The sequence below is a fragment of the Sinohyriopsis cumingii genome, unplaced genomic scaffold (assembly GCF_028554795.1).
Source record: "Sinohyriopsis cumingii isolate HCF-2022 unplaced genomic scaffold, ASM2855479v2 utg000622l, whole genome shotgun sequence".
NCBI classification, from domain to species: Eukaryota; Metazoa; Mollusca; class Bivalvia; order Unionida; family Unionidae; genus Sinohyriopsis; species Sinohyriopsis cumingii.
In genome coordinates, this window is record NW_028315918.1 from 3,350,949 (window position 1) to 3,423,037 (window position 72,089).

Consider the following 72,089-nt stretch of genomic DNA (forward strand, 5'->3'; position numbering starts at 1 on the left):
AAAACAAGGGCGACCGCAGTGACTGTAATAATTACAGAGGGATCTCGCTCTTGAGTATTGTTGGTAAAGTGTACGCCCACATCATACTCAACAGGCTGCAGTTGCTGGCAGACCGTGTGTATCCGGAATCACAGTGCGGTTTCAGAGCAGGCAGGTCGACGACAGACATGATCTTCTCCCTACGACAACTCCAAGAGAAGAGCAGAGAGCAAGGTCAACCACTCTACATGATGTTCATCGACCTCACCAAGGCCTTTGACTTGGTCAGCAGGAAGGGCCTTTTTGAACTTCTGAGTAAGATCGGTTGCCCTCCAAAACTCCTCAGCATGATAACCTCTTTCCATGCAGATATGAAGGGAACAGTCCTGTATGATGGATCATCCTCAACTTCCTTCCCAATTAACAGGGGTGTGAAGCAGGGCTGCGTGCTGGCACCAACACTTTTTGGGATCTTCTTCTCCCTGCTCCTGTCCTACGCCTTCGACACGTCCACGGATGGCATATATCTACACACCAGGTCTGATGGGAGCCTGTTCAACCTGGCACGACTGCGCTCAAAGACCAAAGTGAGAGCTGTGCTCATCAGGGAGATGCTTTTTGCAGATGACGCAGCTCTTGTGGCCCACACCGAGGAAGCCCTCCAGAGACTGGGAGACCGTTTTGCTGTTGCCTGCACGCACTTTGGTCTCACAATCAGCTTGGAAAAAACAAATGTCAGCGTGCAAGATACCACCATTGCCCCTTCAATCAAAATCAACGGTGTCACCCTGGAAGCAGTCAACAACTTTACCTACCTAGGGTCAACCATCAGCAACACTCTCTCGATTGATATGGAGCTGGACAGAAGGCTTGGAAAGGCAAACACCATCATGGCTCGATTAACAAAGAGGGTTTGGGAAAACAACGCGCTGACAGAGCACACCAAGGTCCGAGTCTACCAGGCCTGCGTTCTCAGCACCCTTCTATATGGAAGTGAGACGTGGAGTACCTACATGAGGCAAGAACGCCGGCTCAACTCCTTCCATATACGGTGCCTAAAACGCATCCTGAAAATCAGCTGGCAAGACCGTGTTCCACACAGCGAGATCCTGCAGCGTGCAAGTACCCCCAGCATGTACTCCCTGCTAATTAAACGCCGCCTTCGATGGCTGGGTCATGTCCGACGCATGGAGGATGGAAGGCTGCCAAAGGACATCTTATATGGACAGCTGGCCACTGGCATGAGAAGAGTCGGACGCCCCTCACTCCGTTTCAAAGATGTGTGCAAGAGGGACATGAAGGCATGCAACATTTCACCCGATGGCTGGGAAGAGCTGGCTGAGGACCGAGGCACCTGGAGACTGATGGTAAACAATGGCATATCAGTCGCTGATGCGAGGAGAGGCCAGTTGGTGGCAGAGAAACGTAAGAGAAAGAAGAACGCAACAGCAACCACAGTAATGCAGACTTCCCAGTATGTCTGCACCAACTGCAGTAGGGACTGTCACTCACGTATAGGCCTGCACAGCCACAGCAGACGTTGCCAACAGAGACAGGCAACACCCCAAGGGCGCTATTCGCATGGTCTTTCGAGACCGAGTCGCCAATGATGATGACATTGTACAGGAGCGAAATGGCCTTGTAACTTTTGAAAGCATTTTAATGTAATCTTTACCAAAGCCAGATATCAGGGAACTAGTTTCCTGCTTAAGCCAGGTTTGGGAGTAGACCATTAAGTTTCATGAAAACAGGGATTTTCAATGAAACGTTAAACCATTTGCAAAGTGGAAATAGTCCCAAAAATGTTAAATAGTCCCTGCCTCAGCACGGTTTGGGAGTATACCATTTAGTTTTATACAAAAGGAAGGGGGATTCTCAATGAAAAGTTAAATTTTTTGCAAAAAGAAATAGACAAGAAAGGTGAAGTAATCCCTGTCTCAAACAGATTTGGGAATATCCCATTTGGTTTCACGGATTGAGACTGATTCACATAAATAATTTCCTCAATATGACAAATGCATTTTTTTTAAAAAGTGAAATATATTGGTACACTTTGAAATATATCCTGATAACGGCTTTGTACAAATGCATAGAAAAACAGAGAAGCAAGCTTTGTTGTTGCAGCAAACTCTCGTCCGCTGCAATTTAAAGGTGAACATTTTAAAAACGTTGTCTATGCAAGTGTAAAATGAATAGAAATGGCAATGTCGGTATTAATGTGACCATTCAGAATTCTAACAATATGATTACCTTGTGAGTCGTGGTTTGAATTTTAGATGATTTAGCAGGTTTTAAGTTGCTCCTAATCAATAATTAAATGTTGCATAGTTTTACATTTCGCATTATGTGTTTCAGCTACAAGATTCTGCCAACCTCGATGGGAAAACAAACGAATATTCAAATACCTACTTTCTATTCGAATATTTGCAAAAACACATTCCGATCCGAACGTTCGGATATTCATTTCATATATAATTTCAGTATTCATGAAAACAACAGTGAAATTAAAGACGACAGCAGGTTAATTCTATAACTTCTTCTAATTACAAAAGTTGATAAAAATGTTCAATCAAAATTGAGTAAATCAGATGTGTCATTGTTGCCCTTTGATCACAAGCTTCTAAAATTCGTTCGTACAAGTAAGAAAAGTCATGCTCAGGTCATATCTAACAACAGGAAAGATTAAGAACAAAATGGAAACAGCTAAGAACAAAATTTAAAGATGTAAAAAGTTCGTAAAACAACTATGTCTACAATACGATTACTTAAGAGTTAAAACCCTATTGGAAATATATCAACAGCTAGAAAAAAAGATTATCAGGGTACTGATAAAACGGATACCAAATAAGCAGACAGACAGAGAGAAAGCTAAAACACTGAACACCCATACCAATGACGTTACGTTACCATACATATTCCAAAAAGTACTATAAAATGAATAACATAGTAGTACAATGTTTTGATGTTCAAAATTGCTAAATGGTTTAAACCCTTTAAAACGTGCGGTCCTAAAGGAGTACACCCAAACAGTCTTAATGAATCGGCTTCAGAATTAGCACAAGTGCTTACACACCTTTTTGAACATTATTTGGATATCCGTAAAAATTCCAAATAATTGGTCCTTTGCAAATATATGCCCATAGTTAAAAAATGGTGGAAGCGCAATAACCAGTAATTATCGTCTAGATTCACTAGTGTTCTTGGTAAAATCGTTAAATATATTCTCTACGTGGACGTAATGAATAATTCAAACATTTTTTTCTATAATATCTGATAAACAACATGGCTTTCGAAAATGTCACAGCTGTGAAAAACAATTATGTTGTGCTACTGAAGATCGGGTTAAACATTTAGAATATGGTGATTAAGTGGACAGTTTATAGTAAACTTTAAAAAGGCGTTTTATAATGTTCTCCATTAAATGTTAACGAGTACATTATTTAAATAAGGAATTATAAGTAAATTTTCTATGTTAGGTAGAATTCAAGTATATGCGTGGTTCCAGTTGATTTGCAGCATGCACAGTCATCTGCACAGAGGCCAGTTTCTGAATCAGTTCCCATCGTGATGTCACTGATGTACAAGGAGAAAAGCATAAGACCAAGTACTGCGCCCTGTGGTACTACGGAGGATACTTTAATCATATTCGGGATCATTTACCGCCAAACCTTCTTCATGAAGGCATAAAAAGAACATAAGAATGATATTAATAAACTTGGACAGTGAGACAAAAATCGGGCATGCAACCCTGTACCATTTAATAATGCAAAGGACTAGAAAGGTTCCTTATAAAAATAGTATAACCTATTCTCTGAAAGAAACTGCTTTAGACAATGTCAAACAAATAGAAATGTTAGGTGTCAGAACTACTAGTGATTTAAAATGTAACATTTATACTTAACTAATTTTCACAAAGAAAAGTAACAATGTATGCATGCTACGACGTAATTTATGATCTTACCAACAAAATGTGAAATAATTATTTTAGTTAGACCTATTGTAGAATATGCTAATTCAGCTCCGAACTTTCACTCCCACATGATGACCTTGAAAAAATCGTCCAATTATGATTACACACCAGAAAGTATTTACTTTGTACTGAATAAGTTGTCTTGGAACACTCACAGCAACGTAGTTTGGAAAACAAATTAATTAATGTTTTTATAACAAAGGTTTCAAAAGCATTGTAAAAATCTCCTCCTACGAGATTTTCAAATCAAAAGGAATTAGTAGAAATCAGCATGATTACAACTACCATATAGATTACGTTAGAACTGGTATTTAATTTTTTTGACCCAAGAACCTAAAAAGGGTTGACTTTATTACCATAACTATTAATCACAATAGCTGAATCTACGGAAAACCATTTTTAATTAGATTACATTTTTTCTGAAGCAAATATTGTTGTCAATGTCGACACTGCGCGGTGGTTAATGTTGTTGTGCTGTAGCCGTGAACTAATCAAGTTCAGGGTTTATTTGTCTGTGCTGTCATATTCATCGAACCAAGTATACATCTGGAGTTTCTTACTTTCACACGAAAGGAACTTCACATGTGCTGACATGCGAGCCTTTCTTCGTATAATTATGTTGATTCAAATGACAGATGCGTTTTATAGCATATAAATCGACATTGTAGTGGCTGAAAAATTAACATTTTCGACGATTGAACAAGTAAAGAAATTAATATTATGCATTCATCTCTGGCCTAAAATTAGTACACAAAAGTACACAGGTAAACGTCTTATCAATGGGGTTTAGAGAGATCACGGATTCAAACATGTAAAACTCAGTTGGATAATCCTGTCAGTGACAGAAGAGTTTAAAGGTGTACCGACTAAACTTAACATTTCACACTTTCATACAGTTGTAGAGCAGCAGGTTTAAGTTAACATCCGCATAATGGATCTATGACAAAGCAAGCTTACGTTTACTCACACAATGAGAAAATCTTTGAAATTGGCTGTCGCTGGAGAGAACTGGATTAAATCTGACGTGATTCCAGTTTTATTGAATCAGTAATAGCTAGATCGAATTTTGTTTTTGAAGCAAAAGCACATACCCCTCCCCACCATGATATTTAATGTTATTCTTGACAGCGGTATTTAACCAAATGTAATGAAAAATCGAGCAAGACGAGTATAAGACATTTTATTATGTGTGTGATGCAGTAAGTCACTGATTTTTAACGTCTAGAGTTTAGACTTCCTCTTGTACAATCCAACCATTTGGTCCAATTTCTGTAGTATATACAAAGCATCAGCTCTGCAAGAATTATGATACGCTGGAGATTTATCACCCGCCCAACACACACACAAAAAAAGAGGGGGCATGATCCTGCAATAAAACCTTTATCTTTGTTAAACACCGAAGACCTAACAAATCAAAGTTCTAAAACTAAAATAATAATACATTTAAAAAATTATGAACATTTTCAAACCATTTTTACATGACTCTATGGTCTTAAAATAGGTAACAAAAAGAATTGAAACCAACAAGTTTAGTAAAATAAGCAAATAATTTAATTTTGTAAGTTACAAAGTCAAAATTTAATAGGAAAGTACAGTATTGTGAATTAAATTCCTAATAATCCTAAATGTTCTTTCACAAGACCAAAAGCATAGTGTTCCGAATGAATTCAATTAAATTTTGATGAAATTGTCTGAATAATTTAAATAAGACAGCAGCACTTAATTTGAAGAATTTGTAGCTATTGCAGCGTGCTGGAAGATGAGTACTGTTTTTTTTTTCTTTCCTTCTAGAATTCCAATTTTATTTCCAGCTACGAGAGAAGAAAATAAACTATAAGTTTTGGAGAGGTCCGAGTATGTTGAAATTTATCAAATTACTCATTTCCACTAAAACTACTAAGATTAGAAGACTGTGAAATTATATTATTATTGCACTAATTGAAATTAATAATATGATGAATACTACCTAAATTTACATTCTGATTTTCGTTGTTTAATGCATGCACTACTATGTCACAATTCAGGTTTAATGTGTTTATGATACTATTAAGTAAAACAGGTTGAATACTGTTTATATAATGACGACACGTTTGTGTCTTCTCCCGGAAGAGCGCTGTATTGAAGCACTCGCACGTGCTTCAAGAAGCATATTCTGGAGTAATTTACAAGTCGCAAATTAAATTGTTATATTACTACTTCCTTGGGAACGTGGGTATGTATACTTAAGTATATATCTTTAGTATTTATTGAATGTTTGTATTTACGACAGGTTTGTTTTTCATGACGTATTAAACGTGCCACAATCAATGTTTGTAACAAATGTATATGCATATACATGTCGATGGCCAACCGGCTAAACGAAAATAACGTTCTTTCTTTTATGAACGAACAATCGATTATTTGGAACTGTAAAATCAATACGTCTTCATTATCTGAATAAAGGCAACTGAGATATTAACAAAGGCATGCGATTTTCTGAGAAAATGCACTTCTTAATGCACTTCAAAGTAACAACAAGAAAAACAATAATTAACTTTATGTTTCACTCGACTCAAGGATTTACAAAACCCAACAACAACGATATTCCTCGGGGCCTGGGGGTTGATAAATCGCTGTATTTATCCAAAATCAAAAGAAAATATTTCATTTAAAACCAAACAAAGGATAGACGAAATAATGAAAGAGATGGATAGACAAAACGACAGATGGACGAAAGGAAGAGTCTCGAGTTACTTATGCATGATGTCGTGGCTATCTTTATTTATCATGACAGGAAAAGCCAATAACAGGGGCATATGGAATCAGGTCACAATTAGTACTTCCAGTTCACTACCCCGAATGTAGTTCTAGTCTATTTTTAGAACAATTTTTCCTCTCTCATTTTGGTGGTGATAGAAGAGTTATATTTATGCAGTTTTGTAGGGATTTAAAGGTAATTGTTTATTTTTGAGAATATGAGTTCATGCTGTGGTTTTCCGTGTGTATTTCGGCGACAGTGCACAATGAGTAATAAGGCCTTGGTGATGATCCGGAAGTAAAATCTGTGTTCTGTTTACATGCTGCTCTGTTGACAGTCCAGCCTCTCAAAAAAAAAAAATAAATGTTAACCTTTGGCAAGAACTTCACCGTGAAGTCATCTTTGAAGTTAGTTTAGATTAACATATGATTTGTAGTGATTGTCACACAGCGGAAAGGTCAGTATTGAGAAACAAATGTAGAGAACATATAGTAAAATTAATTGTGTTCTATATCCATATAGGCGGTCGCCGTTTTTCCATTCGTCATACCAGTCTAAGATATTTTCTTTTAATACATTCTCAAAATGTATAAGATGTGTAGTAACTGTTGAATTTAGTTTTCCGGTAGCTTAGATCCAGCTGAACTTCAATTTTCCTGTCGGATAGTTTTTGCAATATTTCCTTTCGCGTATGCATTCCGTCTGTGACTAGGAGTATCCACGATAGAATGATATTATAGTGAGTTGTTCATTTAAAAGATTACTTTATTATAAAATAATTGACAAGTAAAAAGAAATATTTCATATAAAACCTGAGCACAGTTGGATTCTTATGGTCTTCATTGTAATGAAATCACAATCATAAAATAATGATTAATATATATATATATATATATATATATATATATATATATATATATATATATATATATATATATATATATATATGAAAACTATTTGAAGAATTTAGAAAATAGTGAAAAGGAAATAGGTCACACGCGGGTCTAAATTATTCGATAAAAAAAGAAACTTCTAGTGAATCTGACCAATTAAACGGCATGGATGTGCCCTTGTCGTGAGTTTTACATCAAATCCCCGAAGTAGTATACATTATTATGGAGATTAAAAGTCACACGACGAAACTTTCAGACACTCTGTGTGATTATCAACAGTAGAAGTATTGTTACATTTATTTAAATAAAATCGATGAACAGATCTTTCCGTGGTTTCCGCTTCCGGCCCATTTTTCTATGCGAGATAAAAATGTGCCTCCGATGTATGTCAGAGCATTACTTAAAACAAAATTCCTACATTTTGTTCGCTGAAATTTCTCTTCAGACAAAGAAACCCCAATCTATTCGGACTACTCGGCCGTTTCTACGGTCAGACTGAGTGTAAGATTGATAGAGATAATACGAATTTTTTTAAAAAAATAGTTCGATACATGGATGAGTTCTAGAGTAATCGTTAATAGCCGGATTGTTTGCATGGCTGTATACATTCGAGTTATGATCTGAAGGACTCGCATAAACGTTGCGACTGAATTTTTCATTACCGCTACTTTAATATTAACCAGTGTGATGTAAGAGACCAAGCAAAGTAACACGCAAATCTAATATTGGAAAACAAGCACATGTTATCTCCTGTACGACATTTTATTTTAAAATTTTAGATTAACACCTACGAAATAAGAAACCTAAACTGAAAAAATTGGGTTGGAATGTTTTTCAGTCTTTTAAATAGTGTTTACCTACTTTACTTATGTTTTATAGCTAATTAAACGGCATATAAGGTAAGGAAGTAAACAAAAAGAAAGCCTTAAATAAAATCAAGCCAGTTCCAGGCATTGATGTCCTTATGTTTCGTTGGATGTAGGGGAGTGTAGTTTTGAGAAGACATATGGCTAGATGGAGAGGAAAATGTGGAAGTCTGACAATTAGCGGTCATGACTCTGCTAAATGACGACGAAGCTTGCTAAAAATCTAACTTTGCAACACCGACGATGAAACTCAGCATGAGGTCTCATCGATATCAAGCTGTCTACTTAAGTGTTATGAAATCCGACAATAAGAAAGGGGATGATGGTGCAGAAATGGAAGTGGGCGGTCTGCCAATCAGGGGTGGTAACTCTGCTAAATAACATAGAATGCTGACAATCACAATTAGCCGCATTTTCATCAATACCAAGCTACATCACAAATTTGGTTGAAATCAAGCAACAATTAAGAGATTCATTGTGAAGAAATTAAACCAACTGGTTCCTCTACCTTGGGATATAAATATACTAAATAACATAAAATGCTGACAATCAAACCTATACAATTTCGAATCAGTATCAATTTCTGCACCCAATTCGGTTGAAATAAAATCTTTTAGTACTTTTTATGTATAAATGAAAATTGGTAGGTCTTACATTCAGGATCTAAAACTCGGCCAAACGATGGAGTTGAAACCTGACAAACAAATTGATCTTAAGTTTCGTCAGTATCAAGTTGCTGACAATTTGATTGAAAGTTATTGTGTAAAAACGAAGGTGGTTGTGTCTGATAGTCAGGGGCAGTAACTCAGCGCAATGATGACCAAGAATGCTGATTTTCGAACACAACCAATGTTTCGTCGCTATCACCATGCATACTAATTTGGTTGAAATGCATTGATTATTAAGAGAGTAATAGTGCGGAAATGAATTAGCAAGTCTGACAATAAGGGGCATTAACTCCATTGAACAATGACATAAGAAGATGACAATCAACCTCTGCCAAGGCCTCATTCGTATCACGCTGTATAAAAAAAAAAATTCGGTTGAAATTCCACAATAATAACGAAGAAAGTTACTGTGCAGAAAAAGAGGGCTGATCTGACAAGCAAGGGCCATAACTGCACTAAACAATGAAGTACAAATTTTACATTCAAACTCGGCTAGGTCTCATTAACAGCAAGCTGCATGCAAAACATGGATGAAATGCAAAACTACTTAAGGCGATGACAAAAACTGGCATAATGTCTCTTCATTATCAAGTCCATTTGGTTGAACAGAATACAATAATAATCAAGAGAGTTACTTGCGTGTAAATGAAATTGGAATTGCAAAACAGAACGAACGATGGAAAGATGGAAGGACTGAAAGTGGAAGACAGAACGAACGATGGAAAGACAGAAGGACTGAAAAGTGGACAGGTCCAATTTAATACTCACATTTTCTTTTTTTAAAAAACAACAACAATGAACATAGAAAACATTGTGATGGATTAAGCTTGGCTATGTCCTATTGAAACTTTGCAACTGATCATTGGAACGAAATAGTGTTGCTCCCCTCGAAAACTAAATTCAACAGGTACTTCACTCAATCTATCTGAATATCAGTAAATTGGATCCGATAGTGATCTGAAACATGTAGATGTTTTCATGTAACCACGGTGTTTATCCTTGAACTATGGCTTTCCTGTTCTATTTAATTCATATTGCATCCTCCTTCACAACAACTACATACATGTACAATATATTCTACCTCAAACATGTCCAAAAATCAAGATACTCTTTTCTCCTTTCTCTATACTCCTTCCGAATATATATATGATGTGTTCCTGCGTATGAATAGTATGGATGTATGGGGTCATCCGATTCACAGGATCCATACAAGTTCATTAAGAAATCATTAGATAACTATGTGCAATCAAACTAAATCAAATACATTACTGGAGCTAATGGTTGCACCAAAAAGGACACAGCATAGGTGCATTGCAATATGCAGATTAATGTGCATGCTATAATTTGTTTGTCAGGGGATTAAACAGAACTTCTGTTGGAAAACCAATTTGGGAAAATGGGCATTCAGGGGCAATAACTCTTCTAAATGATGGTGAAATGTTGGAAATCCGACTCACTAATGGTCTCGTTGATGTCTAGGTGCATAATAACTTTAGCTGAAAGGCAATTTTTATTGGTAAATTTTAATTGCTGAATGAAAGTTATAAGAATGTGCAATCAGTGGTCACACCTGCTCTGATGATGTGACTGTTGCTGTGATTTGGAATGTTAACGTAGCTTTAACAGTGTTTCAGTCATATCGCTACGATGTCTGCAATGTGGCAGTTTATAGTGATGTCTAGCACTGGGGCATCATGCCGCAGACATGTAGCATGATGTCCCACCCTAACACCAGGCCGACCAGGCTGACACAAACCTCTTAATGCTGAACGCAGTGCCATTTTTATACGTCTTTGGTATGACTCTGCCGGAGATCGAACCCACGACCTCCCGCATCCGAGGCGGACGCTCCAACCACTAGGCCAACGGAACGGTATCTCTTTTGATGAAGTACATTTAAACAAAAAAATTAAGCTCAGTGATGGTCTCAGCAGAATAAATATGCATGACAAACTTGGTTGAAATTCAACATAGATTAGTGAAATTATGCTGTGGAAACCAATGTCAGGGGGATAGTTAATCACGGGTCATAACTCTTGTAAATTAAGTGCCAGAATGCTGGTAATCAAACTGATCAACCAATGGCCTCAACAATATGAATCCACATTAAAAATCAAGTTGAAATCCAACAAATTGTTGCGCTCTTTTGAAAAAAAACAAAATCAGTAGCATTAGAAGTCAAGGGCCGTAACTATTTCAAAAGAGACTAAATGGATACGAGGCATATATGTCTGTGAGACAATGTTAAGACCGGAATGACGAAGCTCTTAAAAACACATTTAAACATGATGGACTATTCACATACCAAATCGCATGCAATTATGCATAAGGGTTGCAGGGCTATGCTGGTTACAAAAAGTGTTGACGTACAGACAGACAGATTGATAGACGGATAGACAATAAAAGGATATTACTATGCATGCACTTTTGAAGACATAATAAAGACAGTGCAGATGTGTGGATGAAAAGTGTATAATTCGTAATTAGCGCACAATAAATCCTACTCTGTGGCATGAAACAAGAGTGCAGTTTATTCAAAGTAGAATTAAAATTTATAGCTTACTATTTTAATAACTTTATTGCATGGAACCAGTTTTCATATATTTTTCTCTGTCTTTACATAACCAGAAAAAATAACTAATTTAACCCATAGAATCTACAGTGCTACGTGTGCACAGGCGTGAGTCATAAATCATATCAGGTACGTCTTTCTGCCTGGTGATACTGGTAAGTAAGGTCTAGAGCCGCTCTATGCACAATAGTATTACACTCCTGGACCAATCATTTTGACAAAGCTCATATTTCTATGTAATATATTCCTCTAAAAAATTTTTTTACATAAGACACGAACCTGGCACTCCCAAAAGAAGAAAATCTCACTTTCCTGTCTTGCCCATTACCTCTCCTTGGCACCTCCAGGTGACGTTAGCTTTCAGATGAGCGTAATATCGTGAACTGGATTCTAGCATTGAGGGAGGATGGAAGGGTATTAAAGTAATGTGATTCGGTACTTATTCTAGGAGAAACATAATTTAATGACAAATTCGCTTTCTCCTTCCAGTACGTACCCTGATAACCGTTAGAAAAATAGGTAACAGAATCGAAGAAGACTGGATTCCCCACATGAAGGATAACCTACTCTCCTGGCATCGCGGTTTGCGTCTGGGAAGAAGTTTAAAATGTTCTTACCAAATAAAATGTATGGGCAAAACCCAGGGAAAGCTGCGTAGAGATCCTCTCAGGAGGTTGTACTGCTTTAAATTAAGTATGGTAACAGACTGTGCGACTGAAACTGCCTACCAGATCAGAGTGTGTCGCAGTGGAGCTAAATCTCGTAGATAAAAACTCAACAAGGTCGACCCTGCGTGTTAGGACACGCCTACGACAATATCTCTGATAAAAACATTACTGCCAAAGGCAAGGCTCTCAGAGACTGATCTGATCTCATTAGCAAAGATTTCATGAGGGGCCTCTATTCTGGTGAAATGTAAGAGTACGCCATGCATATTACCAACTTCAGGCACGATGAGAGGGCTTGAGGATTATATCCTTTACACTGGTCAACAGTGAAATCATTACTGACTTGAAAAGGCCCTAATCTGTAGTATTTTGGTGTGCCGAACACGAATATAACCGTGAAAAATTTGTATTGGCTCTCGTTTTGAAGATATTCATATACCTCATTTTCTATGTTTCACTGTGTAAATTTCTCCAGTAGGACTGCAGCAACATCCGGAATAATGATGTAACATTGCATAATACCATCATGCTCACATCATCCACAGTTGATTGCATCATTTTCTGATGCAATGCAATACTAATGCCATGCGGCTGCTGAAGTAAGTTGACGTCAGCAGTGTACTATACATGTGTAGGCCTATTATACTAATGCCAGGCGGCTGCTGAAGCTGACGTAAGCAGTGTACTATATAAAGCCCAATCAGATAGGTTCAGCATTTAAAATATTTTAGACGTTGTGCGAGACAGTTCAAGCTACTGTTACATAAAACTTATTATTTTATCCATTTACGTACAATAAAGAACAGTAATGCCTCGAAAGTGTGTTAATACCGCGGACAATTTTTGCTATATTTGTGGGGAAGTGACATTTGCCAACCAGAAGAAAAGTATCAATTCTCAAGTGAAGAAGGCATATCATCTTTACTTCGGATGCAAGGTTGGTGACCAAGACAAGCCTTGGGCTCCGCATATATGCTGTGCTACATGTACAACACAGCTTTCACAGTGGTTGAATTGCAAAAGGTCATCAATGCCGTTTGCAGTCCCAATGGTGTGGAGAGAGCCAAGCAACCACCTAAATGACTGTTACTTCTGCTTGGTTCCTCCTCTTTCCGGCGGAATAACGAAGCGAAAGAAGTCGAGAATAGTCTACCCAAACATTCCGTCTGCATTGAGACCAGTTCCACATGGTGAGGGACTTCCTTTTCCAGAACCTCCAGCAGAATATTCTCTTGATTCATCTGACGAAGACAAAGGTGAGTCGACCTGTTCTTCTCCTGGTCCATCAGCATGCAGTGATCCAGATTTTCACTGTGGTGCATCATCAACCCCACACAGAATAACACAGGAAGAACTAAATGACCTGATTCGTGATTTGGACTTATCAAAGAACAAGGCAGAATTGCTAGGATCAAGACTCCAACAATGGAATCTTCTAGAAGAAGATGTCACAATTACTGCATATCGAAAGCGCCACCAGCAATTGGAGCCTTTCTTCAGAAAGGAAAGTAATCTGATATTCTGTTCCGATATTGAGGGCCTCATGAATGCTTTAAAAATCACTCATGACCCACAAGAATGGAGACTATTTGTGGACTCTTCGAAACTGAGTCTCAAGGCTGTGCTTTTGCACAATGGAAACATTCTTCCATCTATTCCAGTAGCGTATGCTGTCCACATGAAAGAGACATACGATAACTTAAGGCAGCTACTGAATTCCATTGAGTATAGCAAGTACAGCTGGCACCTCTGTGGTGATTTGAAGGTAGTTGCCCTTTTAATGGGACTGCAGCAAGGATATACAAAATACATGTGTTTCTTATGCGAGTGGGATAGCCGAGCAAGGGAAATGCACTACATGAGGAAGGAATGGACTCACAGGCAGAATGTAGCCATTGGAGAGAAGAATATCCAACACCCAGCTCTGGTTGAGGCTCAGAAAATCTTGCTACCACCCCTTCACATCAAACTAGGTTTGATGAAGAACTTCGTGAAAGCCATTGACCGGACTTTGCCAGCATTCCGATACCTGCATGAAAAATTCCCTCGACTCAGCGAAGCAAAGATTAAAGAGGGAGTTTTTGTGGGTCCTCAGATTCGAGAGCTTTTCAAAGATGACCGGTTCAACAACTTGCTGGAAGGTGACGCGAAACAAGCATGGAATGCTTTTCGCCTAGTTTCTACAAACTTCCTCGGAAATGTTAGGGCAGAAAACTATAAGGAACTAGTAGAAGACATGTTGATGAAGTATAAGAAACTTGGCTGCAATATGTCTCTAAAGATTCACTTCCTTCATTCCCATTTGGATTTCTTTCCTAGCAACTGTGGTATTGTTAGTGATGAACACGGCGAACGTTTTCATCAAGATATCGCAACAATGGAACAAAGATACCAGGGAAAATGGTCCACTACAATGCTGGCTGACTACTGCTGGACACTCCTCAGAGATGCTCCCGAACAGCTGTACAAGAGACAGGCGAAGAAATCTAAGATGTAGTCAATGACTTGATTTTTTATAGGTAGGCTATTACAGTTGACCTTTTACTATTGGAATGCATTTCGTTATGTAAACATTAATTTCTTGCAGATTACAAAAAAACTAGAGCCAATTTTGCAATTTGACTGTCATATTCGTGTTCAGCACATAAAAATTGATAAGAATTGACTAATTTTATTTCAGTAACATGACTTTTGTAAAAATTTGTTGTCCAGTGTTATCCTAGGTTGAAATGGAATAAAGAGACGCTTTTGAGCTCCACGAATTGGCTCAGTTCGATACAGATAAATATTGAAAGCACGTACCGGATCCTTCTAAACGCCTCTCGAGATCTATGAATACAGGAGAGAAGTCGTACAATAACTTTTTGATCGCCCACTGACGGCAACCTGTTCGTGGCGACGAGACCGGGTTACGTCATAAGGACAGCCGAGCCATTTCATCAAAACTGAAGACAAGCTCGGTCAAAGGTGAGGGAATGTAACTCATTGATCCTGCATGCCGAAGCTAACGCTATCAGGAAACAGGTCAGATATAAGGAAAAGATTCAATTTGTAAAACAGTGCGAGTGATTTAGGCCTATGCAAATCAAAGTTGGTAACAAACCTTTAGAGCAGATGGCGTTCTTGTATGTGCAATTCTTTCCACGATCGAAGGGTTAATTTATTTATGCTGCAGGACTCTCCCGAAAAGATCAGGCATGAAAGATGCGTCTGTATTGGCAAGGATGGAGAACATTCGACCTGGCCAGGATCTTCCTGGGTAGATTTATCGATAGATCTAGGAGATCCTTGATTCAAGATTTATCCATGCAAAGAGGGATAATCATAATCATTTTGCGCTTCTGCCCTCCCATTTTCTCTATAATAGTGGAACTAAGGCAGTTGGTGTGTAGGCAAAAGACCAGAAACACTCCCAACTGATAGGACATCGACCGTTCAAGCGTCGGGTTAGGTACTGAAGAGACGAAGGTGGGCAGTCCCTGATTCCACCTGGTCGTAAAAGGGTCGATCATCAGACGCCCGTTAGAATCTGATGGAAGACGGATGGGTGCATGGACCATTCTGGATGGAGAATCTGACTCTTCCCAGACAGAGAATAGGCCAAGACGTCGAGTCTGCCTGGAACACATCTGATTTGGATGTCTATGTTTAGATTTGAACACCAACGACGAACATCAACCCCACATGGGAGTTGGGGTGATTTGGTACGGCATTGTTGGAGGAGGTACGTCACTAACACAGAGTTGTCAGACTTGATCACGACCTTGCCTTGAAGACGGTCTCTCCAAAAATGAGAGGTCTTGCTGACAGTTTCATATCCAATAGACTGATTAATGACCTGAGTCTTCTTAATTCCAATGGCTACTGACAGTGTCGAAGCCCAGAAACAGATGGGCTTCCCATCCACGGGTACTTGCATTCGTACGCACATGCCACGTCCGGCTGGGGTTGTTCCAGAGATATTCCTGTCATGAGACAAACTTAGTTGAGACATTGATCCAATAAAGATCCTATCTGGCTCGTTACACTGATCCTGTAATTGAGCAGCATTGAAAAGGCGAACAAGATTGGTGAAATCTGCTGAAGCGTTGAACAATCGGAGTTGCGGCAACTCCATGGTTGTGATCCTTTTCTTGATGGAAATGGTCTCTGCGAGCTCAAAGATCCGGATCACCCAATGGTGAGAAAGATGTACAAAGTTGAGGAGGGTAAGAAATCCCATACCCAAATAGACTAACTACTGGGATGGACAAAGATCGGACTTTTCCCAATTGATCAGAAAACCGCGAGGATTTAAAAAGGATATGGAATCGTTCTTTCCCTGACTAGAATTGAACTTACCATATATTTCTGGAGGATGTCGTCCAGGTACGTTACTGTGGAAGTAGATGAGGGATATGACACAGTTGATTAGTTTCATAAAGGTTTAAGGACATAGGTGTCAGTCGAAAGGGAGAGTGACAAACTTATAACAATTCCCTCTGTATGCCAAACGAAGGAATTTCTGTGAGGAAGGATGGATGGGGAGGGTACGTTCGTAATGAATGGAGAGGATAAAATGGGGAAGAGTTGTCAAAACGAATACTGAAGCTAATCCGACCAATATGGAATATTGTTCCAACGCTATTTTAAGAGCAAAAGTCATGACAGTGCTCAACGGATGTTATGTACTTTTGAGTGAGTGACAGGTGTAAGGTGAAGTTGTCTGCATTTGCAACATGAAAAATTGAGAGAATGTTCCCATACCTCTATGCTACTTGTATCTAATGTGCTTGAAATGGTATGCAAGATCAGGGCATGGTGACTTGAGCGAGGTAGAGCGTAAGCATGCGTCTCATCGCACAAGTTCATGTTTGATGGAATCATTCAAAGCATTCGCGATCGAAATGTGGTTCGCCTTGTTAGTTACCTTAGCCACCCTAGCCGAAGACTCCTAGGCGTGGTCATTGCGAGACTTCCCCTCAAACCTGAAGATCATCAGAGATGCCAAATTCAACAATGAAAATGTGGCTACTATATTCAGAACGAACTCGAAGCATGAAAGATGCCCTATCCACCCCATAGTAAACATGAGAACTGAGACTGTCGGCAGCATAGATTCTGGCCAGTGCAGATGTATCTATAGAAAAGGCGTAAAATGGGTCTTATACCCGCGAGGAGCAAAGGACGCTAGTAGCTGACTCTCAGGCGAAAAAAAAGGCTTTAAAATTGTCTGGATCGCTGAACTTGGCAGATAATAGCTCGGCATTTTTCGTGATTTTCGCAGTCTGCAAGAGAAGACGAAAAGAAGGGCCGACTTTCTCACCCTCAAGATCGATTGAGGCCTTCACCCTGTAGGCCGGTGCAGAAGAGGGGTGTTTTGGGGTGGCGGACATTCTAAAGTCGGCAGCAACCGATACATTTACTCTAATGCGGCCTTAAAGCTATAACCAGCTATCTCCATAGCGGGATCTGAGTGAGTATGAAACATCAGGATTATCCCCATACTTAGTGTGCAGGTCGTCCTGATCTAGATCAAGATCTGGATAATACATGCTCAAAGGCATAGACGACGTGTGGCCGTCGTCTGTTATACTGTCAGAGTACCGTCCAAGAGGGTAAGCCATGAGTAAATGCCAAGGCGTATCTACAGAATACATTCGTCGAATCTTTACGTACGGCTTGTCAAAATAAAATCCGTCAATACGGGTGTCAGAAAATATGGACGACAACATAGACGGCTATACTACTGGCGCGTGGTTAATGTTAGGTGGACAGGCGGGTCTGTAACGAAGATTCCCGGCAATGCCAACATCTCATGGTTCTACTTGACAAGGGATAGGACAATATGCACCAGAAGTCATAAGGTCACTGAACGGTATAGATCTAGAAACGGATGGCATGAAAATGAGGTGATGCTATACAGCACAGATCAAACAAGTCATATATAAACCTCATTCCCCTGGACTCACAGGTCAGAAAGCCATGCTCAGATATGCCTGGGGAATTACGTCCACTGGGCTGAAAAGAATTGGTGTCAAAATTCTCGACTGAAACAGAAACAGACTGAAAGACTGTGAGAAATTGGCCCAAACTAATCAGTTCTGTCATCGCTTGCTTTTCCAAGCTATACACCTCAACTCCAAAGATAGCATAGATGGTTGAGAAGTCAGTTCCATCCATTTCTCCTGATGTAACTGTAGCCACTAGTAATGATGGTCGTATTTTCGAGGTGGGGCAGGGTGGGTCAGTGGGATCCCCCACCAGGCTTGTCAAAGACTGCATTAGGATGAATGCTCAAGACATCATTATTTTTCGTCTTTGATTTTCCACCATTCTATATTTGTTGTTGTTGTTGTTGCTTTTTTTTCACAGAACTGCAGGCCAAGTATTCTCTGACCAGCTGGTGCACATGCTGCAAGTAGCTTACGATGTTATCTTTGAAAAGGCAATACACAATACAAATCCTAGCTGGCTTCAAATTTTTTGTATCTAACACATTTTCTCAAGTTTTTTTAAATTAATATTTGATTGCCAAAACTCTAATGGTGACATATATTAAATAGTGTACACAAAACATAAAAATTGGGAAAGATAGATGTTTATGTTAAAAGGCATATCTATATGTAATAGACAATTCACCTACCTTACTGGACCCAATTATGTGAAAGGGATGCAGAGCGATACTGTTGCAAGAAATGGATAGTGCATGTGATTACTATGGGACTGCTGCATCAGGATGCAAGGCTAAAATTAAAATACAGTTTTGTGATGTTTCAAACTATTTTAGAAGGAATTATTTATAAATTTCTGTAGTGTGGCACTGTTCACCATTTATGGGATATCTTTCTTTGAAAAATCATGCTTAAGTAAAAAGAACTCAACTCTTCCAACTGACCACAGATAATCACAAGGCCCTTTTTCATGTATGATGTTTCATTTATAAAATCAAACAATGTGAACCTCAAATAAACAAACAGACCCATGTGGGTGGGGTTGACACCTAAGAAAATTTGGGGTCCTTTTCCAGAGGAAAAAAAAAAGACGAGATAAAATAAATAAATATTAAATAATTGAGACCCAAGTGGGTCTGATATTGCTCATCTGGGTAGTTGACATGTAATGCCGATTCATACACATATTGAAACTGAAGAAGGGAAAGAACAGCTCAAGTACATAATTGATACAATATATGTAAATGTTGGTGTGATAGTAGTCTTATAAATAATTCTTGAATTATTGTCAATTTCAGTGTTTCTTGTTACATCATTTTATAGTTATCTTCAGTTTACATTATAAATCATTCATTTTAATCCATGTTTTTATCATGTTATCTTAATAACTTGTTCTATTGTAACTTATGTGTCTTCTATTATAAATAATGTTTTACACTTTCCTACAAGGGGAAAGAACTCAGCATAACTTTGAACCTTTCATTCTAAGGTTCCACTCTGCACATTCTTACTTTTCAATTGGGTTCTAATTCTAAAGGAATGGAATATTCCTGCTTAACTCATTATTGTGGTTATTTGATAAAGACCTTGTATATCTTGTGGATTGTTAAAAAATCGCATTTAATTCTCTATTTTGGTGTATGACTAATGGGTGTAATTAAGTTATAGAGCAAACAGCTTGACCTTACTTTAGATAAGTATCTCTCATAAGTCTGCTAGCTCTGCTTGGCAATTTTCACTTCCTGGACAAGAGAGGTAAAAAAACTAACCAATAATTTATGTCTTTAAAAATTATTTTATAATTTATTTATTGCATTTTCAGAAGTTACTCTGCCAAAATTCATTGTCCCTATTTTAATAACTGCTAAGGTTAGTGTACTTTGGATTAATTCAAGGTCCTTTCTTCATTATCAATATTTTAATTACTGCTAAGGTTAGTGTACTTTGGACTAATTCAAGTACATTTCTTAAGCCCGTCTCAGATCTCTTCTCTGCTTATGCACCACACAAAGAAATGTCTGTAACAGTACATGAAAGATCTTAGAGGTAGGCCAGCACCGCTCGTGGCCTAGTGCATAGAGCGTCTGCCTCGGATGCGGAAGGTCATGGGTTCGATCTCTGGCTGAGTCATACCAAAGACTTATAAAAATAGTACTAACAGCTGCCTCGCTTGGCGCTCAGCATTAAGAGGTTGTTAGAACTGGTTGGCCCGGTGTCAGGATAATGTGACTAGGTGGGACATCATGCTACATGTCTGTGGCATGATGCCCCAGTGCTAGACATAACTACAAACTGCCACACTGCAGACATTGTAGTGGTATGACTTAGAAATTGTTAAAAGTTATAATTTTAAAAATATTCCAAAATCCAGTGAGGTAGGCCAACATTCTCTCCAATGTGATTGTTGCAAATGCAGACAATTTCACCATATACCTATCCTTCTTTCATATGTAATAACTGTATAGTGGAACCTAAATTGTTCTCAAATAAGAAATCTGGGTTAATACAATGCTGTTTTAGAAACAAATTTTTCATGGTTTCTGTAGGTTTAGTATCCTCATTCATATCTGATATCACATCAATTACCCCATATTGAAATGCACCAATGCCATGATGCTTGTGTCAAATTGGATCAAATTCTTTTCAACAGATCTTTTATAAATAAAGTTGTCTAAATGTCTTTCTTGTTTTCATAACAGTAGCCAATCTGATATCAGAGAAATATCATTTGTATAAATCTGAAAGGTATTCAACCTAGGGCACTAACTGTCAAATCTGTTCAAAGTATGTTCAGTGATGTGCTAGAAGTTATAAAAAGGCTTTCTATTTGACCAAAAACAAATTTTTGATGACCGATTGGCATCATTTCCACAAACTTACATGACCTTCAAGCCGGAATGTTTTCTGTTAAATTTAGTCAAATTCTGTTTTTAAAATATAGCATTCAGTTAAAGGAATTTTCGAGTGTAGTAATGTTTACTATATATGTTGCAAACTGACATCATTTGCATAAATTTAAAAGTCCTTATACCCATGTTGGACTGGCACCATTGGAATAAATCTTAAAGACCTTCATGCCAGTTTGCTATCAACAATGGTAAAACTCTGTTGTGGTTTTTCAGAAAGCAGTATCTAAAGGTTTCTCTAGCTTTAGTAATGACAGCCACAACTGATGATGGATTGGCACCATTTGAATAAATTTTAAAGCAATTCATGTGAGGAAACTTTCTGTCAAATTCAGCTGAACGATTTTTGAGAAATTGTAAACAGCAATTGTCAATAGATGTCACACTGAGAACAACATATGATAAGATCACTTGGCCTCATGGCAAGGGAAGCTAATAAAAATAAAATAAATATATAAATAATGTCCATGTGTGCATCTGCATGTCTTTTTAGAATAAGGAAAAGACAACTCATTTGTTAATCATGTCATTTTATTAGTGGTTACCATTTATCTCAAAACCTATGTACAAAACTTGCTAGACTGATATGAATAAAAAGAATCTGCATTTCTGCTGGATTTATTATTCATAAACAATACATACAATTGTTCACATTTATTAAATTCCTGAAAAGCAGTCACAAAACTCAATTCAAGAGAAATAGTTTCATCATGGCCTTTTGAAATGATAACCTATTTTTGATAAAAGTCTAGTTAACCAGTTGGAACATTAAACATTACAAGACGCCAAACAATCAGAAAGAATACAAAAGCATATTTTCTTGCTATTTATCCCTTTATTCTTTTTAATATTCAAAAGCTAAACATGCAGTATGGGTCTTGACAGATCATGTCAATGACATTTCACAGCTTTTTTCCTATCGTCACAAATTACCAGTAAAATTAGGACTGAAACAAAGTCGTAAATACATGCTTTGATAAAAGCTCTGGCCCAGCAGAAAAGTCAATATTTTACTAAACTATTTCATTTGGGCTGAAATATTTATTCATTACAATACTGAACAATATGAATGCCCAAGATGATCTGACTCTACAAATCAATGTTAATATTTACTGTTAAGTAGCAGTTTAACCTTCTGAAGATGACTTGTATATATTTATAGATTAATAAAATTAATAATAATAATAATAACCTAATCTGGAAGTTTTGTTATCTATCCAAAATATTTCAGTTTAATTTAAGAGAACTGATTTCAAGAATGTTTTAAACATTCATCTAGTTTTATGCAATATGCAAGCATCTGTCTGAGTTGGTGGTGCTATTTATAAACTGAATCATGCATTTCTAGATGTATACATAGGCAAAAATGGCATCATGTAAATATACAATTGGAATACACAATAAACTGACACAAGAGACCCCTTTATTGCTCAGTCTACATTTTCTTTAGCTAAGAAAAAACGTTAATTCTTAAGGTCAATCTTAAAGTTTAAAATTGAGATTAATTTGGACAGATGTATGAATGGATGGACATGAACACAGATACCAAAGTGATTGCAATGTCAAGCTTCTACCAAAAGGGATTGACATGAGATCAAATAATAACTTCCTCTTGACATTCAGCCGAATCCAGGTGAATTTCAAGACCTGGACCATACCCATGACCTTAGAGAATTCTCTCTCAACTGTATTTGGAAAGTTTGAACTGGAGATCGCTATAGCGATTCTGTAATTCTCTTTCTCTGTCTGTCTGTCTTTGTACATCTTCCTTCAGTGACTGGAATATAAATTTAAGAGAAAAAAATTATAATTATTTTATTTGGCTTGACAAAAAAATACTTTAAAAACAAAATATAAAAGATCTCACATTTTTGGAACAAATATGCAGAAGGAGAGTGAATATACAAAGGCTGGACATAATTAATTACTTTATGAATATGAAAACTCATATAGACTTAAATATACTTCATTATTATGATGATAAGTACTTAATTTATCTTTATGCACAACTTGATGACCTTGATGTATTTCATAATGGGCTTTCTCAAGATAATGGCCATTAAGAGATGTATTGGTGGTGTGGTAGGCTGATGTTATAGGGGTGTTGAATATATACCTTGAAATAGGAAAGTATACAGTGATGCATGAAGCTATTATTAGCTCCTTAACTTACTGTCTACATAAGGTTTGTCGAAGGATCACATGTGGTGTGCAAGATCAGTGCCCTTCCTTTTGGTTAGCACTGGCAGCTGAATTCAAAGAGTCTGCCAGAGTATGTGTTTTGTATGTAGTATCAAATGATCATGTTAAGTTCCATGTGATCAGTCTGGCTTTCGAGGATACAATGGGTTTGGATTCCCAGCATAGAAGTAGATCTTATGGATTTGTGCTGACCCACCACCACCAGATACAGCCCACTGGAACCTCCATGGTGGTGTGTGCCCTTGTTATCATTGCTTTTGTTTCAAACATTCTCATGGGGTTGGCATGGGCTAAGGTTTATTTTCCCCCAATCAGATCCTCATATGATATACAAATATCATAAAGGCCATGCCTGTTTAATACATTTCTCACAAACTAAGTATTTCAACTGACAAAAGTTCTGCTGATGTTATTACTGTCAAACTTCACTCATAAAAAGATGACCATATCAATATTTTCTACCTATCTCAAGAATGAATCACAGCTTGCAAATCTAGTACACATACCTCTAATCTTTTTGGAATGGCTCCCGTTTCATGATGTCTGAGGTTATCAAATGTTTTGTACTCTACAAAGGTCTGTTCCAGCTGCTCATACAAGTCAGTCACCTGCTTCACAAGGGCTTGACTTCGAGACTGGGGAAAAAGGAATGGCATTATCAGCTTTTAATTTTTTTTAAAAAAAGTCATCATATTAAAGTTTTGTCAAATCTTACTTTATTTAGCTAACATCACTGTTCTAGGAATGTTATCTAATTTACAAGATGGGATTAGACAGGTAAATATAGGAGATGCCATAAACACTTTGATTCATTTTCCTTTTAACATCTTTAATTTTCCTTTCTAATTATCTTAAATCAATTTACATATCAATGTACTTTATAAGCATCAAATCTGTGAATGCTAATAGACAATCCCAAAACTACAGGAACTACTTGCCTTACAACAAGAGAGATATAAGACAAAGAAACAGGTAAAGAAAAACAGTGACAATGGATTAAGAAATAAGAACTTAATACCTTTCCTCTTATTTCCTCTATTGTGTACAGACTCTTACCTGATAACCTCCCAGTAAAATTTTTAGTTTCTTTTCAAGCTTTGCAGCATTCTTTGCATCTTTTGTCATGTGATTTCTGTTGTTCTGAAAAATAAAAGAATGAAAAGTTGTTTAAAAAAAGTGGGTTGCATTTTGAAGTTATTCAACATGAAATAAAGCATTTAATATCAAAGCATAAAAAGTTGAAATCCCTCATTCATCTAATGATAAACAAAGGCCTGTATGCCCTTTAACCCTTTTTTTTGTAAAACCCTCAAACCAAACATGCATGAAAAACAGACCAATATGGAAAATTAAAGTCAAAGAATTACAGGTCAAAGTAACCAGCTATAATAGTAAAGTGCAGTACTCACCAAATTACATCCACATACAAAACTGATTGATTCTAAATTTAATAATGCCTCAGAAACTGACCTGAAAGTAAACTTAGACTAAATCAATGAAGCATAAAATATAGACCAAAGTAACCTGCTTTCATAATACAGTATCGAACATATCAAGATGCATCCACATACAAAGCTAATGCAAAGCAGTCCCTATTGTAAAATTTAGGTCATGGTGACCTACTTCTTCTCAAACAGTAAAAAGCACTATAACTCTGTAGCTCACAATGCAAAACTTAACCAAGGTGTAACTGATGGACAGAATGAACGATAATACTATACATACCATCCATATCTGTGGCAGAGTATAACAAGAGTACCAGATAACATGGACTTACCAGCAACATGCACCACAATGTTCTGTGCGCATGAATTTCCATAAATTTGTTATATCAGAAAACAAAATCTTGACATTGACCCTAATGCAACAGCTAACACAGAAAGTGATACATATCTGGCTACTGACATCGCCACCACAGAAAGATATGTTTTCTATGCCATTACCATCAAAGAAAGATTCATGTTTGGCAACTGCCATTACCACCACAGAAAGATATGTTTTTATATAGCCATTACTACCACAGAAAGATGCATGTTTTTCTATTCCTGTTACCACCACAGATATATACATGTTTTTCTTTTGCCATTACCATCACAGAAAGATACATGTTTGGCAACTGCCATTACCACTACAGAAAGAGTGACATGTTTTTCTACTGCCATTACCATTACAGAAAGTGAAACACATTTTAAAACTGCCATTACCACCAAAGTGATACACATTTTGCTCTCACCATCGAAAGTGATATAAATATTTTGCTATCAGTAAATGGTGGTGAGACTTTAAGGCAATCGTGAATTGTGTATTGTCTGTTTTACCTCTAGTCTCTTCTCCAGGGATTCAATTCTGTCCTTCTTGCTGGCAAGGTTGGCACGTGTATATCTGTTCAGACTAGGCAGGAAGAGAACCTGTGAGTAGCACTCATCCCAGACATGGCAGAAAGATTCCAGTGACAGCTCGCCATGTCCCATCCCTTTCCTGACCACCTCCATCTCATGCTTCAGCAGAGTTACAGCCTTGAAAGGAAGACAGTTGATCTTGGTCAAAAGGAAAATTGGTGAACCAGAAGAATGTCTGTTTTTCGAGATCATATTTTTGTGTGTGTAAAACATAGCTGACAGCTGAAATTTCTACAGAGGAAAGCATGTCTTATGCAACTTTTAACTTTTACTAAAAGGCCTGTAATTACTTCAAAATTTAATCAAGTGATTTAAAAAGCAAACAAAATAATTTAATTTTAACCCATTTTATCACTAACCTTTTCTACATATAAACAAAGACCTTTTCTGTTTACTTCATACAAAGGGCAATAACTCTTGCCATAACCAGGTGTTGCTAGTTTTTAGCTGAATTACATGAACATAGATGCTTGCATGGCAGGGTGGTTGGGAGGGTTTTAAACTGACTGGATCAGGTAAATATTCTCGAAGAAATATAATTTACTTAAAAAATTTGCTTTCTTCTTCAAGTTCATTTCTTACTTACCTTTACATCAGGCAAAAGACAACAGGTGAAGTGATGGCTGAGCATCTGACAGGTATCTGACAGAATTATGGCTGGGTACTCCAGGTGAATGATAACCCATTCTCCTAATAAGCAACACAGCCTAAAGTCACATGATTGTGACCTCAATATCCAGTTAACAAGATGAGTAGTGAAATCTTATCTACAAAATTTCACAGGAAAATCAGTGAAGCTGATGGGCTGCATTGACTATTAATTGGGTCTGGTGGTCGTCTTGGCCACCATCAAAAGACCCAACAAATCCAGTGAAGCTAAACCACTGAAATAATATTTCAAGAAAGCTCATTCTGCATGCTGAAGCTAAACCACTGAAATAATATTTCAAGAAAGTTCATTCTGCATGCCAGTCAACTGCTTCTATTATGTCTCAGATCAAAACATTGTATTTGAATGCAGAGATCAATCTAATCTGATGAGCTAAAATCTTCATGAAGTCACTCTGATATTCTAGACTTCTGAATATGCTAAGCATATAACCCACCTCAGCCACAACAATAAGGCATTAGGAGTGATATCCTGCTTTCCAGCTTTCACCAGAAGAAAGAGTTGCTTGCACATGTCATAACTTGCCACTGTGTTTAAAGTAGTGCTTGAGAACACAAACTGGGTCTTACATGGCTGCTGCTCTCAACTTGTCTATGGAGAAGAGTTAGCATATGACAACCCTTTCATAGCCAACTGACAGCAACCTATATTTTTTTACTACAAAGCCTGGTCACGTCAAGAGGACAACCATGCCATCTCATCTGAAATGAAGATAATTTGGATAAACTGAAAGGGCATGTAATGCTGAGGCCAAGGCTGTCAGGAACTGGAGCCACCTTTTTCTCCTTGAAAAACCAGATAAATAGATCAGTCAGTTGGGGAATTCAGGCACTGAGAAGGATGGCGTTCTTAATTTGGCACCATTTCCTGGAGGGCCTTTTTGCTTGCCAGAGTCCTTGCCATGGTGCTCTAAAGAACAGAATGAGAGAAGTTAAATCTGTAATTGGATAAAGCTTGCCACTGACCCTGGGGACTAAGAATAATCAGGAGTATAATCCCATTGGGTCTATGCTGTGATCTATCTCCACAGCCCTTTCTGTGAGAAGACTGTTGTGGGAAATCTTTAACAAGTGGAGTCCTTGATTATAGGGGAGAATCACTAAACATGATCTGGAGGCCCTCCAACACAGCTAGCAAGATCCATGGGTTGTCAGGGCAGAGTCTCTATCATTCCATGACAATGTCTTACCCCCATGTGGATGTCCAAAACTTTCAGCATGAGCATGGCATCATGCAAGATGGAGGGTGTTGGGAAGAGAGACCCAGTTGATAGTGATCCTTGTCTCACCATGTCACCATGTCTGTGACCCTTGAAAACTGATTTATCAAGACAAAGGGCTTGAATGACAGTTTCCCCATTTCGTGTGCCTTGGGGAAGAGGTCCTTTCTGTTTTTCTGCTCTCCTTGGAAACAAGGGCTGGATTCCAGGCTGCTCATCTTGCACAGGGTTGCCTCTTTTGCAGCCAGATTTCTGACCTCTTCTATCTGGCCATGAAAAAGAACATGTTTTCTACAGACCTGAAAATGTTTTCTCAAAGAACTTTTCAATGACTGGTAATACCGTTCAAGGACTATTTTTTAAAAAGAAAATGTAACTTTCTGGAAATGGTACTTGATCCATGAATAAACTGGTACAAAAGATGAAAACATGTAGCTGTGCCAACACAACCCAAGGATGTTACTCCATCTGGTAACCATTACAATAGAACAAACATATCCTCCACACGCCCTATCACGTATGTTTCATTTATTTATGAGAATAAGTGGTGTCTGTTGATAAACTCAATTTAATCCCATTTTCCTTATTTAATTATTTTTGGAAAATACATAAAAAAGAAAGTATTATGAATTTTAGAATTTATTATTATTTTATTCAGCTTGAACATTTTGTATTCCCTTGGATAAATTCAAGGAGATTTGTCAAAAAATCAAGGAGTTTTTAAACAAATGGAAAAGCACCTCAAGGATAAAGCAAATGTCTTTTAATTCAAGAAGTTAAGAAGAGACACTGGAAGAAATTAGATTCGATCTGAGAATAGCTTGTAGTGATCTTTCTGAGGGGCAAAAATGAAAAGTAAGGCATTTCTTTCTGCAAGCTGCAAATTAATGGCCTGCTCTATGGCTCTTGCAAGTGGGTGAGTTGCTTGATAAGCACATGCCCCATAAAGAGTGACTGACTCCCAAGCATAACCAGCAGGGTTTTTGATCGATGGGTTTAGACTGTGTTCAGACTGCTAGGAAACAGCCAATGAAACCAAGCTGTGCAAGGATCCTATTGCTATGACATTCCAAACCAATTCCTGGGTGTCATGGATGGGCTTCTGGTCATGAAATAAAATTCTGAAATTCTTAAGCCTGTGATGTCTCAGTTGACAGAAGGAACATCAATGTAAAAAACCAGGGTGTATGTCTTTAAGCCAGCCAGGTTGAAATTTGATGGGAGTCATCAATGAGAAAAGACTGGCCTGTTGACATATGGACCCTGCAGCTACTTCTAAAAACAATGAAGTATAAAAGCAACTTGACCTGACAAATCAACTGATGCAGGAACTTTATAAGCAGCCAATGATGGCCTCTTTGATCGATGTGAGGAAGCTTGGATGTTCTCTGGACTCTGTAGGATCAAGAAAGGAAGGTGGTACTTGTGAGCTACACCAACACCTCCTTGGATGGATCTGATGATTGGGCTGATGAACTTTTGAGGCAGTCTTAGAACTGGTGTGGTCCATAGCCAGCTGCTATCTGTTTACAAGCTATCTCTGGAAAGATTACCACAGCCTGTACTGGGATATGGATACACTGCCTATATATCCACTACTGGTCCTGATGGGCCATGGTACCTTGCTGGTAATGTTAATTAATGTCCAGCTTTTCAATGAATTTATAAATTTAATACTACCTCATTATCCATTTGAAATTCTGTTTTTCAAACAGTTTTATTTTAATGAAAATTGTTTAGAGAGAAAAAAGGAATAATTTTGTTCATTCTGACTCAAGCACTGCACCTTTCATTTGTTGCCCATAAAAATAGTCCCAGATGCAGTCCTACAACCATTAACATTGAACAGTAGATTTTTTCTTCACAAATTATAAATCAAAGAGCAAGTGGTACCCTTCTGAATAAATAGAACATTTTACAGAGATAAAATCATTTTTTAACAAAGAATGTCCAATGTGTATAACTTCACATAGTTTAATATCAGCTAGGGTCAAAAGAACATGTCAACACTCAGTTTCACTACTAAACATTCCATTGTTAGATATTCATTTGAAAGGATGATTACTGGATGTAGAAATTCCCAGATTTACTGTAACGTATCTGTGACCAGATATTTGCATCAATTGATTTAGAAAGGTAGACTACAGAAAACTAACAAATTTTATTTTGCCACTGAAATTAAAGTGTGAATAATGGATGTATGAATTGAAAGACAAATGGGCTGAAACATCACAAATATAGAAACTGAAGAATTGGGAACAGCAAAAAGGAATATCAACACAAGTAGTCTAATATAATTTCATAAAGATATCTCAAATAGCTTTTAAAGTTTTTGCCACAGAAACAAAAGTGTCAATAATGGGTGAATGGACAGACAAATGAAAAACAATCAACAAAATAAACTGTGTATAGCAAAAAGTGCATATGTGGAACACAAGTCTAATATGTGCACCAACACATTCTTCTGCTGAATTAGGAAAAAAGCATTTTTATGTCTGTATCATGATTTGGAAACTGGGATGAACTCCAACTTAAAGGCCTATTTCACTGAAAACTTCCTAAATCTCAGCTAAATGAAAGGTCATTTTACCGTTTCCATATCATCCTCTGAAATCTTCTCAAAAGGGTTCTGCTCAAGGTAGGCTAGGTGAGCTGCCTGGTTCACCACACTCTTCTGACTGGGCAGATTTTTCTTGCCTGGAACGATGCCCAGCTGGGCAGGTGTCGGGCTGTACACAGCATCATGGTGAAGCATTATCATCATCTCCTGCTTGATTAGCTCCTCTGCCTTAAGTGAGAAAAGCAGTTACCATAAATACCCTATATAGATATACCCTGTAATTCTACATACATCATAGTTTTCAAATTTTTAACAATTTAATTTTTTTAAAGCCAACAAAAAGTAAAAAGTTCAAGTTGGAACATAGACTAAGGAATGTTGAACCTGTACTAATAATGGTGACTGTGTAGCCAACTGTCTGGCCATGAAATTGTAATTGCCCTTATTATCAAGCAGATTACATGGAAAAATTGGCATGCTCCATGACCTGTGATTAAGTAGTTACCAAAATATAATGTGATGGCAGATGTGGGTCTATGCAGTTAGTTAGGAGTAATCAGCAGAAAAAAACAAAAAAGACCTTGATCTGCATGTGCATCATGCTTTGGCAGATCAGTATCTTTGTTGTCTGCAGTTTGCCTTGACTTTATAAGTGAATACATGAGGTAAAACAAAAGGCCTAAGTGGGAATGAGATTGCTCACCTGCCTGACATATACCTAAATCCAAAGTGGGACTGAGAATACTCACCTGGCTGACATGTACCTAAATCTAAATGCAACAGCTCACCTGGCTGACATATACCTAAATCCAAATGCAACAGCTCACCTGACTGACATATACCTAAATCCAAATGCAACAGCAGTTGGCAACAACAAAAATATCTGTTAGTAGGGGTACTCTGTCAAATGTTTTTCACATTCTGTTGACCAGTTTTGAAAAAATTTGTTGAGAGGCTGACCTAGCAACTTCAACCATATGTGATGGCTGATAAATAGCATCAATGACAAATAAAGACCTTCAAACCAAAACAATTTCAATCAAATTTGATCAATATTATCTACTGTTTGTAACAACAGCTATATTGGATAGCAGATCTGCATAATTTCAAAGACTCTCTTACACATACATTCTTATCAAATTCTGTCATGTAGTTTTCTAAAGGCTTTATTCTAATCTTAGTAATGACTACAGCCATACTGGAGTTTGAATCAGCATCATTTGTGTAAACTTGAATGACCTTCATGGCAGGTCTCTTTCTGTCAATTTAGTCCAAATCTCTTTAATGGTTCTGGAGAAGTCATTTAAAGGTTTTATATTTTTAGTAATGGTGGTAAATATTATAAACCAGATTGTCATAATTTATACAATATTAACAGACCTTCATGCCAAGATGCTTCCTCTTAAATTGAGTAAAATTTGAGAAATCATCATTTACGGTTTTTTTTTTTATCAGTAGTTTCTGATGACAAAACTGGCACTATTTGTACAAAGCCTTCACACTAGTGTGCTTTCTGTTAATTTGTTCAAATTGTGTGGACCCTCTTTGTATACTTTCATGTTTTGTGTAGCAATATCAGATGATGGATCTTAATCACCAGTAAAAGCTTCGTAGACTTTTATGTCAGGATGCTCCATACCAAACTTTGTTTACACTGGTCCTGTGGCCTTTTAGAAGTCTAAAACTGTAATGATAACAAACAATGAATGCTTGATGTAGGTACATGTCATAACTTCACTTGGTCTTATGAACAACTGTCAAAAAATGGTAAATCCCAACCCTTTCTACCTTTTGAAGTTCTGTGAGAGGAGGATCATTGGGGCCAAGAGTCCTGAGAACATCCATGTTGACATCAACTGGCCTTGGTAGATCTCTCTGTACAGCCTGTGATCTCAACTTCATCTCTTTTTGTACTATAATCACATGAAAAACGTACCATAATATAATGTGTATTTTATGTGCCAAGTTTTACTACGCTTTCACTTACTCTCACGGATGTTAATTTTCGTGACTCTGAAAAAATGTAGTTTTCACTGGTATATTAATTCATATGTTGAGGAAGTGGTCTTATTGTTTCCACAGATGGATCAATGTTCATTGGGTTTTTAAATCTGATGTCTGTAGCAATGACAAGATCAATAAACATTGGCGCTCCATTAAAAAATTTAATTCTCTGAATTTTTATGCATCTAGCTCAACAAAATATAAATGTCAACTTTTACAGATATGAAGTTTTACCAAACTTTTTTCACAACAGTTATCTGTACAATTAAGTATGTGCACACCTCACAATGATTACCAAAAATTCCAAGAAAAAACGGCTGATTTTACAGGTATAATGGCAAGCATACAGAAATTGTTAAATTCTGTTTCATTGCTGCAAAACCCTAATAGGAAATTTGCATAAAATATGCTGAAGACGGTTATTGTTTAAAAAAATAATTTGTGCTGTCAAATCAGTGCCAGTGAAAATGACCAAATATGGTAAATATCTATGAAAGTTTTTGAGGCTACTGATTGTTTGGAGGGTATGAGTAATAGGCTACATTCAAATGGATTAACATAAATTGTGAGATAATCATGTTTCTTTTATAATTACAGGCAAATATCAGCATCCCTCTAAAAACATCTGAGTTGAGCACTACAAGATCTTATGCCTGGGCACTTTATCTTTTTCAATATCTTCTGAGATCAAATCTATTTGTTAAATAACACTATTCTGAAGATGTTAATTCCCAAAAAGTATTCCACATAATTAACAGAAGAAAAATTTAGCAAAGGACACTGTAACAAATACATCTTGAAATGATAAATTAAAGACGAAATAAGTCTAATGACATACCAACCAAATTTTATGTGCATGTGTGTGACCTTGAAAATCTGTCCTTTATGTTTAAACCAAATTTTCTAGTGAAATTTGTATTATGATATGCCAAATATGACATGCCTATTTATATCCAATGTTTCTTTTATTATTTCTTGTCATGGTCTAAACAAAAAATAAATGTACATGTATGTATTTCCTATTTTTTAATTTGAATGATTTCCCTTGAAATTTTATAGTAAAACACATAACACATCTGTAAAAAACCATTTCAACACATCCCATAATATACATCTGCAGCAAAGGAGCAAAATTCATTGCTTTTTGTTTCAAAAAATGAATTCTTCCTCATGATGTCATCGTCATTAAGTTTCCTCTGACTGTACCCCATGGCTTGAAATCTCTGACCAGAACAGTGTAGAGATATAGAAGTAGATACTGGCACACAAACAAATCCTTAAACATCAAAGATCACACAATTGCTAAGTTTTTCTTCAAAGAGGCAGTCAAAGACAAGTAAAAGAAATGGACCTAGGCCTATTGGTGCTAACAAATTACTCAAGGTGTCAATGACGCTTTATTTGATCAATCTGAAATATGATGGCTGTTCTTGTTATGTTTTACTCCTACTGACAGGAAGAAAAAAGGTTAAAAATGTATTCTAAGAAATTAGCTGTATGTATATTCAAAGAAGTACAGCATGACTTCAATAAGTGTTTTACGTAGTTACATACACCTAGCCTGTCTCTCCTCTTCTGTTTGGTCATCCAAGTCAGCCTGGTCCTCGACGTACTGAGTTTCCTCTGGCTGCTCCTCAGCGGATGCATTCATGTCTTCTGGAACAACAATCTCAAAGTCATTCCTTGGAGCTGGCAGTCCTGCCAAGCCTCTCCGCAACTGCTCCTTCAAGTCCTGTGGGAAAAGAAACAGAGACCTGCAAACACTTGAGTACATCTTACCCAGAAACAAATCAAGAAATTTATGTAGAATTTTGAACTTGGGTCTAAAAATGTGTTATGAAATAAAAATGCCATGACAAGTAAAAGTCATAAATCCAGGTCAATGAATTCCTTTGGGAAGATAGTGGGTGGGATTTTCATATTAAAATACTTCTTCTGTACTCCTGATTTTAAGGCATAAAACAGGAGCTCACAAGAAGCATAACAATAAGGCATACCATAAATGTTTAATTGGTCCAATTGTTTTACCATATTCTTTTTGTTTTTTTGGTCATCTTTTAAGATATCATTGTATCATTAATGTATTTGCTAGCTGCTGTACATGTATTGTATATACAATAATGGCTGAAATAAATTAATCAATACATCTATTGCCTCGTGTTTATTTTACTTTATTCTAACATGCACTTGTACATAAACAATTAATACATCAAACACATCACACTGTGTATGTACATATTGTGTTAATTTCCTGAAGAAAACTGTGATCTTGGTTTGCCTGGATTCTTTGGCAGATCGATCTGACATGATTCTTGATAGTGTCCATTGACTCTCAGGAGCTTTACTTCATTATAAGGTGATCTCACTGTAAAGTGGTATATTCTGAGCAGTATTATAACGAGGCAGTGCTGTACTTCATTATAAATTGACCTCACTATAAGGTGGTATATTACTGACACTGTTATAATGAGGTATTACTGTATCAATCTTTGCATTCAATTTCTAGATGCATTTGTTTTTGGTTTGACACCATTTGTCTTTCAACTTTAAATTTTAATGAATTCTAGGACAAATATTTTGTGTTACTTTGAGTCTGCACAAGGTTGCACTTAAAGCCATGTTGAAATCATTTTGATTTTTCAAACATTTAACTCCAAAACAATTCTAAATAAGGCTGATGTAGCTGAATATGGCATCCTTTATTTATCCATTTTAGCATCCTGCAAGCTTATAATAAGGGTGCCACAGAATATGGCATCTCACCAGTGACATATGAAATTCTCCTTCCCCCTCCCTTGAATCCGACATGCAAAATTATTCACACTGACAATAAAATACTGTAGATGCCAGAAAAGTTATAACAACATACCACAATGCTCATGCAAATAAGGAAAAAGAAAACAACATATAAACATTAATGAAACTTGGATAGGCATTACCTGATGATAAGCACCACCTTCAAAGTCTTCTATTTGATTTATGTTTAACTTGTCTCTTATTGGGGTCCTAAGTGGTGTCTGTCCAGGTGGTCCAATAGCCAACTGCTGTTGTGGTGTGATGCCACCCTTGGGGGTTGTACCTAAAAAGAGGCAAAATGTCTTGGGCACAATTTCAGCTTAAATTCAGCAGCACAAAATAATCCTCATCTAGACTAGACAAATATCATTTCCAGAGTCATGGGGATACCAAATGCTGGGTCTGGGCTGTAGGGTTGGACAAATCTGGTGTCCAGAGTCTTGGGACAACCAAATTTTGAAATGTTTCACACCAGTTAATGCATTCTGGTCCAGCAAAATTCATAAAAATGTACAAAGAGGGTACATTTGGAACTAGAGGGTGCTAAATAAATTATATACAGATTATAAATGAGTGAAAAGATTACAAGTCAAAGAATACAAGACCCTATTAGGGAGTAATCCTGATATGATAAGTATGAAGTTTCAGAACCACATTTGGGACAATCTGTTCTAGAAAGAGGAATCAGATAATTGGGGATTGGTGAAGATTTGCCCCACAATATATGCTTGCATCAGTATTTCTACTTTGAAACCTGAAAAGTTTTGTAGAGGTTTAACCAAAACGAACTTACCACCTTCACTGCCCATTATTCCAGGGGTCCTGAATGGTGTCCCTAACAAAGTGTTAGGAGTCTGAGCTAGCTGGTGTCGTGGGATCACTCCACTAAAGTCTGAGTTGTGAAGGGGGGTGTTCAGTCCTCCCTTCAGGGGAGTGTCCACATTGGTCAATGCCATTATGTTCTGGGCCTCCTGCAATGAAAATATTTCATATTAGCAAACTAAAAAGTCAAGACTTAAACTTTAGACAGTAAACCTAGAAAATACACCCACACACACACAAGATCATTTCCTGTAAGTAAATACCTAACAACCTTTAAGCTTGACAGTACATTTTTCTTGACATATCATACAGATGGGTCTTTTCTTCAAATAGACTAATTCTCCAAGCTAAATATCACATGAATTGAAGTATCAACTCATCTGTTTGTCCTGAAAATTGGTAAGTGGGTTAAGATGAGTATTTTCTCCAAGGAAATAGCTGAAACTCTTAACAACATTAGTGTGTCGACTCTTGTCCTGCAACAACAGCAGTAATGAGAATTTTTTTTAAAAAGCCTTTAGCTTTGGATATTTACATTCCTAATATTATCCAAGTAACTTAATTCTAGCAATGGTTTGAACTTTTCAAAAGTGACATAACTCCCATTTTTCAGCAATCATGGATGAAAGGTAACTATAATTTGTTCAGCTAAAATAAGAAAAATTTACCTCACTTTGGATGCACTACAAATGAACTTGTTGCAAAGCAACATGTTACTGGGTTTTTGTTAATGAAGACAGACAAATAATAGTATTTAAACAAATTGTGTTAAAAAAGACTGTACAAGAAATTTTCATTCAAAATCTGCAAACAATTCTATTGGTTATTCCATTAGGGCTGTTCCTTTAAACATACATGGTACCCAGGGATGACAGTTTCTTAAAAATATATGCCAGGGTACTTTGATTTCACAGAGTTCATATTAAAATGATAAGAAAAATCTAAATTGCTTCAATGGGTGAGTACCCCACATTAAAAGTGCCTTCCCTGGGTTCAAGGTATGTTTTAATGGAACAGCCCTGAGAAGAAATGAGGCAAACAAGTAAAAAAAATGATGGGCATTCTTTCTAAATTTTTAGTAGAAATAAAATAAAATGCAACAGCATTTTATTCCAACATTTTCTGTGTATTAATTATAAACTATGCTTCAGGATCTATAAGTATTCTCCATTCTTAAAAACAAGATTTAACAATGAACATACTTTAAGCCTGAAGTAACAGCCACTAAATTTCAACTATTATAAACATGTTTTATTCACAGGTAATCAGCACAATTGGACATAACAATTTAGGCTTTACTTGAGTGTGTGATTTCGATTTTAACATAATGTTAACAATTTTAGTCATATCACTATGATGTCTTGAAGCATCATGCTGCAGTCATGTGGCATCGTGTCCCATCCAGTCACACAGCCAACCAGTCCTAACACTAACCTCCTGATGCTAAGCACCAAGCGAGGCTGCTAACAGTACCATATTTATAAATTTATCAAATAACGCAAGTGGGAGTTCAAACCTGCAACCACCCACATCTGAGCTGGATGCTCTAACTATTACACCGCCTGAGTGGCAGGCTTGAAAATGTTACTTTCTTCTGTTTTACCATTACATCGAACTTGGCCATGCAACAAATCATAAACCTGTAAAGAGTGACCTACCATAAACATAGTCATGATTTCCTATTTTTCAAATAATTTGGTCAAGATGGACATCAGAATCTGCATTTGTTTTATTTTAGGATACCGTTTGTTGTCAAAATCAAATTGTGTTAAGTTGTAAAACATGAGACCTTTAGTTCCTGTAAGCAAATTATATCTATAATGAACATGTATAGAATATGTATTAAGTTCAGTTAATAACTGTTACTGTTGTAAAAAATGCATTTAACTTATATAAAAGCTGCATTTTATCCATAAACAATTATACCTTTTAAAATATCAAGGGAATACTTTCAAAATATTATGTACATATATTCTAAAGCATTTTAAATTCATCAAATTATTCAAAAGTAGATAGTTATTTGCCTTGATGATAGACTATCTAGTGACTTCTGAAGATAAATCATACCAGGTGCTGAAAATAGAGGCAGCCTGATGTCTAAGATCAGTTAATTTCCAACGTGGACATGTTGATTTTTTAGGTCTGTAGTTTGTTGGACCAGTCAACTTGTGACAACATCTGGCTTAATATTATTATCCAATGTATCCCTCATCAAAATATTTTACACTTTCACAGTTCTGACAGATTAATCACTAATCAACAGCATGTACAGGACTAATCACTAATCAACAGCATGTACAGGACTAATCACTAATCAACAGCATGTACAGGACTAATCACTAATCAACTGTATATAACTAACACATGTTGAATGAATGCACAGCTGACCAGTTTCCAAACTGACACACAATTTGTAGCATTGTAATATTTGTGTAACCAGTCTGCTCCAACTATCTTGCAAGGTACAATATGCTGTGATGAACTTCTGAAGGTCACCAGATGAGACTCATCATGATTCTAATAAAGTTTTGTTTTTCCACATTTAAAATTAGCCAACTCAGTTTCAGACAAAGACAACTCCTGATTTGATCAGCTAAAGCATGAATTATGGGTAATAACGCTTACAAACAAAAAGTTGCACAATTATAGACTTGGCCTGCCCAGACAATATCTGCACAAAGGATTTACAGTCATCAGTCTGGGTAAAATGTAGCAAAATCTACACCCTTGCAGTTTGTGAACATCAAGTATATTCATTCTGATCTCACCCTAAGAGAAAGCAAGAACATAATCAAGATTATGATATCATAAAGATTCTGATGTCAACAATGCTCATCTCAAACTTATTTTTCCTTACAACATTCGTTCTGACAGATATAAATTTTACTTTTCATTACTTGGTGTGATATGGCATACTGTTTATTTTTATAATTTAAGTTACCTTGAATCAATATTTTAAGTGCCATGTAAGTTTTTGTTTTATCCTTTATTTTTCTCCCTAGGTCCTGGTTTCGCTATCCAATGCTTAGCAATGAAAGCCAAGGTGGGACAGGCAAAATGACTGGTGAATATTAACATCTCCATATCAAAACCACAATACATATCTAGAATCATGATGTCATTACCTGCAAGATATTATCATGAACAGCTGGAGTCCGTGGGGTGCGTAGGGCAGCAGTGTTAGGGGTAATGTTGTAATCCTGAAGCAAAGCCTGAGTGGCACCATTCTGGACCCCACCTTCCTCAGCCTGCTGCCGGGCATATTCACTGGCTAGACCCACTTTCACCACCTGAATTTAAAAAAAAATTTGTAAAAATCATTAAGTACCAGAAGCATTTGCAATCAAGCAGCATTTCAATCATTTAAAGTATTGTTGCTGAGCTAAATTTCCAATCATGCTAGCAATGTATCTGATTATCCATTTTAAATGAATACTGATGAAAAAGAGAAATAAAGTGGAATAGAAGAAAACTGATCCTTACCAAAAAAAACACATTCTGACTTTATGAACCAAATGCCAGTATATTTATTAAAAAAAGAATAATAAAACTGGATCAACAAAAAAAAAACGTGTTTGGAGCAAAAATCAATCTTTTGTCAGGGCATGTTGCCTAAAACTCCAGTGAGTATTTGATTGTACAGTAAAACCTTTTATGACAGACCGCCTCTTCTGCCAACAAAAATGGTCTCTCCAAACAGGTGGTCTCTCATAACAGGCTTGTACAAAAAGTCCAGTTTCCATGGTCCAGCTTCAGAACAATTTAATGAAAATAACCACAATCACTGTACATATTCTATTCATAATTAGAAGTTCTAACTAAAATATTGTATGCATTTAAACAGCAATATACTTCCATCATAAAACATGAAATCACATTTACATTTGAAGATCAGATGCACATGTATTAGGATATGAAATCGTTTCTGAGTTACTCCTTCCACTTTATATAACACCCTAAATTTGTTTTGCCAACGTTTAAACCACTATTTTGTGAGTGGATTGCTTTTTCACTTCTCTCAGTTACAATAATTATTTTCTCCAGCATTAACATTTGTCTCATTTTAGTTGGAGGTTCTTCCATTAATATTAAGGTACTAGGTGTTAACATTATTAGTGCTCACTTGTAAAATGAACTGTAAAGACAGTTTGGAATAGGCTATTGGAAAATATGAAAGATCTATATATGTGCATTGCATATCTAACAATTAATGAAATAATAAGAAACACTCAGTTCATCCAGAAACAGAGTCATTTACTCAGAGAAAAAAGTCAATGGCTTAATTCAAAGAAAACACACCAGGATTTACTCTATACACAAAGTGTGTAACCCAGTCGCACGAACTTGAATAGAAGACAGCTTGGTGACTGGGATGTAATCACAGTAACATCAGGAATACAAAAAAAAATATTAAAAAAAATAAAAACACCATCACAAGCCTTTAACACTATCATCTGAATCCTGCAAATGATTCTCACTTGCTGGTTTAATAGACAAAGACCTTATTCACCCCTAGGCAATATGGGTTAACTCTAAAGACAAACAATATATGCGACCATTACCTTAATTTTGACACTACAATGGCAGTTCGTGACATGTACATTAACCTGCTTTACCGACTGTACCATCAGTCACTACTTACAAACCGGTAGCCATAATTCTTTTCTTTCAAGTTTTTGATTAGAACAATCCTTACTATTCAAGTAATCGCTGTTACAAATGATTACATAAAAGTCACTGGTTCTGTCTCGCGGTACAGTCATGCTATGTGTTTTCTACAGGTACTTTAGTCTGGTTTACAATGAATATAAAACACTCTAAGCATACCAACAAAATTTCAGACACTAGTAGCAAGCCTCTTTTTATTAAAAGTATCGTAAAAGCAGTCATTAGATTAAATAAAGGTTGGTGGAGTTTATTTTTGCAATGTGGTCATTCATAGCATTCAAAATGCATATTTTACCAAGACATCATGGTCGCTCATGACAGAGTGTTTATATAATAAAATCGACCCATGCATTACGATTGTGGCCAGAAATGACAGGTGGTTGCTCATAGCAGAGGTTGCCCATAACAGTTTTTACTGTACTTCTATTCTGACTTGTCTTTACTTCTGAGTTACTTTACTTTTGAAAATTTGAAGTTTTATAGGAGAGCAATGCATTAATGCTGTTAATGCTAAGGCAACTGAAGCAAAGTCTTTTACCCAATGACAAGCCATGGTAGCCAAACATGAATTAATCTGATGGGAGGAACAAAAATCTGCACCATTCTGATTACATGTCTAGAAAGCTAACCACTGAGCCACTGCTGCTGCCAAGTTATTTCACATTTGACAAGCAATAACTATGTCCTACTCAGCCTAAGCAGTTCTTGGGTTATTTATAATTTATAAGTAAAAACTATATCCTTATAAATAAAAATGGTTAAAAGGTTTTAACTAAAACTACATACAGACGTTAAAATTACAAAAAGAAATTCCACTTGCATATCCCACTAAAAGGCTTTATTCTTCTTATTTACCATATACACTCACCCTACTACTTCACAGAAGTGACTGATTAAATTTCAGATGACCAATTACTTGTTATTACTTCATTTTGAGCAACATTTAGAGGATTAAAAAAACTAGTTACCCCAAGTCTGATCATTGATAAGGGTTTTGAATCCAACATTTTTTGATAATTAACTCACCTCTTCAAGTTCAGCCTCTGAAATTTGGGGCGCAGGGAGCACAAGTTTACTTCTCTTCTTGACTGGTTCTTGAAAACTGTAACAAATATACAGCAGTGATGATATACTAGAAGATAAACTGTAACAAATATACAGCAGTGATGATATACTACAAGATAAACTGTAACAAATATACAGCAGTGATGATATTCTACAAGATAAACTGTAACAAATATACAGCAATGATGTATATCTACGAGATAAACTGTAACAAATATACAGCAATGATGTATATCTACAAGATAAACTGTAACAAATATACAGCAATGATGTATATCTACAAGATAAACTGTAACAAATATACAGCAATGATGTATATCTACAAGATAAACTGTAACAAATATACAGCAATGATGTATATCTACAAGATAAACTGTAACAAATATACAGCAATGATGTATATCTACAAGATAAACTGTAACAAATATACAGCAATGATGTATATCTACAAGATAAACTGTAACAAATATACAGCAATGATGTATATCTACAAGATAAACTGTAACAAATATACAGCAGTGATGATATACTACAAGATAACTGTTACAAATATGCAGCCGTGATGATATACAAGATAAACTGTTATAAATGTACAGCAGTGATGATATACTAAAAGATAAACTGTAACAAATATACAGCAGTGATGATATACCACAAGATAAACTGTTACAAATATACAGCCGTGATGATATACAAGATAAACTGTTATAAATGTACAGCAGTGATGATATACCACAAGATAAACTGTTACAAATATACAGCACTGATGACATACTACAAGATAAACTGTAACAAATATACAGCAGTAATGATATACCACAAGATAAACTGTTACAAATATACAGCAGTAATGATGATACTATAAGATAAACTGTTACAAATATACAGCAGTGACAATATACTACAAGATAAACTGTAATAAATATATAGCAGTGATGATATATTACAAGAAAAACTAACAAATACATAGCAGTGATGATTTACTACAAGATAAACTGTAACAAATATACAGCAGTGATGGGGGGCCCTGAATGGCCGAGTGGTCTAAAGCGCTCTCCGTTATGGATCACTGCCATCTCACCTCTGTCTGTGTGGGTTCGAGTCTCGGATTCGGCCAATGTGGGTATGTGAGAAAGCTTGCCAGTAGCTTCTCGTGGGTCGGTGGTTTCTTCCGGGGTTTCCCCGGGTTCTTCCTCCAACATTAATACTGGCCGCCATGTATAGCCTATCGTGTGCTGAAAAATGGCGTTAAACCCTACAACAACAACAACAGTGATGATATACTACAAGATAAATTGTAATAAATATACAGCAATGCTGATATACTACAGGATAAACTGTAACAAATATACAGCATATATACTACAAGATAAACTGTAACAAATATACAGCAGTGATGATATACTACAAGATAAACTAAAAATATACAGCAATGCTGATATACAAGTAAACAAATTAATAATTGTCTACAAAACATGAGTAAAGCTGGGCCTGAGACAGAGATTCTTATGTGAGTGCAGGACACATCTAGTTTTTTTTAACATTTTGGGGCATGTTCCAGCTTGCCTCTAGAACATTACGAGCCAACATAGCAAGTTAGGTGGCTCAAGTTATCATTATGACAAACTTACTAGAAGTGAAATGCATATAAAAAAAATATGCGCCCAAATATATATATAATGCACACACACTGCTTCACTTTAAGGGCCATACCAAAAACTCCCATGGCCCTAAAAATCATTTTATATAATTTTCCATTTAAGGAGTACTTTCTACAAACAAGATTATCAGCCCCAGACATCACTGGTCTGCTTTCCAAACTGATATATCCTTTTAAAGGTGACAGCCCATAACTAATCAAACAAGCAATACAATGATATAAATATATGGTATGTATTAATATTGTGAACATTTTTTAAAAAGTTACGAGTAGAATTAGTTAAAATTGAGAAGACATTCCATATCGACATGCAATTCACCTAACAGTCTAAGACGAGAACACAATTCATTATATTGTCACCCAGCTAATATGTACTTGCCCTGACTTCATTATATTGTCACCCAGCTAATACATACTTGCCCTGACTTGCTATCATTCCTGGTAAATCATTTTCTTTTCTTTTCTTTTGCTTCTGCTTGTCTTTTCTTCTTTCTCTCTACAAATCAAAATTGAATGAAAATTTAAATTATTCTTATCTTAAAGTCTGGGCACACCTAGCAAAAGCTCAACGTTCTTATTAAAGCTTACAAGTAAATAAATTTGGCATAAAAAAATATGAAGATATTGTGCAAATAGCCAACTAATTGTTCTGAAATATTTAAAGATAGCCAAATAAAATGGTGGGGTCTAGCAAGAAGTCAGCATTGCCCGCACTTGGTAAATAATGCATTCAATACATCAAATGTTGATTTTAAGTCGGTGGTTACCTTAATATAAATCTGAGTTCCCTTCAACACACAACATCATATCCATTTATACTTTTCATTTGGTCACAACACTTTAGATGTAATGAAACTCCTTCAACTTACAGATACTTATTTCAGAAGAATGTCCAAGGCATTAACAATTTTATCCTATGGGTAAAAGACATGAATGAACACATCAAGCTGTCTTTAATAATACAAATAAATCTAGTCATTTCATAAAACACAGGACTGAAAAAACTGACACAAGAGTTATTTCATATTGAACTCAGCCCCAAAAGTTGCCTCCCCTGAACAGTGCAGGAGAAGTGGCTTAGTTTTGCACCTCTGATCACCAAACTGCCAAGGGCGAGTTAAAGTTTCAGAAACATGATTTTTTTACAATAGGTTTTAAATTCAATAAATTTAGTTTTGGAACAAATATTTTCAGTTTGTAATGTATTGTCTTGTATGTCGTATAATCAGTCATTATTCTCCATCATTAGATAAAAAGCTTGTGTAAAAAGCAATAAGGCTGGTCTTTTACCATCAGACATCTGGGTGTTAAAAAGATACAAAAACTGTTTCCCAAAACTGATGAATAATATTATACATTAGCATAGCTCTGTTCTGATACATCATCCAATAAGAACTTTATCTGAGATACAAATATGTCAAGAATACAAATATATCTAACCTCTTCTTTTGCAGCCCTCAGCTCACCATCAAATGCCTGTTGTCTTAATTTTTTGTAGTTGGGGTTAAGAGGATCATATGACTCCTGTGATGTGTCATAGAATCCTGTAAATACAGATGCTCACAAATAAATTTCAACACAGCATATGGGCAATAAAGGTAAAAGATTAAATTAAGAATAAATAAAATTGACATGTAGAATAAAATGCAAATTCAGCCAATTTGGACCCTTCCACATGCCTACAGTTGTGTGGTCAGCAAATGATGGCTGTGTCAATTGTAACAGAACTGCACAGTTATGAGACAGACATGGAAAGTAATCAAGTTTCATTTCTTTAATCAGTAACCTTAATATTGCAGAAAAGATATTGCAATACATGAAATGTCATCAAATATGTGTCATCCCAAAACATTTAACAGCTTTTAAGATATAAAGCAAAACAAAAGAAACAATGAAAGGGGTGTGTGTGTGTGTGTGTGACAATGACCTTAAAAATTGGGTTTAAATGTGAAATGTACATCTTCTTGAGACAATGCATACATTTACCAAATTTCATACTTTTTTTTTAATAGCTCATAAGTTACTGAGCAAAATGGAAAAAGGTATTGAAACCTATAAGACTGGATTTTGTCCTTGACCTAAAAATCAAAACTCCAAACAAAACAGGTAAATCAAGGCACATTCCTTAATCTTAAATGGTTTTATATGGAAAGGAAATCATGAGAAAATGTGTATGACTAATTTGATCCTGATGATAGGACCAGCAATGTGTTATGCGATACACTTGCCCTACAATGTAAGATGTCTACCATATTATGTTACTTGGGTTGATGTCTTACTGCCAAAATAAAAGGCATGTAGCATGTTCCTGGTTGACTGACATGGGAACCAGAGCGCAAATTGTCATGAATATCTCACTCATTTGGCAGCACATATTGACATTTTTCCACAAAGTAAAGTCTAATTGCTTTAGTTGGACTGTACTTACTCTGGCATCTTTTTCCTGATGGAATCAAATTCTGACTCAAGTGGACATGTTTGGGAATTTCTTTAACATAAATTTAATGCAAACAGGACCGTTCGTTCCCGAGCTCTCCTTCCCACTAATGACAGCCAACCATTCAACTGTAGGGACCTTTATGGACCCACAGATTGAGGCCAAACTATCAGGGTTCCTTGAATCCATAAAAGCCTGGGGGAGGTGGCACCATCCCCTTCCCCAGGAACAACTAGCAGACTGCGGTGCAGTCAGAAAAAAGTGGCACATGCACAATTGTGCGCACACCACTATAATTAAACTCAACAACAGCAAAACATAAATTTCAGTGGGTTTAAATGTGATGGTAGCCAAGAAATGTTGAAGCTGGTTTAAACTGGAGCATATTTCTTTAGTGAAACAAAGGAAATCATATAAATGTTGATGACAGTTAATAGATTGCTTCATTTTGTTAAATAAACATATCTCTCCTGTTACTGACTTCGGCATACCTTCTTCATGTAATTGTTTGTAAAATTATGCAAGAAAGGAGCATTAAGGATATCTCTTGTGAAGTATTGGGAGGAACTTACTGAATGTTTTTTTTTTTTACATAGCTCTATAGAACTGGACATAGCTGTATAGTGCTGAAGATAAAGAACTGTTGAAATTTAATTTTTTTACATAACTAAGTGTTAAAAAAAATCCATAATCACTTTAAAATGTCAAGGTTAGCGTGCATCTTTTTTGGACTACTTTCAGCTGAACATCCACCTCCAACTGTCTATAAAGCATAGAGAAAAAGTACTCCATCACCAACTGTATATAAAATACTGGCTGAATGAATAGTTAACAATGGTTGGTATAAATCATCAATGATTCCCAATGTCCCTTAGACTTTTGTTAATAATAAAATTGTTGAAGTTATTTTGTTTTCATCTTCAAACAGAGACATAAGTTGCATCCGGTTATTTTAGGTCCAATTTCTTGTATCACTAAGCAACAAGAAATAACATGAATGACATCACAATGTAATCAATATGTCATTTTGAGCTACAAAGCTATCATTAATTTTTTTTAAAATACTAGAACCATCCTTAAAAAGACTCAAAATAAATGTAAATAAAAATATTATACAGTTTAAGCAGAAAGAGCTAAGTAAGCAAGCATGAAAATTTTAGTCATAATGTATAGCTTCCCTTTTTATCCAAAGAAAAAACAGTTCCTAGCAACCCAAAAAATGTATCAACAAACCTGGTGCAGGTTTCTTTTCAAATGGAATTTCAGCATTGTAGTCCACTCCTCTTTTCTTTCTCCTCTGTTTCTTGATCCTGTATGTAGGGAATAAACAATTTTCATTTGTTGCTTGAAAAAACTCCATTAAATACAAAAAATGTTGATCATGCTATTTAAGAAGATACAGTATAAACTAAGAACAAATAACCCACATTAATAAAACAAAAACATATATTTGACTTAAAGGGCCAGTCCCCAGTGGGCAAAAATGGCACACATGATTTGGCTTTTTCATACCATGAATGTGTATGTATGGTTATAGGGTGGTGATCTCAATAGTTTCCAAGTTATGAGCCAAGAGTTGAGCCCCAAGGACATTAACCATCTACTAACATGCAACATAGTGCATACTTCCAAAGATAAATGAATGGCTCACTGCAATATGCATTGAATTTAATTATAATATGTTCAAATTAGTGGGTAACATCTGACCTCCTTAAGTGGAGTGAGGTTTACTGTGAAGGAAAAATAAAGTGATCACAACTCATTAAACATTGCATGCTGGAGGTTTCAATAAATGTTGACACAAACTAATCAGTAAGTTTAACAAGTCTTATCAAATGCCTGCAGGTATTTTTTAGAATTATGGGCTTACAAAAAGCTTTAACACTGAATTTACTTCTGCCATGACACTGCAGACATTAGCACTGCCATGTTTCACATATTTTTCCAAAAAAAGGCAAATCAATTATATAAAGCAAAGCTCTAATATCTGAGGAAGTCAAACAAGACAGTCATTTCACAACACTATACTGGAATGTATTCAGTAAAATCATTCATTTTTATCAAGTAATAAAAAAAACTTAACAATTAAGCTTTTTAAATATAAATGAAAGGAATAATGTGATACTTTAAACTTAGAAGTCTCCCAAATGACAAATAATGTTTTGATCTGTTTCACTGATTTAACATCATATTAGCTCTCATGTAGATGGCAAATCTCTATGCATCCAGGACAGTGACTCTTTTTCAAACACAATTCAACAGCATTCAAATTAACATCAAAAATGTGAATGACCAGCTGAAAAGTTGCAGCAAAAAGGGGAGATAACTTACTCTATGCCTGCTGCCCTCAACTCCCTTCTCTTCTGGAGTGCTGCAAGTCTCCTGTTAAAAACAAAGAATAGAAGATAAAGCACTATAACATATTTAAGCATACACTTTATCAAATTATTACATAATCCTAAGATGGAATTTTATTTTAAGTAAAATTTGTTCAAGGTTTCTCTTTACAAATATTTTAAAGTGCATCAAACTTCTCTAACATTGACAAGCACAATATGAATCAATTAGTCATAAAAGCAAGAAATGTGGTTTCTTAAGGCAGGTGACTGCACTACAAAGGTTAATTTCCTCATTAATTCTGATAAACAAGACTTGGAAAAACTGTATGTCTGAGACAGGTGATTGCTTAACAAAGGTGAATTTAAAGACCAGTTTGACTAATTATATTGTATACAGATTTTCCAAGCTTTGATATCACAGCTGTTATTAGTTTACCTTGTTCCAGGTTCCAAAGTGGTACACGATTGTTCTTCTAAGTTTGGTTCATTATTCAAGACAAGATCATGCTTACACACAAGAAGTCTTACTCAACCATACTCCTGCATGGAATTGTGACCATACAAATGTCTGGTAAAAGAATCTGGAAGAGTTATTTGATTGTCTGATTTGATGAGGGGACATAATACATCACTGTGATGATGAGATGGCATTATGTTTGGTGCAACAAGTACTGTCTGATTGAGGCATGCCACTTGCATCAGCGGCTTTTTACAAAGTGATATTTAATGATACACTTGAAGCTTCCAATCAAATTTTGACTTGAATGATGTCAGAAAAAGTCCAGATAAATTCTGAAAAAAGCAAGAACTGTCTTAGTAGTTTTACTTCTATCCAGTCTGATCACAGCACGCTATCAATAACAGCAATCAATGAAGCATATGACCATCTTCTCATATTGTGGACATCTCACTCAACTATGCAAGAGTCTGATTGAATGAGATTAACATCTCAGCCATTGCAATCATGATATATATTCTGTTAAGACTTTGTTCTGCAACTAAATAAAATGGATATGTGCTATTTCATGCTGACCTGGCCTCTTCAAGTTGTTTCTCTCGGGCTTTCCTCTTGGCCTTTTTGCCCTGGGTATTGGCTAACCTGGCCCTGGCTTCTGACAACATCTCCAACTCTGGAGGAGAAACACAGAAACTTATTGAACCAAGATGGCCTATATGACAATATTAATAATACTGTATTGTATGGAAAGTTAGGATAAAGTTAAACGGAGTATACTTTTTCTCAAATATTCTTAAGGACTTTATTTATTTCATTAGGAAGTGAAAATACACATTGTATCTGAAACTTGATTTAGGACACTTTAAAGATAATATTACAAACTATTAAAAACTACAAATAAACAAGTTTTAAATCCAGCAATAACTGCATATATATATATATATATATATATATATATATATATATATATATATATATATATATATATATATGCTGATACACTGCTTGGTAATTAACTAGTATAACTGAATAGGTAATCAAGGTTCACTTAGAGACACAACCATAACTACTGAATTGGCATCTTATTTCAATCTGAAAATATTATTTATCTTAACTTTACAGTGGTACACGTTTGACATTACCAATGACAAAGTTACCATTAACACCAATGTTAAGATTTAAATGTATATTCCATGAATTCCACAGAACAAGCAAATCCTTAGTGAGTTTCAAAAAAGAAATTACCATCTTCATCCATGTCAATAGGATCAGGTTTAGCTGGTTTAGTCTCTGGATTGGGATCAATTTCTCCTGGCTTCAGTCTTCTGGGATCATCTTCAGACTCCTCTCTATTCTGGGCCTTGTCGCTGTCAGTTTTATAAAAAAAGATTTGTTATTCTTTTGATAATAGCTCCTAAGTAAAACATCTAAACACAGCTAATTTAAATATTTTTTAACCTGATTATAATGCACAAATATAAAACTGCATATTTAGTTATTTTGCATGTCTTCTAGCGTATTCAGAAATGTTCTAAGGAAACAGAAGTCAAATTTGGTATGATCAGTGATCAGTTCCACTTCCATAAACCTCCAAGTATGAACAGTCAGCAGTTCCACTCATACAACCCTCTAAGTATGACCCGAGAGCAGTTACATCCACATAAAACACACAAGTATGAGCAGTGTACAGTTACACTGATATAAATCTCTAAATATGTGCAGTTTCACCCATATAAACATAAGTATGAGCAGTGAGCAGTTCAACCCATAACAAACCTTCAAATATAAACAGTGAGCAGTTAATCAAATTAAAACCTGAGTATGAGCCATGAGCGGCTCCAACTATTATAAACCTCTCCGTCTGAGCAGTGAGCTGTTCCACCAGCATAAAACCTGAGTATACTCAGTTCCAACCATATAAAGCTCTATCTATGAACAATTCCACCTCTATAAACCTCAAATAAATATGTGCAAAAGATACCAATGTCAAACAGGAAAATGAATCTTACCTATAAAAGACAATTGCAAATTATGAAGTGAAAATTATGTGAAACATTACACAACAGCAACTTGAGTGAAAAATATGCTTCCAGACAACAGCACAGCAGCATTACAGTAGGTGTGACAGTAACAGATACATTTGCTGTGGAACTTCATGATGGAGCCAATGTCTATTTTGGAAACAAGTTTGGTTTGTATTACCTGATGCATGAATCTGCTATGTTCATAACTTTGCTTCTCTGAAATAATAAATCAAGTGGTTATTCACCTCTGTCCAAAACAAAGGCTAATAAATGTGGCTTGACGACTATTCTACAGATCTCTGTTTCCATTAGTGGAAGCCAAAATAGCCACGGCTTATTACTTGCCAACATGGCTACTTACTGTCTACACTCACAAGTCAAGTCACACTGCAAACAACAAAGATCCTCACCTGCCATAGCAAAATGTGCCTGAAGATCAGGGTCTATGTGCTGGTTCTACAGATAACTCCTAACATACTGCACAGACCCAGATCTACCGGCACATAATGCCCCAGCAGATCTAGGTGTGTGCAGTTTCCAGTTAGACTCATCTTATAAGCAAGAATGTACAGTAGTTTAATGACTTAACATACGCTGGCAACTGGGTTTTTTTTAAACCTGTCTTGCTCGTTGTAAAGAAAGACATATTTTGCTTATCTATAAAAGTTTGATTAATTGCATTATTTGGTCTACTTAGCGGCAACCTAGTAAATAATCATTCTACATACAGAAGGTACTCGTAATGTTCAAGGCACTGGGCTGCTGTTCTGCCGATGATTGGTGCAATGGTTCTCCACTGTGTTGGCATCAGTTTGGCCAAATGCAGAAGTTTCTCTTCCTCCTCGCGGCTCCATTCTGTTTTCTTGATGCTGGGATCCAGCCATTCATACCTGACAAAATATGATAAGTATTTATTTGTGCGAGCCCCATTTTGCAATATAATAATTGCATAAATAGTCACCATTATCTGTTCTGTACATTTTAATTTGGCTATTTGCTTTAATGTACACATTTATCATGGAAAAACAAATGTGTCTGACATGGCATAACAAAAGAGCTGCCAAATGGGACAATGCATGCTCTAAATTCCTTTCTATTCTTGCCAAATGGGACAATGCATGCTCTAAATTCCTTTCTATTCTTGCCAAATGGGACAATGCATGTTCTAAATTCCTTTCTATTCTTGCCAAACAGGCAAATTAGGGACAAATTCATGATCATATGGAACTGCAGCAAAGAAAAATATCACATGGAAGCCAGAAGAATGTCAAAATCATTTAAAAACGTTACAAAACATGTCTATATACAGCTATATAACACTATTTACATTACACAGCTCTGTGTATTCATTTAATTTTCCTCAAAACTGCTTCTGCCTTCTTTCAGATTTGCTAAATGATCCTTTTCTAATATCATTTCATGGCCATCAGGATGATCTTACAATCACAGTCCGACATTTTAAAGTCATGGCACACACAGTTTATTGAATAACTGCTGATGAAAGTTTGCAAGTAAACCCAAATTTTGTAGAAATCTAATTTAAAAAAAACAACAAACAAACAAGACAGAAATCACAAAAGCACAAGCGAAATGAAGAGTTCTAAACAAATGGTGTAAAAATGATCATATGACATGAACTATCGGAAAAGACTTATGTTATAAATTACCATAAAGAAAGGACCATAAACACTCCCAATTTGTTTGCTGGAAACTGATATGTTACAGATTACCGGAAAGACTTGAAAGGACCAAAAATACTCGCATATGATTTCAACTTCTGCCAAAATTTTCTTTTGATTTATTTCTTTTATGAAAAATCGTGATTTTTTTTTTATAAGGCAGCATGATTTGTGAACAAGCTTGGCAATATGGGACATACAGCCAAATTCTGGATAATGGACATCTCTGCAAAAATACCCATGCTACTGTAAAACATAACATTCTGTATTAAAAAAAAACAATATAAAACTGAACTGGACATATCTTTTTTCAGTTCTTTTTATGGATTAAAATGTACATATCTCATCTAATCTTGGCAGGTGAATTTCCTGAAACCAGTGTCCTGAACAAGTGGTTAAAAAACATTCATCAGCACTCAGCATGAATACAGTGATGCAACATATAATTCACCTTTCAAACAAGACCACTCTGGTGGTCTACATGGTTAGAGCGTGATTTGGATCTTTGACAGATTAAAAAAATGTCAGACACATAGCATGATGTCCTACCCAGACATATTATCCCGACACCAGGGCAACCAGTTCTAACACTAAACTTTTAATGCTGAGCACCAACCAAGGCAGCTGTTAACACCATTTTGTAATAAGTCTTTGGTATGACTTGGCCGAGGTTAGAACCTCCAACCTCCCAGGCAGATGCTCTAACCACTTGGCCACTGGAGCAGTGAAATTGTTAGATCATCCACCTTGGATGTGGTAAATCATGGGTTAAAACTATACCTGAGTCATACCACATACTCATAAAAATCGTACTAGCAGCTGCCTCACTTGTCACTCAGCATTCAAAGGTTAGTGTTAGGACTGATCAAAATGGTGTCAGGATAATGTGATTGGGTGGGATATGATGCCCCAGTGCTAGATATCAGTATAAGCTGACACAATGCTGGCATTATAGTGATATAACTCAAATTGTTATAGCTACATTAAAAATAGAAAATCACACACACACCACTCAAACAATTACACCTTATTTTATTAACTGGAACCCTATCCACTTAAAACACATTTTCAAATCACAGACAGACTATGCAATATGAACTAAAAAAGCCAAACATTCTTTAAAAAATCTAGACTAAAACAATGAAAAGTAAAATGATGTTTTCAAAAAATATTTCACCTATGATATGACAAAAGATACAGTTTTTCACAGCATGAAATATCAAACTTTAAATGCACAAAGATTGATTCTTCATATGCAAGAGCATAGTGATGAACTGATTTGATATAAATATCAGAAATAAATGAACACTGTTTCTTTCCATTCACATTTGACCAATACAATCAATACTGAAATCCTAAGGATAGTTTTCTGGATTGTAGTACAGCAAGTCACATCAAGAGTCCCAATGCTATTTATATAAAACATTGGGTCCCAAGCAGATTTTCACACATTTCTGACAGACTGGTTCTCTCCCTTATGTGGTCAAAACGAAACCCTGGTCCTTATGTGACATACATTTAACTCCAGTTCTGATAAACAAGAAAGCTGATCATGGCCTACACAAAAAGCCTGTCTCTAAACTTCAATTATCGTGAGCATTTATTTACCTAAAGATATATGCATATTGAAGCAATAATCCAGATTTGAAGAGAGTGGGATGAAGTGGTACTGAAACAAACAAACAAATTTTATCTAGGTTGTGAATGGATGCATGTCCAGACATGCACATGGATGCCAAAGTTATGGCTATGTCAAGCTTACACCAAAGTGGGCACACAAAAGAGGCACTGAACAATGAAAAATGTGTTGGACCAAACACTATGTATATACATGTATGTAAAATTAAAAAGGTACCATCTGGCTTTGCACTGTTTAGCCGACTTTCTGTGTAGGAGGGAAGCAATTCTGGCCCACTGGTTCTTCCCATATTTCATAACAGCAGCTTTCAGAATCTCATCCTGGAAAACATGCAATCAGAATCACGATGTGTGTGATGCTTATAATGAGGTAAACTGTACAAAGCTACAGGGCTGGAAGATCCTATAAGATGTCTACTTCCACAGAATTCACATAAGCAGGAAATACTAAAATGTTTGTTATCATGTTCTAACGTGGTTACAAAAGTGGATTTTAAAGTTTTATACTGTTTTATACCTCTTGTCTATATTCTCTCAAGTGGCATCAATGCTAAACACAATCAGTAAGACTATTCTATCAGTAAAAATAAAAATTGGCTGTCTTGTGTTTCTTTGTTAACAAGTGCACTCTCTTCAGCAAGTCAGGGTGCAGTTGTCATCTAAAAATCAACAACAACAATCTTTTATCTTTATTAGCTGGGATAGATTTTATGCATCACAGATTCAACTTTCTTGTGAAAAAGATCAAAAACAAGGATCGATGACTAAATGGCACATCCTAAATGAAGTGTTTGTAACATCCAGCATAGCAATTCCAACTTGGCACAAAAACTGATTACAGAACAAACAAGTTTTTTTTCTAACTTTTGACCTTCCTCTCTGATGGGAAATTGATACAAATGTTACACATATACAAAAATATATATGAAACCAGGACTACGTAATGGAAGATGTTGCCAATTTTCAAATGTAACCTATTTTTGAGGCTGATGTATGTTAACAAATTTGGTGAAGCAAACTGAAATGTTTCTGTTGTCTTGATAAACTTTTAATAATACTGCATCATCATTTAACAAGCATTAGTTTCAAGCTGCTGTGTTCAACTTTCTATGACTTCACCCTATTCTGGCTGGAGAGAGATACTTGTAATTTGGCCCAAATATTAAGGTCCAACTCTGAAATGCACTTACAAGTACTGAAAGCACAACACAATTTCTGGTACGAATAAAAGAAAAATTAGGGTTCTGATGTTACTGATATGTAAGAAAGAAGTAAACAAAAATGAAGATGTACTAACTTTCACCAAAATGGCAGTCCTGGACTCATTTTTAAAATCCTAAAATTTGATGCTATGTTAGTATGGAAAGTCCATATAGGTATAGAGATGCTAGTTTAGGGCCACTCTGATCAGAGTCAGGTTAGAATTTATAAATCAATAAAGGAATGGTAATGGGTACAAACAAATGGCGATGTATAGTAAGAGCATAATCTAGTCCTACATGTAAGACCTCAACACTCGTATTTATGTTTTGGGCATCTGCGTCTTACTAACAGCGCTGATTATCATGTTTTGATGTCAACTAACATCGTAACAAGTCAAATTTTCAGGAATATCTCACATAACCAATATTGACGCTTTTCTATATGTTTTAGTCCGACTTTACTGACTCTGATGTCTTTTCTGTAATAAATTCAAATTCTGACAAAAGAAATACACCCGTTTTCAAGTTTCGTTTGGCAGGAAAGCGATCAAAGCCAAAAATGACAAAATCGGGTTAAGTTGAAATGTTATTCTTTAGCGAAATGAATAACAAATATATTATGCCAATTGGAACTGTAAGCAACATTTCATTTCATTCAAGAAACATATCCCCCACATGAACCTACTTCGGTATACCTCGACTACCATTGCATTTCAACAAATTCAAATGCATATCAATGGAACATGAAAATGCATCCATTTGCTACTGTAAGATTTTGATTCCACCAGGATAAAAAAACAGCACAGTAAGTATATTAATTACATATAAATTTGTGGAAGAGTGTCAATATGGGCTACGAAGTGTGCGAGATATTCCTGAAACGTTTACTACTCGTTCAGATGTCAACCGGACATCAGAACACGCTATACACGGCCGTTATTTGGGAAGTAAGACGTAGTACTAAAACATAAATAACATGTGATACCCCTTACACTGTAGGACTCGAGTATACTCGAAAATATGAAAGTCATTAAAATCACATCGCCATAACTTCAAACTGATCTTGAATGTTTACAACTCAATATGTTGATAGTATTTTGCACATAATAATACTTTATTTTTTTCCAATGAAAGAAAACAGAAGAATGCACTTTCTCATTTAGCACATTTTGCGATGAAACAAGAATCTTGTCAAGATTACGAGAGGGAAGGGAGCAGAGCTCACTGGTCTCGAACATGTTTCTTACCTCGGTGTTTCTCCAAACACCTCCCTTTATCATAATGCGCGGCATCTTGCTGTGATTATGATAATGTCCCAAAAGTTACTCTCAGATATAATATTATTTAAATACAAGCAGCTTATAACTATGAAAGTCCCTTGATGTTTCCCCAGCAAAAGCAGTCATAGTCTAATAATCTACCCGTCTTTACGTTATTTCCCACCATTTGTATGGAGAGAAGCATATTAGAATAAGGAAGGGTACCAGACTAAAAATGTCGCGTTTACTCACGCGAGATGTATTTACTAAGAAATGCTGATTCCCCGAGAGTCTAGCAATAACTGGGAGCGGATGTAATTTAAGGACGGCGAACTACGAAAACATAAGCGGGTGTCTGTAGTTATTTCACGAGTTCATCATTTTATTTATTTATTTATTTATTTATTTAAGAAAATCCACATACCACAAAATTAAACACTTTACTTTTGTTTTAAATCGCTGGAATTAAAACTTATCACTTTCCACTTTCTGACCCTTAATATATTAAACTGTATAACCCCTTGTAACTCCAGATTCAATTTATAAGGAAAAAACCACAGTGGAATTTAATTCAGCTAGAATATTGTCATCCGTTTTGACTCGCACAACTAGATAAATGGTGAGCAGCTCCCATAAATATAGGCCAAAAGTTGTTAATATAATACCAATAGCTGCAAATACAATATTCAGTGTTACACCTTTTTCTGTGAGTAGCCGTTTAAAACATTCCCCTAATGATAACTTAACATTCCTTTACATTTTTTATTCAAATGATATTAATATTTTCTCTATAGATTTCTATTTCTGATTAATGGACAAATATTTCTCTTAACTTAATATAATATTATATATATATATATATATATATATATATATATATATATATATATATATATATATATATATATATATATATATATATATATATATATATATATATATATATATATATATATATATATATATATATTGTGTGTGTGTGTGTGTGTGTGAAAAAACTTTTATCTGTTGCTTGATCGTGTTCTCTTTAAATATATAGAATTTTAATGGGAAATGAAAAATGAGACGAATTACAGAAAAAATGAGTTGAAAGAAGTCTACTTAACAAGAAAATGAATTAGATACTTTAGTTGGTTTTCTATCAAATAATATGTTATGTTTCACTTACCAATTTCATCATTTAACCCTAGATTTGTTACGTTATAGCGCATACATTTAGGAAAAAAGCAAGCAAGGTCACAAAGTTATAGAAATCCAGAACGTAATTAATTAAAAAGTCAAAAACTATAAAAGCTGTTTTATGATATATATATCTTTATAGTAAATTCAGTTTGTTGCTGTAAGACTGTGTATTTTTTGTTGTTTTTTTTTTCTTCTTCATTTTAAAACCACTACAGAAAGTTATCATTGACAGTGGAGATCACTAACTTATATTTCAAAAAGACAAATAAAGTAAATCTCGTTCCAGAAATATTGTAGATTACAAGATTAACCAGATTCCGCCATTTACAAACATATCATCATGTGTTAGCAATCGCAAGTATGCCTTAGTTTTTTTCAAACTAGCAAACACGCAATTTTTTGTTATATATTTCATACACAGATCTAAATTCTTCAAAAATATCAAATAACATTAAAATTATTTTTCTTTATGTAGCAGGGACTTTAGTCTGGAATGTTTCCTAACATACTGTATATATTCGTACTCCTCTGTGCTAATCCCTGATGCCGTTGTTGTAGACAAAAAAAAGGTTTGTCTGCTGGGGGAAGTTCAGTTTCATGAATAATTTTTTTTTAAAAAATTTGATATATTTATGGGGATATATATTTTTGTCAAGAATATATCTTCCATGCTTTTTGCGTTAATAGATTGTCAGGACTCTTAAAAAGACTTATCTTTGTCCTTTGGGTAATCATATATTTTTATATCTGTGAATTTATGATCCATGAGACCTTTTTCAAGTAGCTCCTGCATAGTCTTTTCTTCTATAGACTTTTGGTAGATGCTTCTTGTGAGCTGAATTAAGGTAAAGGCAAAATCCCACTTGCATGCATTTTGCTGTGTTTATTGTCCATGGAGTATTTATAACATCTAGCATTACAAATTCCCTGAATAATATTAGTTATTAGTTATTAGCACGACAACACTTTAAAAATCACAATGTATAGCAAAGGGAACGTTTACACAGTTTTGGACGTTTTTAAATGTGACAATGCAACCATCTTTTGGAATTGTTTTAGATCTTTGGTTGCATAATCCTTGTGTTCTTCTAACTGTAATTGTGTAATTAAGGAAAATCAAGCACTTCTTAATGAAAGAGGTATTGATTATTTATGTTTGATAACTTGAGCTATATTCAATCTTGATAAATTCTTTATTTCACAATAATAATAATTTCCTCCTTTAAATATAATTAAATGACCAATATATATGTCTCTTTCTCTATTTGTTATTCTAACTTGTCTTAGACGTTGACAGTTATGTTAAATTCATTTCCAAATGTGTTTTTTTATATAATATATTTGTGTATTGTTAAAATCAATGTTTATATTTATCAATATTATAGTATTAACATCAATGCCTGTTATCCTCAAATAGATTTAAAATAGATCATATTGCATTCTAGAAATGTTATGTCATTATTTTCTTAATTAAGACAGCCTTCTGTTTTCTATGTTTTCTTCATCCTATCTCGTGAAGCTATGTATGTCTTTCACGATATCTTATATAAGAATATTAAAATACAGTGTGTATCTATACTTTTTTCCTGGTCAAATTTTGTATCTTCAGCTTCACTTTTCTATTTCAATTTGATACTCATTATGTTTGAGCTGGTGTTCTGAATATCTCATTATTCTATCCTTTATTTTTCATTAGTCTGGTTCAATTTCGTTTTTAGCTTCAATAACATATCATTTCTTTTCCAGTTGGAAGGCGAATTAGATGAGCTTTAATTCTCATCCAATCATACACCAAAATAAATGGAACTAAACGTTCTTTTAAAAGTACCCAAGGTATGCAAGGTCTTTTTAAATAGCTAGTATAATCAGTGAGGAAAACCATGGAAATTATTTTTCTTTAATAATTAACCCTATGCAAAATACAAAACTGTAGAGCGCTACACCCAAAAATTACCAAAACATTTACAGATTGCACGATGACCTGCAGAAAACTGTAACACTAGCTGCGTTCACAAGATTCTATCATACGCTAGACCAGGTTCCAAGTCAAAAAGGGATATAACTCTAATAAATTGCAGGAGCAGGAGTACAATTGTATTGAAATGTGCATCTTCAGACGATGGTCATATCATTTCAGGTTAATCACGTGAAATCTTTTCACCAGATTTTGTCGTACACTACTGTTTGCTGCAAGTCAGAAAGGGTTCAAACTCTTATACAAATTACGAGTGGTGATTTTGTCGTACACTACTGTTATGAGAGAGTGGTGATTTTGTCGTACATTACTGTTATGAGAGAGTGGTGAATTTGTCGTACAGTACTGTTACGAGAGTGGTGATTTTGTAGTACACTACTGTTACGAGAGAGTTGTGATTTTGTCGTACACTACTGTCACGAGAGAGTGGTGATTTTGTCGTACAGTACTGTTACGAGAGTGGTGATTTTGTCGTACACTACTGTTACGAGAGAGTTGTGATTTTGTCGTACACTACTGTTATGAGAGAGTGGTGATTTTGTCGTACACTACTGTCATGAGAGAGTGGTGATTTTTGTCGTACACTACTGTTACGAGAGTGGTGATTTTGTCGTACACTACTGTTACGAGAGAGTGGTGATTTTGTTGTACACTACTGTTACGAGAGAGTGGTGATTTTGTCGATATGCACGACTTCATGTAATGACCATAAGATTTACCATAAAACTTTAAACTTGATCGTGTTTTATGGCGAATCAAGAAAAAATGTGAGACGAGTTACTTTCGCAAGTGTTTGTCGTATTATTCAGCTGTAAGTAACTAAGGGTAATAAATCGTACACAACTTACGGGGCAATTGCGATTTGTTGATATGCGCATTTTCGGATGACGATCATCATATTTACCAAGTTTATAGGCAATCCATGAAACAGTGCAGGACTAGTTACGCTTGTTAGATTGGGTCATACACCAAATCTATTTACAAGACGAAACGGGAAGTAACTGGAACGTAAATTGTGGTGAGGAAAGTGATTTATCAATATGCCCATCTTCAGGTGACGGTCATGATATTTACCAAATTTGAGGTCAGATTATCAAAACTGTCCAACAAGTACTCTAATGACATCGTTGTCTTTTAGGCTTTTAAAAGCCTTGTTACGAAACAACAATGTCGCTTACCACGCATAGTTGGAAACCGTATCGACAGTTTTGTACAGTATGCCGATACAAAAATCTAGCTGGTTACAAGATGGGACTACTGTGTAAAATGTCTGTCGAAGAAATACAAACTTGCTTGCATCCATCGTCATGTCCGATATCACGATTGATTATATAGTTATACATACTTTGTTCCTGATAAAGCCTTGCGTAAAATACATGTAGATCTTAGAAACTCAGAGTGCATAACAAACAGCTGACATGTGCTCTCCAGAGTCCATTTTGTTTCTGAAACGTTTTGAACAACAATAGAAAGTGTATTGTCTTGCAGAAAGTCCATAATGTATTGTAATTCATGTCGCATTTTACTGATATATTAAATAATTTTTCTCTTGAACAGCTTTGATTGTGTATGATGCCACTTTGGTGCCAACTTCGACAAATGCAAATTATGCTCCTATTTGTATAGTTGATGTATACCGCTTTGTGGAACCTATCAACGCCTTTTAAGTGCAAGCAAATCAACTATTCTTACCCACTGATGCGCACAGTATCAAAGTATTCAACCTCTTTCAGAAACATTACATGATATGAATGCGCTACTGTCAATTAATATAATTAAATTATCTCATAAAGTTGTACCAACGCCTACCTCAGTATTTAAAGCCTCTGCCCTACGGGTATTTGTATCGAAATTTAACTACTTAACAACCCTTACGAGAAGACCACATTTTCTAAAGCAGATTATTTTCTACACAACGAAATCCGACATGGTCCTCACTTTTTGATCCAATTTTGATTCCGTATTTTCTGTTGTTTTTTTTTCATATCATGGCAGGTCTGTCTGTATGCATAAGTTCCACACGAGGTTGTTTCTTTAGCGTTCGTCGATCTTTTGCTTTGTTGTGTCAACATGTATTATATCATAATTATTTATTCATTTTACCGTTGTGTCACGTGGCTATCATATAAGCCAATCTTCACACTTTCTAACTTGCTTTATATGTTCGCATAGCAGCATTTTATATTTTATACCAGAATTTTAAATAAATCTCTAATCACTGAGCTGATGTTTATTTATTCTAACGGAGCGCGGATTTTGTCCTGCCTGTTTATAGTTGTATTAGACACTGAGATGGTTCTTGCTTATTTATGATGCCAATTTACATATGCGCTGTTACATTCAGCTGTCACGGATAATTTGTCACAACATGCTTGGAAAGGAATGATACCGTGGTAGATGACAATGCTGTAGATACACCACTGGCAAGGGAAGTAGCTCATTAATCCATAACCACTGCACTTAACATGTTTATCTCCCTTTCACCATTATTTATTGGACACAAAATATAATTTATTTTGTCATTATTATGCTAACAGAGCTTCACGGAAGAAAATTGTCCTAATTTAAAGTTTTGAGGTCGTACTGGATGTTCTCTGTGTACTTTCAGTGCAACAGTTGTTGGCGTGAAGAAACATCTTCGTGACCCTACACGAGATGGTAATGGTTGAAAATGTGCATGTGCTCTCGCACCATCTCACACGTAGTCAGAAAAGCGTGTAGTATGGTATATGACAGCGTGGTAATCAGAATTTAGTAAAAAGCCATTTTATTAAAGAAAGGGTTTGAACTATTTTTTTAAGTGAATAGCTGGTTTTGTACTGTCATATATTGCTATGAAAACACCAAAGGGTGGGGGAGATGATAGAAAAACGCCACAATATGTGGTACAAATAAGAAACAACAAGGTTTGGAGAAAAAAGGTAGTTTATTATTTCGTGGAACGGTCATACTTTTATGAATAAATACAAAAATATCTACTACACAGTAATTAAGAAAACAGTGAAGTTTGAGTTGAATCCATTGCAGCAAAAATGAACATTCTTGCTCCAAACAAGTCACTGCTAAATCCATGTTTAATGGGAGATGTCGGTTTGAGAAATACAAGATGTGAAATCTAGTTTGCTGGGACCAGTTTGGGATTTGTCATGAAAGAATAAACTTAAGGTTTGCTGGTCGAAAGTTTCAAAGTTGATAAGTTTGCACACGACGAAGGATTAGCGCGAACAGAAAAAATAGCGCGAATAAACATTGATGTACATAAAACAACAATCATCATCGTCATCATCATCATCATCATCATCATCAACATCATCACCAGGGCCTCTTTGTGGTTGAAGAAAGTCACAATTTTCACGAATATTGCACACTGTCGTAAAGTCTGCATACTTTTCATATCATAGATTTTCTAATCAAGAAACTTGTTCGCGTGAGTCCTCTTTCGCCACGAAAATTCACCATTCCTAGGAAAGAGTGATACCTCCTATTTCAGAATCTTCTCGATGATTGTATCTTTTTAACGAAAACGTCACCTTTTTCGTGAACACCGACGAAAATCGTTGCTTTTTTCCTGAAGAAAGACGAATTATCAAAACATGTTTCTTCATGAAAAATCTATTTCATTCTTGTACATAGTCAGCAAGGGTTCACACTTTTTACGTGAAAAATAATAACTCTTTTTGTGAAGATTTTGATATGATTGGTTAGACAAATCTAAGTGAAAAAAAGACAGTTTCTTCACTTGATAAGTTACATTTTCGCGAAAAAGACTTTCTCTCACGAAGAAAGTCAACTTTTTCATGAAAGCGTTTCTTTATAATAATAACTACGTTAATAATTATATGAACAATTTGTTTTTCTTTATTTTGTTAACGTCACTTCCACCACATTATTGGTTATATGAAGGACACGCGGAGGCCTGGGAAGGATTCTAACCCGATACATTTGGATTAGTCAACTCTACGAACGTAGGTGTGTACCACCAAAACAAACGCGCTGAGCCAACTGAATTTGCTTGTTTGTTTCTTTTTTAAACGCTACCGATAGAGACATTACTATAACAACGGAAATACAGTTTCACCGTATATTGTTTACCAAATTAAACTTTCATTATAACTAATAGAGAGAGCACAAGACAAGAGGGAAAATATCAAAGAAGAATTTGCTACGAAATTTAGATTATACGACCACACAAACTTTAACAAAGTTATGTACATATCAGGGAAGAAAATCGCCATTTAACAGAAATGAAATAAAGTAGTATAGATATATTCAGAAGCTCGTCATTTTAATGATGATTCGTTCTTCTGTTGTTAACATTTTCAACAGTGTTTGTGTGCGCGTGCGTGCGCGTGTGTGTGTGTGTGTGTGCGCGCGCATGTGTGTGTGTGAGAGAGATTTTGATTTTTAACGTAGCTTTAAAAAATTTTCAGTCATATCGGTACGATGTCTGCAGTGTGCCAGTTTATAGTGAATTCTAGCACTCGGGCATCATGCCGCATACATGTAGCATCATGTCCCTCCCAGTCACATTGTCCTGACACCAGTCTGACCAGACACAACACTAAGTTCTTAATACTGAGGTAGTTGCTAGTACCAGTCTTTGGTATGACTCGTCCGAGGCGGACGCTCTAACTACTTAGGTTACCAGAGCGGTCTAAAAAACATCGTATTACATTAAAAAAAGAATGAACAGTTCATATTAACGTACAAGCTCTTCCACGCTCTGTAATTTATGATATGATCGCTTGGCGATTAGAAAATACCTAATAACACACGGTGAGGTGGTAAGGGTGACCTGACTAACTGTAGTGTTCCATTCACTACATCTTTTTAACAAAGTAGAGAGATTGAAAAGAACAAAATATGGTAGTCGCTGTAACCCCAATATCTACGATAGAATGTATACCAGTAAGCTAGCACGTGAATACTAAAATTAGGCCCGTTTAATTTTCAAAAGGCTAATTATTCTGTGTTCCACCCACACACCCACACACCAAAGTAATTAGTCTTTATTCTTGTACTAATATTAGTACCCCATTTCCCTACCTCGTGGATCACAACAAGCTGAGACTACGACATCGTAGCTATCTTTAACTCCTATTCTGTCTTTATTCTAATATATTGTTCAGCAGGGGCATATAGCCATATAGCACGCGACAACATATAACTCATGGTGAACATCTGTGGTAGGATTCATTACATCTCCAAAAGAGTTGTATTAATCACACGACTGTACATACTGAAAAATAAGCCCCTGACATGTAGCAAGTTTATGTCAGGATAAATATAGCTAGAATTATATATTTAACCTATTTTCACCTCTTTCCTTTTGGAGCATCGAAATAGACACAAATTACATTTTTTTTAAAATCTATTTTCATGTATTAACAATTCATGTCATTGATTTACTTGTTGGCATCGATGTACATCAATATTTTGTCTTCAACGACATTGTGCGTGAAATTGACTTTTAAAAAGTAACAACAGTTTAAGTGGGAGAGAAATGTACATTTCATTGGGTAACAATAATTTATTTATTTATTTTTATTTATTAATTTATATTTATTTATTTATTTATTACATCTTTGCGTCAAAATATGTCACATACAGCGACCGGAATCGACCATGACTGGTTTGTCAGACAAATGTTTTCGGCATCAGCGCATCGTGTTATTACTTGGAGACGGCGGGCGTTTGGACGATAGGTCGTAGAAGTAAAGAAAAAAGCAACAAAACAATAGCTAAATAATTACATTTGTGCTAATTAAACCAAAGCACAAAGCATCAACAGTAAGAGAGTCCCAAATATGAGATGATAATACAATATTCTCGTTACTGGAATGGCTATGACATGGTCACGCCCGCACATAGGGGCAAGGGTAGTCCTACATGTAAGACATAGCACGTTTTGATAAATATCAGCGTCAGGCTTTACAGGTAGGACTAGGGCAAGGGGGGTGGGGCACCGTCAGATGGAAGCGCTGTCACGGGGTTTGGGGTTAGTATCTCAAATGTTCCATGTTGTGTATGTGTGGCTATGCATCAGATTAGTTATGCCTCTGCATGCACGAAAATTCTAATCAAGCATCCTACACCAAAGATTGTGAATTTATTCTGTCATCATACCTCCCAATGTTTCAGTCGAAAGTAATGAAGAATTATGGATGATAGAATTTTGTTGATGAATGTCTGGATCATATGGATAACAATATAATTTTGTTGATGAATTTCTATAGATGTTATGGATAACAATATAATTTTGTTGATTGATGAATTTCTGGATGCTATGGATAACATTAGAATTTTGCTGATGAATTTCTGGATGTTATGTATAACAATCGAATTTTGTTGATTGATGAATTTCTGGATGCTATGGATAACAGTATAATTTTGTTGATGAATTTCTGGCTGTTATTGTTTTCCTCCATTATCAGTTTAAAGGCTTTATTAATTTGAATGTTGGAGTAGTAAAATGTAATATCAGTCATGTTGATTTAATAATTCTCTAACATAAACCTAAATTAAAGCATGGACAGTTAAATGGAGGCAGGATTAAAAATACACTTTTGCATTAGGAAGTGTCAAACTCATACATATTGTTGAATCTAAGTGTTCACAGATTGTGAACATGAACTTTGCAATAGAAAGTTTCTGACAGAAACTTGGTAATTGAAGTATTGCACAAAATTATTATTTGGCAGAGAGAAACATTTACAGTATATACTCTCTTATAAGTTGCGTTAAACTGCAAACAAGAAAGATCCTGATCTGCCAAGGCATAATGCACCTATAGATCAGGGTATGTGTTTATTATACTGATTACTCCTGACAAACTGCACAGACCAAGCTCTGCCAGCACATTATGCAATATCAGATCTGGGTCTGTGCAGTTTGCAGTTGGACTTGTCTTATAAGCAAATTCAGACAGTATAGATGGTAGTGTTGCATGGGAAGTCAGTAAGTTCCTCAGATTTCAGATGCTTTCTGAATGTCAGTTTTAATGATAATTAATTAGGTAACTTTATCTACTTTTGCAATTTTTATCTGTGGAGTTCATTAAAAGCCTGCTGATAAAGCTGTTACATATAAGGTACCTATCAGAATTGGAAAGCACATGTATTCTTGACTTTGACAATAAATCCATTGTTTAATTTACAGGTGTATACCATGCAGGTATGAATAATATGTAATTACAAACTTGACAGGTAATATGTATTCCCTGTATGAACAATATGTAATTACAAACTTGACAGTTAAGATGAATTCCCTGTATGAATAATATGTAATTACAAACTTGACAATTAATGTGTATTCCCTGTATGAATAATATGTAATTACAAACTTGACAGTTAATATGTATTCCCTGTATGAATAATATGTAATTACAAACTTGACATTTAATGTGTATTCCCTGTATGAACAATATGTAATTACAAACTTGACAGGTAATATATATTCCCTGTATGAATAATATGTAATTACAAACTTGACATTTAATGTGTATTCCCTGTATGAACAATATGTAATTACAAACTTGACAGTTAATATGTATTCCCTGTATGAACAATATGTAATTACAAACTTGACAGTTAATATGTATTCCCTGTATGAACAATATGTAATTACAAACTTGACAGTTAATATGTATTCCCTGTATGAATAATATGTAATTACAAACTTGACAGGTAATATATATTCCCTGTATGAATAATATGTAATTACAAACTTGACATTTAATGTGTATTCCCTGTATGAACAATATGTAATTACAAACTTGACAGGTAATATATATTCCCTGTATGAATAATATGTAATTACAAACTTGACATTTAATGTGTATTCCCTGTATGAACAATATGTAATTACAAACTTGACAGTTAATATGTATTCCCTGTATGAACAATATGTAATTACAAACTTGACAGTTAATATGTATTCCCTGTATGAATATGTAATTACAAACTTGACAGTTAATATGTATTCCCTGTATGAATAATATGTAATTACAAACTTGACAGTTAATATGTATTCCCTGTATGAACAATATGTAATTACAAACTTGACAGTTAATATGTATTCCCTGTATGAACAATATGTAATTACAAACTTGACAGTTAATGTGTATTCCCTGTATGAATACTATGTAGTTACAAACTTGATAGTTAATATGTTTTCCATGTATTCAGCCATATAATCATGTAATCTTTTGTATAACTGTTGTATAATTGGCTGTATAATCATTATGTATTCAGAAATATAGCCATAATGCACTCAGTTGTATATTCATTATGTAACTGTTTTCAGTTGTATAATTATGTACTCAGCTGTATAATCATAGTGTAATCAGCTGTAGAATCCTTGTGTACCCAGCTGTATAATACTTATGTATTCAGCTCTATAGGCTAAATGTTTTTTCTTGTATCATTGTTATGTACTCAGCTGTATAGCCACAGTGTACTTGGCTGGAGAATCTCCATGTACTTGGCTATATAGCTGAAATGTACTCAGCTGCATAGTCAGGATCTGCTCAGCTGTATACCCTTTATATTTTGGCTGTATGATCACAGTGTGTTCAGCTGCATAATTATGATGTACAATTTAAGGCAAATGTATTGCATGCTCTTTCTGACCTACCTTCAACAATGGTCACTAAAGGCGTAATATAAATTCATCATCATCTCAGCTTTAGTGGTGGGGCTGTTGTAATACCCTCCATCAGGCAGACTGTCCATAACTCTGTTTTCCCTTAAACTGTTCAGTGGAGACTCATCATGCAGTAAGCATGTGCATTAAGGGTATAACTTGTCTACTCACATGGAGTCCCAAGGATATTTTACTTAATTGCCCATTCTGTAACTGTCTACAAGAGGGGTATACGTTGTCCCCAAACCTGGTACAATATGCAGAGTCCTTGGATACTGTACTTAGATATCCATACTGTAACCATGAACAAGAGGTGTATAAATTGCTCCCCCCTCCCAAGGTCATGCATTATCCATCCCACAAAAAACTCAATCATATTTTCCCATACAAATGCAGTAACCTATAAATTCAAGATTCTGAAAGTGCAACTAAGAAACTACAAAATCTCATCTCCCTCCTTTATGTTCTACTCCACTACTCTTATTTTTGTAACAAGTGGATAAGTGGGAAAAACCCCTCCCCATTAGATAAAATCCTGGCAGCATCTCTGAAGTCAAAGCACTAGAGTTTTAGCTGGAGAAGAAAGTATAGAAGCTAAAGGGCAATGGTTAACATCTGGGTTACAATGTCTTACTTTTTAAAATATCATTTCCCTTTCGTATTACATTTATTTATTTCTGTATTGTTTTTTTACTTGTTTCTTGTATTTAAATTAGTAATCGAAGTAGAACACTTGATACCGTGAGTAGTCACTGCAACCTGAAAACTGGTCATTGAAAAGTCATTGAATTTGAGCTCTCCTGATCTGTATTAATCCTGTTTCAGGGATTATTTCATTAAGTTTTGTGTTGTGCTCATGAATATTCATTTTAATTTTATTGGATTTTGTTTGATTTGACATTCTTGAGCCAATCTTTTTGTGTGCCTATGTGGACCTGATATTCAAAGAATGCCAGGACATTGTGTTTATAATCCTTGTGGAAAGAAGCTGACGACTTCAAAGCCTGGATAGGACCTTCCAAACTTAAGACTTGAAAAGCCTGGATAGGGTCTTCCAAACTTACAACTTCAGAGCCTGGATAGGGCCTTCCAAACTTAAGACTTCAAAGCCTGGATAGGGCCTTCCAAACTTAAGACTTGAAAAGCCTGGATAGGGTCTTCCAAACTTAAGACTTTGGAGCCAGGATAGGGCCTTCCAAACTTAAGACTTCATAGCCTGGATATGGCCTTCCAAACTTAATACTTCAAAGCCTGGATAGGGTCTTTCAAACTTAAGACTTCAAAGCTTGGATAGGGCCTTTCAAACTTAAGACTTCAAAGCCTGGATAGGGTCTTCCAAACTTAAGACTTCAAAGCCTGGATAGGGCCTTCCAAACTTAAGACTCAAGCATCAAGTCGGCTGTGCAGGTTAAAAACTTGTCACATTATCAGGTCTGGAAATGTTTGGTTTTTGTTCTGGAAATGGTCTGGAAAAGGTCTTGAATCTTTTTGTAAATTTGTGGCAGGAACCCTGCTATTAAACTTCAATAGCATGACCTTTTTAAAACATTTAGGTACCATTTCAGATTTTAGGTCACCAAGCCCTAATTATTTTGTCACTGTGAACATTAAAAGCAGAAATCCACAGAGTATGGAACTAATGGTAGACGATGACAAAAACTGAATATTTTAGTTCAGTCAAATTACAAAGTAATTGTTGAAAAGGATATAGTCATTTATAGAGTACAGAAACTTCACTAAACTCCATCAGCTTCAACCTCAAACTCACCATTAAAATTCACTATTTGGAGTTCTATAAATCATCTCTCTACATACCATATATAAGGTAACCAACAAAATAAAACTGATAATCATGGAAAGAAAATTTGCATATGAAAAAATACTCCTTAAAGCTTATGGGTTGAGCAGTACTAAAATAACATTCAGAAATACTGAATAATTGTGAATTTTCTCAGTGGTCAGATGATTATGGTAATAGTAATAATAACATCTTCATTTTAAGTAGGTGACTCAATTAGTTATAAAGAACTGGTCGGTCTTGAAGCCCATTATTCTGTACACTATTTACAATAAATGTAAATCTCGTGTGCATAAATTCTTTATCCATTCCATGTTTCAAAAATGTATGATCTGCTTAATATATGTGTTTGAATTTTTCACCAAAGTACAGTTCTTTTGAGTATCAACTGTTATATCTACCAATGTGTACTTGAGTAAAAGCTTTCATACATTCCCTTCTATATATGCAGTTTGAGTATGAACTGTTATATCTACCAGTGTGACATAAATTTTTATTATTTTACTTAATATAACTGATGTATATTATACTTAGTATTATACTTAGTATGGCTGATGTATATTATACTTAGTATTATACTTAGTATAGCTGATGTATATTATACTTAGTATAGCTGATGTATATTATACTTAGTATTATACTTAGTATAGCTGATGTATATTATACTTAGTATGGCTGCTGTATATTATACTTAGTATAGCTGATGTATATTATACTTAGTATAGCTGATGTATATTATACTTAGTATTATACTTAGTATAGCTGATGTATATTATACTTAGTATAACTGATGTATATTATACTTAGTATAGCTGTTGTATATTATACTTAGTATAGCTGATGTATATTATACTTAGTATAGCTGATGTATATTATACTTAGTATTATACTTAGTATAACTGATGTATATTATACTTAGTATGGCTGCTGTATATTATACTTAGTATAGCTGATGTATATTATACTTAGTATAGCTGATGTATATTATACTTAGTATAACTGATGTATATTATACTTAGTATTATACTTAGTATAGCTGATGTATATTATACTTAGTATAACTGATGTATATTATACTTAGTATAGCTGTTGTATATTATACTTAGTATAGCTGATGTATATTATACTTAGTATAGCTGATGTATATTATACTTAGTATTATACTTAGTATAACTGATGTATATTATACTTAGTATGGCTGCTGTATATTATACTTAGTATAGCTGATGTATATTATACTTAGTATAGCTGATGTATATTATACTTAGTATAACTGATGTATATTATACTTAGTATTATACTTAGTATAGCTGATGTATATTATACTTAGTATAGCTGATGTATATTATACTTAGTATTATACTTAGTATAGCTGATGTATATTATACTTAGTATAACTGATGTATATTATACTTAGTATAGCTGTTGTATATTATACTTAGTATAGCTGATGTATATTATACTTAGTATAGCTGATGTATATTATACTTAGTATTATACTTAGTATAACTGATGTATATTATACTTAGTATGGCTGCTGTATATTATACTTAGTATAGCTGATGTATATTATACTTAGTATAGCTGATGTATATTATACTTAGTATAGCTGATGTATATTATACTTAGTATAGCTGATGTATATTATACTTAGTATAGCTGATGTATATTATACTTAGTATAGCTGATGTATATTATACTTAGTATAGCTAATGTATATTATACTTAGTATTATACTTAGTATAGCTGTTGTGTATTATACTTAGTTTAGCTGTTGTGTATTATACTTAGAATAGCTGTTGTGTATTATACTTAGAATAGCTGATGTATATTCATAGGAAATGAATTTCAACCCTCTTTTTGGTCCCCAAAATGTGAGTATTTTCCCAACTGGGATCTGAAAAGGTCTGAGATTCACTTATCAGATAAAATAGCTATGTTCTTGCATTTCTGAATGAGGAAGTAGTTATAACTAACACAGTGAGAAACATTTAATGCTTCTTTTTTATTTATTTATTTATTTTTTCTGGTAAGTTTCATTATTTGAGTAAAATAATGACAATGGTTGATGTTTTGCTGCAGTGACTGCTTTACAATAACCCCTAACGACTGCTTAAGAACATATGAATATCTGTTAAGACTACATGTGAGGTTTTGACATGAAATGTCCAAGTCACAAAAGTCTTAATTATGCTAATA

The 72,089-nt window shown here is 35.3% G+C and overlaps 1 protein-coding gene across 1 annotated transcript; it reads right to left on the reverse strand.

Annotated features, from left to right (window-relative positions):
• Positions 1-21,705: 21,705 nt before the first annotated feature.
• LOC149773694 (cell division cycle 5-like protein) lies at positions 21,706-56,492 on the reverse strand. The gene is made up of 20 exons (XM_089946239.1): positions 56,281-56,492; positions 54,049-54,152; positions 51,243-51,404; positions 49,736-49,857; positions 49,067-49,163; positions 48,026-48,076; positions 46,928-47,004; positions 44,698-44,801; positions 43,674-43,753; positions 41,559-41,634; positions 38,990-39,154; positions 35,836-36,013; positions 35,186-35,325; positions 33,801-33,978; positions 32,031-32,155; positions 30,273-30,470; positions 25,713-25,910; positions 24,451-24,534; positions 23,901-24,029; positions 21,706-22,969 (listed from the first exon to the last, which is right to left on the reverse strand). The coding sequence occupies exons 1-20, from the start codon at positions 56,323-56,325 to the stop codon at positions 22,874-22,876; spliced, it is 2,409 nt and encodes an 802-aa protein (XP_089802365.1). The 5' UTR covers positions 56,326-56,492; the 3' UTR covers positions 21,706-22,873.
• Between the last annotated feature and the right edge of the window lie 15,597 nt (positions 56,493-72,089).

Excerpts from the sequence above, each read along its gene's own strand:
- LOC149773694 (XM_089946239.1), bottom strand. The coding sequence starts at position 56,325 with ATGCCGCGCATTATGATAAAGGGAGGTGTTTGGAGAAACACCGAG. Across the intron at positions 44,802-46,927 it reads TGAAAAGAAACCTGCACCAG|GATTCTATGACACATCACAG; the intron begins GTTTGTTGATAC and ends CTGTATTTACAG. Across the intron at positions 32,156-33,800 it reads AGAGGAGAGACAGGCTAGGT|TACAAAAAGAGATGAAGTTG; the intron begins GTATGTAACTAC and ends ATGTGATTATAG.